The sequence below is a fragment of the Saimiri boliviensis genome, chromosome 11 (assembly GCF_048565385.1).
Source record: "Saimiri boliviensis isolate mSaiBol1 chromosome 11, mSaiBol1.pri, whole genome shotgun sequence".
NCBI lineage: Eukaryota > Metazoa > Chordata > Mammalia > Primates > Cebidae > Saimiri > Saimiri boliviensis.
In genome coordinates, this window is record NC_133459.1 from 15204293 (window position 1) to 15265240 (window position 60948).

The following is a 60948-nucleotide window of genomic DNA, read 5'->3' on the forward strand; positions in this document are numbered from 1 at the left end:
ATTTGTAATATTTAGAATCAAAGTACTGAGTGGTTTACATATTATACGTATCTTTATGTAAGGAAAAATAAAGACGCTTCATATAAATGGGTATTTTCCAAAGATTACTAAATATTAAGGTTTATTATAATAGCTAAAGTTGTTCACAACTTGTCAGATTTTTTTAAGCTTCACTACTTTAAAGTCGACCCAACAGGCCGGGCACCATGGCTCACACATGTAATCCCAGCACTTTGTTAGGACAAGGCAGGCAGATCACCTGAGGTCGGGAGTTCGAGACCAGTCTGACCAACAGGGAGAAACCCCGTCTCTACTAAAAACACAAAATTATCCGGGAGTGGTGGCGCATGCCTGTAATCCCAGCTACTCAGAAAGCTGAGGCAGGAGACTCACTTGAACCTGGGAGGCAGAAGTTGCAGTGAGCTGAGATCGTGCCATGGCACTCCAGCCTAGGCAACAAGAATGAAACTCCATCTCAAAAATTAAAAAAAAAAAAAAAGTCTACATAACAAATTGATACATCTCTAATATTGAGCAAAAAAAGTCAACAAAAGATAATATATTAAGTCTGGCCCCATTTACGTAAAGTTAATGTTAATAAACAAGCAAAAAAAGAAAGAAAACCCCAAACTTTTTAGTAACAAATACACAGATGGCAAAACGAAGAAAAGAAAAGAAATTATTTAAAAAGCCAGGCGTGGGCCAGGCACGGTGGCTCAAGCCTGTAATCCCAGCACTCTGGGAGGCCGAGGCGGGTGAATCACGAGGTCAAGAGATCGAGACCATCCTGGTCAACATGGTGAAACCCCGTCTCTACTAAAAACACAAAAAAATTAGCTGGGCATGGTGGCACGTGCCTGTAATCCCAGCTACTCAGGAGGCTGAGGCAGGAGAATTGCCTGAACCCAGGAGGTGGAGGTTTTGGTGAGCCGAGATCGCGCCATTGCACTCCAGCCTGGGTAACAACAGCGAAACTCCATCTCAAAAAAAAAAAAAAAGAAATAGGCCAGGCGCGGTGGCTCAAGCCTGTAATCCTAGCACTTTGGGAGGCCGAGGCGGGTGGATCACGAGGTCGAGAGATCGAGACCATCCTGGTCAACATGGTGAAACCCCGTCTCTACTAAAAATACAAAAAACTAGCTGGGCGTGGTGGCACGTGCCTGTAATCCCAGCTACTTAGGAGGCTGAGGCAGAGAATTGCCTGAGCCCAGGAGGCGGAGGTTGCAGTGAGCCGAGACCGCGCCATTGCACTCCAGCCTGGGTAACAAGAGCGAAACTCCGTCTCAAAAAAAAAAAAAAGAAATTATTTAAAAAGTAAGAACAGTGGTTACTTCTAAGAGACATACAAATGGTTGTGATCAGAGAGCAGCACATTGGAAGTGCCTCTGGGGCACTGGCAACATTCTATTTCTTTTTTCTTTTATTTATTTATTTATTTATTTTTGCGACACAGTCTTGCTCTATTGCCCAAGCTGGAGTACAGTGGCACAATCTCACCTCACTGCAACCATTGCCTCCTGGGTTCAGGAGATTCTTGTGCCTCAGCTCCCAAGTAGCTGGGATTACAGGCTTATGCCACTACACCTGGCTAATTTTTTTTTGTAGAGATGGGGTTTCACCATGTTGGCCAGGCTGGTCCCAAACTCCTGACCTTGGGTGATGCTCCTGTCTCGGCCTCTCAAAGTGCTGGGATTACAGCCGTGAACCACCACATCCAGCCTATGTCTTGACTGGATAGTGGTTACACAAGTATTTGCTCCATATTTATTTATTTATTTATTTATTTTTTGAGACAGGTTCTCAGTCTGTTACCCAAGCTGGAGTGCCATTAGTACAATCATGGTTCACTGCAGCCTCAACCTCCTGGGCTCAAGTATCCTCCCATCTCAGTCCTCCAAGTAGCTGGAACTACCGGTGTGCACCACCACAACTGGCTACTTTTTTGTATGATGTGGTTTCACCATGTTCGCCAGGCTGGTCTTAAACTCCTGGGGCTCAAGTGATCTCCCTACCTTAGCCTCCTAAAGTGCTGGGATTACAGGTTTGAGCCACTGCACCTGACCATAATTATTCTTTAAATGCATATGTTTTATGCACTTTTCTGTATTTCTCAAAATATAAAGAAAACTAGCTAAACCTAACTTTTAATACTATTTAATAATACATAGGCTGGACAAAGTGGTTGACACCTGTAATCCCAACACTTTGGGAGGTGAAGGTAGGCAGATTACCTGAGGTCATGAGTTCGAGACCAGCCTGACCAACATGGAGAAACACCATCTCTACTAAAAATACAAAATTAGCCAGGCATGGTGGCGCATGCCTTTAATCACAGCAACTTGGGAGGCTGAGGCTGGAGAATCGCTTGAACCCGTAAGGTGGAGGTTGCAGCAAGCCGAGATCATGCCACCGCACTCCCACCTAGGCAACAAGAGTAAAACTCTGTCTCGAAAATAATTAATACATATAGACATTTCTGCAATTGGACTGTCTTTCCAAACACATGGACATATCTTTTATCTAAAATAGTTTCAGCTAAGAGTGCACAGCAAAAACAACAGTCCAAAGATAAAAGAACAACCAAATCATTAGGTCCTCAGAAGAAAAGGAGAAAATCTCACTGAAAATCTCCTAAGGTTCCAATGCTTCTGAAACTATCGATTCAAATTCAGTAAGCCTTGGGTGGAACTTGACACTATGCATCTCACCTTGATGAAGCCAGTACTGCCAGTTTGTGGACATGAGTATCAAGGTCTTAAGTAACTATTAAAATGCAGGTGATAAAACGATAAAAGAAGAAAAAAAAAATAAAATGCAGGTGGTGTCAAGACTAGATGAGAAAATGGAATCAAGTATTAAGAGTATGTACCAGGTACCTTATCTCATTTAATCTTTACCTCAACTCAAATGAGGAACACATTATCAGTCCTGTTTTATGTGAGGATAATTGAGGCTCAGATAAATTAACTTGCCCATGATTACACAGAACAAGATTTTGAACCCAATCATATGATTCCATTTATTTTTTTTAAGAGATAGTATAGGCCAGGCACAGTGGTTTACACCTGTAATCCCAGCACTTTGGGAGGCCCAGGATGGCAGAACACGAGGTCAAGAGATTAAGATCATCCTGGCAGACATGGTTAAACCCCATCTCTACTAAAAATACAAAATTTAGCTGAACATGGTGGCACACGCCTGTAGTCCCAGCTACTTGGGAGGCTGAGGCAGGAGAATCGCTTGAACCCTGGGAGGCAGAGGTTGCAGTGAGCCGAGATCGAGCCATTGCACTCCAGCCTGGAGACAGAGCAAGACTCCGTCTCAAAAAAAAAAAAAAAAGAAAAAGAAAAAAGAAAAAGAGAGATAGTATAAATGAGTCATTGAAATTAATTTCAAACCATCCTGAAAAGAATAATAGGCCAGGCCAGGTACTGTGGCTCACACCTATAATCCTAGCACTTTGGGAGGCCAAGGTGGGCGGATCATCTGAGATAAGGAGTTCAAGACCATCCTGGCCAACATGGCGAAATACCATATATACTAAAAATACAAAAATTAGCCAGGTATAATGGCAGGTACCTGTAATTTCAGCTACTCGGGAGGCTGAGGCAGGAGAATCGCTTGAACCTAGGAGGCAGAGGTTTCAGTGAGTGAAGATCATACCACTGTACTCCAACCTGGGTGAAAGAGTGAGACTCTGTCCCAAAAAAAAGAATAATAAGCCAGACGCAGTGGCTCACATCTGTAGTCTCAGCACTTTGGGAGGCCAAGGAGGAAGGATTGCTTGAGCACTCAGGTTGAGGCTGCAGTAAGCCCCTGCACTCCAGCCAGAGCATGGCCCTATCTCAAAAAAATAATAACAATATGTTAACCAAAAAAAAAAAAAAATAAGCCGGGCACGGTGGCTCAAGCCTGTAATCCCAGCACTTTGGGAGGCTGAGGCGGGTGGATCACGAGGTTGAGAGATTGAGACCATCCTGGTCAACATGGTGAAACCCCGTCTCTACTAAAAATACAAAAAAATTAGCTGGGCATGGTGGCACATGCCTGTAATCCCAGCTACTCAGGAGGCTGAGGCAGGAGAATTGCCTGAACCCAGGAGGCGGAGGTTGCGGTGAGCCGAGATCGCGCCATTGCACTCCAGCCTGGGTAACAAGAGCGAAACTCCGTCTCACAAAAAAAAAAAAAAAAAAAAAAAAAAAAAATAGCCAGGCATGGTAGCACATGCCTGTAATCCCAGCTACTCGGGAGGCTGAGGCAGGAAAATCACTTGAACCTGGGAAGTAGAGGTTGCAGTGAGATGAGACCAGCCTGGGCAACAAGAGCAAAACTCCATCTCACAAAAACAAACAAAAACAATATGTTGCATGATATTGTGTCTTTGCATACAGGCTTTCACTTTCATCTATTAGCTCTTTCTTCAAAATGTCCCTCCTTTGATTGTTATTCCCCTGCTATGATGCTGGTCGTTTTCACCTACACTTGAACTACAACAGTAGACACTTACCTAACTTCTCTGACTCTAGCCTCTTGCCCCATTAATCTAGAGATTATTCTGCAGTCTCCAGGAATTCACTAAATGTGAGCAGAAAAGAAGCATGGTAAAAATAGTATTTCAAGAGGAATTCAAAGTACTTTACAATCCCATAATGCTCCTATCAAACCTCTCAGGTGGCATATAAAGCCAGCTTCCCCACTGATAAAAATATTCTGCAAAGAACATAATACATTTTAAAAAGATGCTGTGATGGAATGGAGCATTTTATTTTTATTTGTCTTTTTTTTGTCGGTTTTTTACTGAGACGGAGTTTCACTCTGCAGTCTTGGCTCACTGCAACCTCAACCTCCCAGGTTCAAGCAATTCTGCTGCCTTGACCACCACTAGAAAAAAGACTGGATGGGGTGGTTCACACCCGCAATCCCAGCACTTTGGGAGGCTGAGGTGGGCGGATCACCTGGGGTCAGGAATTCGAGACCAGACTGGCCAACATGGTGAAACCCTATCTCTACTAAAAATACACAAATTAGCCAGGCATGGTGGTGGCAGGCACCTGTAATTCCAGCTACTCAGGAGACTGAGGCATTTCTCAAATTTAAAAAATGCTTGAACCCGGGAGGCCGTGGTTGCAGTGAGCCGAGACTACGCCACTGTACTCCAGCCAGGGCAGCAAAGTAAGACTCCGTCTCAAGAAAAAAAAGGAAAGTGGCAGGTGGCAGTTGTGTTTGAGGGGTTGTCCCTACTATCCTACTATTCAATATTCTTAATAGTTCTGGGCCAGGTGTAGTGCTCATGTCTATAATCCCAGCACTTTGGGAGTCTGAGGCGGGTGGATTGCTTGAGCCCAGGAGTTCAAGACTACCCTGGGCAACATGGCAAAACCCTATCTCTACAAAAAAAAAAAAAAAAAAAAAAAAAGATATGGCACCTGCCTGTAGTCCTAGCTACTAGGGAGGCTAAGGTAGGAGGGTAACCTGAGCCTGGGGAGGACAAAGCTGCAGTGAGCCATGATCGCCCACTGCACTCCAGTCTGGGAGGCAAATTGAGATTCTATCTCAAAAAAAAAAAAAAATTCTAGTAATACCATGTCCTTCCTTTTGTTCCCCTGACCCTTAATAGTTTCACCCTACAGTAATTAATTTCTAAGTTACCTACTGCTATGGTTTAGATAAGGTTTGTCTGTCCCCACCAAAACACATGTTGAAATTTGATCCCCAATGTGGTGCTGTTAGGAGGCGGGGCTCACTGGGAGGAGTTTAGGTAATGGGGGCAGATCCCTCAAGAATGGCGTGGTGCTGTTCTCCAGGTAGTGAGTGAGTTCTGGCTCTCCGAAACTAGATTAGTTCCTGGGAGAGTAGGTTGTTATAAATCAGGCCATCCACAATGGTTTCCCCTATTCACGTGTCCAATTCCCCTTTGACCTTTCCTGCCACACTGTGATACAGCAGGAAAGCCCAGCCAGAAGCCAGGGCTATGGCCTTGAACTTCCTAGCTGTAGAAACATGAGCTAAACCTCCTTTCTTTATATAGGTTACTTAGTCTCAGGTATTCCTTATAGCAACACAAATGGACTAAGACACCTACTCTACCATCTTTTGCCATATTCTGCCTTTTGCCTTTGCCTCAGAGGCTCAGAGATTGCAAGCTGCTTGCCCAAGTCACACAGCTAGTGAAGACCAGAGCAGTTTCACCTGGTTGTGACTCCAAGCTCAATGCTCTCTCCACTACCCCACACCAGCGCTGGTGCCACCAAAAGCACTCCCCAAAATGAAGGAGAATGGGATTTTTCTTTTGAGGCACGCACAGCTGGAATTAGGGTCAAACCAATTCTCAAATCCCTCTAAGATTAAACTTCTGTTAGGAACAGCAGTGCTCTCACAGCGCGGGGTAGCCGTCCTTCTAATGGAGACAGTAGTGTTGACACTGTCCCCCTCTGGCAGTTGCATTAGTAACTTTGAAGGTACATGACTGAGCGTAGCACATAAGTCAACTTGCAGAAACAGGACTTAGGTAACTGTAGGGTGAGGATTATAAATGAAATCTGCAGAATCGCTTTACAACTGAAGACCATTATGAACTACATGGAGAAAATCAAACCAAGCACGGCTGTGTGAAATATGGTTGTGATATGCAGACTGCAAACACTGAACTCTACGCCACTCCACAAATGATGTTTTCAGGTGTCATGGACTGTTGCCACCATGTATTCATCCAGAGTTATTAAAGTTTAAAGTTGCAAAGGGGAAAAAAAAAATGGTTACATGTATGTAACCAGTTCCCTGTACTCAATTTCCTGTTTGAAATAGAAATATATATTTTCCAGTTTTTGGCTCGATCCTGATGGAAAGAAAATTCTAAGAATTTAGAATTTAGAATTTCAGGCTAGGCACAGTGGCTCACGCCTGTAATGCCAACACTTTAGGTCAAGTCAGGAGTAGGATTGCTTGAAGACAGGAATTCCAGACCAGTGTGGACAACATGGTGAAACCCCATCTCTACAAAAAATGCAAAAAAAAAAAAAAAAAAAAATGGCTGGGCACAGTGGCTCACACCTGTAATCACAGCACTTTGGGAGGCCACGGTGGGCAGATCACGAGGTCAGGAGTTAGGGACCAGCCTGGCTAACATGGTGAAACCCCCCTCTACTAAAAATACAAAAATTAGCTGGGCCTGGTGGTATGTGCCTGTAATTCCATCTTCTCAGGAGGCTGAGGCAGCAGAGCTGCTTGAACCCAGGAGGAGGATGTTGCAGTGAGCCAAGATCTTGCCACTGCACCCCAGCCTGGGCAACAGAGCAAGACTCCGTGTCAAAAAAAAAAAAAAAAATTAGCTGAGCATGGTAGCATGCAACTGTAGTCCCAGCTACTCAGGAGGCTGAGATGGGAGAGTAACTTGAGCCTGGGTGGGAGAGGTTATAGTAAGCAGAGATCACACGGTTGCACTTCAGCCCAGGTTACAGGGCCAGACCCTCTGTCTAAAAAAATTTTTTTTTTTTTTTTTTTTTTTTTTTTGAGACGGAGTTTCCCTCTTGTTACCCAGGCTGGAGTGCAATGGCGCGATCTCGGCTCACCGCAACCTCCGCCTCCTGGGTTCAGGCAATTCTCCTGCCTCAGCCTCCTGAGTAGCTGGGATTACAGGCACGTGCCACCATGCCCAGCTAATTTTTGTATTTTTAGTAGAGACGGGGTTTCACCATGTTGACCAGGATGGTCTCGATCTCTTGACCTTGTGATCCACCCGCCTCGGCCTCCCAAAGTGCTGGGATTACAGGCTTGAGCCACCGCGCCCGGCTAAAAAAATTTTTTTAAATTAGCTAGGTGTGGTGGTGCCTGTAGTTATAGCTACTTGGGAGGTTGAGGCAGGAGGATTGTTTGAGCCAGGAGACTGGGGCTGCACTGAGCCATAATCATACCACTACAATTCTACACTTTAACATGGCAAAAAAAAAAACTTTTTTTTTTTTTGAGACGGAGTTTCGATCTTATTGCCCAGGCTGGAGTTCAACAGCACGATCTCGGCTAACCACAACTTCTGCCTCCTGGGTTCAAGTGATTCTTCAGCCTCCCGAGTAGCTGGGATTACAGGCATGCGCCACCATGTCTGGCTAAATTTGTATTTTTAGTAGAGAGGGGGATTCTCCATGTTGGTCAGGCTGGTCTCGAACTCCCGACCTCAGGTGATCCGCCCACCTCAGCCTCCCAAAGTTCTATTACTTAAATTAGCTTCAGTTATTTTGTTAGCAGTAATATGGAGAGAGAGAGAGAGAGAGAGAGAGAGAGAGTGTGTGTGTGTGTGTGTGTGTGTGTGTGTGTGTGTGTGTGTGTGTAGTTTGTTTTTGAGATGGAGACTGCCACTCAGGCTGGAGAGCAGTGGCTCGATGTCGTCTCACTGCAACCTTGGCCTCCCTGGTTCAAGTGATTCTCCTGCCTCAGCTTCCAAAGTAGCTGGGATTACAGGCACATGCCACCAAACCCAGCTTTTTTTTTTTTTTTTGTATTTTTAGTAGAGACAGGTTTTACCATATTGGCCAGGCTAGCGTTGAACTCCCAACCTCAGGTGATCCACCTGCCTCAGCCTCCCAAAGTGCTGGGATTACAGTCGTGAGCCACAGCACTCATCCAGATTTTTTTTTTTTTTTTTTTGACAAAGTCTTACTCTGTTGCCCAAACTGGAGTGCAGTGGTGCAGTTTCAGCTCATTGCAACCTCCGCCTCCGGGGTTCAAGCAATTCTCCTGCCTCAGCCTCCTGAGTAGCTGGGACTACAGGCACCCACCACCATGCCCAACTAATTTTTGTATTGTAAGTAGAGACAGGGTTTTACTACGTTGGCCAGGCTGGTCTTGAACTCCTGACCTCATGATCCGCCCACCTCGGCCTCCCAAAGTGCTGGGATTACAGGCGTGAGCCACCAAGCCCTGCCTGGATGTTATATTTTTAAACCTTCTTATATAAACAATAAAGCAAATAAATGTTAATACTATTAAAACCAAAATTTCAGTATGAGACAAATTGTAAAATCAAAAGAAAAAAAATCCCATAAACGTGTTAAATTCAATTGTAAATATCAATATAAAGGTCTGATTTCTAGTAAAAACATTTTCTACTTCCGCCTACTAAAAGGACTTAGAAACCATGAAGACCCTGAGGTCGGGCGCAGTGGCTCAAGCCTGTAACCCCAGCACTTTGGGAGGCCAAGGCGGGTGGATCACGAGGTCAAGAGATCGAGACCATCCTGGTCAACAGAGTAAAACCCTGTCTCTACTAAAAATACAAAAAAGAAATTAGCTGGGCATGGTGGCGCGTGCCTGTAATCCCAGCTACTCAGGAGGCTGAGGCAGAAGAATTGCCTGAACCCAGAAGGCGGAGGTTGCAGTAGGCCGAGATCGCGCCATTGCACTCCAACCTGGGTAACAAGAGCGAAACACCATCTCAAAAAAAAAAGAAAGAAAGAAAGAATGAATGAATGAAGACCCTGTAGCAATGAGCATCCCTAGCACAAGATCCTGGTTTCTAATGGAATTCCCTGTAAAAGATACTGGGTCTTCTTAGAAAAATGACTAATATTCACTTCAATGACAGGAAGAGTACAAGGAGAATCTGGGATAGCTTATTGTGACAAAAATTAAGGAAGCACTCCAAGACCAAAGGGGACATGTCAGAAGGACACACCACCAACTTAAGGAGGCTTATACTGGTCAAATTTCACTGTCAAAACCACTAACGGCCAGAACAAAGTGTAAAATAATGAATAAATTAAAATCCATGTGTCCTAAGTAGAATTTTCAACGCCGCAGAAGAAGCAGCACTCGAATATAAATTTCCTCAGCAAGGGAATTTACTTCTATAGAAGGGTGTGGCTCGCAGATGGAACAATGGCAAGCGCACACCTGGACAAGGAGGGGAAGAGGTACTTATGACCCGACAGAGGTCACTCCTACTGCTATGTTGTTCCCCTACCGGCTAGGGTTAGACCGCACAGTCTAGTCTAGTTCCAATGGGCTATTTTAAGGGAGCAGGGGTATGCGCCGGAGTGACGGGGTGGGTAGTTTATCAAGAAGGAAGATTCCAGGCAGGTCAAAGCAGGTAAGCAGAGGTCAAAGCAGGTGACCAGAGCAGCTGACCAGGATGAGTCAGGACAGGGCAGGGGACTGGGGGAACAGATGTGAACTACTGGTTAGAACTGGTGGAAAGGCCAGGCGTGGTTGCGCACACCTGTAATCCCAGCACTTTGGGAGGCAGAGGCGGGTGGATCACTTGAGGTAGGGAGTTCGAGACCAGCCTAACCAATCTGGAGAAACCCCATCTCTTTAAAAGAAAAAAAAAAGAACTGGTGGAAAAAGTTGTTTACTGAAACTACAAGGAAGTTAAACTTTAAAATAGAGAATTAAAGAATAGAGAGCTGAACATAATGACATACTGATTATTTGATGAGAAACTTGGGGTTCACTGTATTTACCACTTGTGTCTACAGTGATACAGAAATTAGCAAGGGAACTTGCTACCACTGAGGTGGCCACTGCACCAATTCTTTACTAAGAAATTTATAATGAAAAGCAGCCGTGATTGCGCCACTGTACTCCAGCCTGGTGACAGAGCAAGACTCCGTCTCAAAAAAAAAAGCAAAGAAATAAACACCCTACCCTATTAGAGATTAACAAAGGAAACATCTGAAAGAGCATACCCCATACTAGTGAATTCCTTAAAACAGTTGAAAGTATCCTAAATAAAAAATAGTCTAAGGGGATATTACTGGCTAAAACCAAAACGTGCTTGCTTTTATAAAAATTAAATGAACTACCTCAAATCTATTTATTAATAGAAGAGAAAATAAATTACTATCTAAGCTAAGTTACTGTCCAAGTTACAGTACAATTTTTTTTTTTGAGACAGAGGAGTCTCACGCTATTGCTAAGGCTGACAGATCACAAGATCAGGAGTTCGAGACCAGCCTGACCAACATGGTGAAATCCTGTCTCTACTAAAAAATGCAAAAATTAGCCAGGCATGGTGGTGCACACCCATAATCCCAGCTACTCGGGAGGCTGAGACAGGAGAATTGCTTGAACCCAGGAGGTGGAGATTGCAGTGAGCCAAGATTGTGCCACTGCACTCCAGCCTGGGCGAAAGGAGGAGACTCTGTCTTTTAAAAAAAAGAAAAAGGTAGAAATTTCATGCAGAATCAGAATTCACAGCAAATTTTCTTTCTAATACATGAATGAGTAAAGAAGTTAAAGATTAAAGCTACAGGAATACCATTAAATCCTAATTTTACAAGACTTTTAGAAAAATGTCACAGGAGGCCGGGCGCGGTGGCTCAAGCCTGTAATCCCAGCACTTTGGGAGGCCGAGGCGGGTGGATCACAAGGTCAAGAGATCGAGACCAACCTTGGTCAACAAGGTGAAACCCCGTCTCTACTAAAAATACAAAAAATTAGCTGGGCATGGTGGTGCATGCCTGTAATCCCAGCTACTCAGGAGGCTGAGACAGGAGAATTGCCTGAACCCAGGAGGCGGAGGTTGCGGTGAGCCGAGATCGTGCCATTGCACTCCAGCCTGGGTAACAAGAGCGAAACTCTGTCTCAAAAAAAAAAAAAAAAAAAAAACAAGAAAAATGTCACAGGAAACAATTTTAAAAATAAGCTTAGGTCAGTCGCAGCAGCTCATACCTATAATTCCAGCACTCTGAGAGGCCAAAGTGGGAGGATCAATTGAGGTCAGGAGTTCCAGACAACATGGTGAAACACCATCTCTATTAAAAATACAAAAATCAGGCCGGGCGCAGTGGCTCAAGCCTGTAATCCCAGCACTTTGGGAGGCCGAGGCGGGTGGATCACGAGGTCGAGAGATCAAGACCATCCTGGTCAACATGGTGAAACCCCGTCTCTACTAAAAATACAAAAAACTAGCTGGGCATGGTGGTGCGTGCCTGTAATCCCAGCTACTCAGGAGGCTGAGGCAGGAGATTTGCCTGAACCCAGGAGGCGGAGGTTGCGGTGAGCCGAGATCGCGCCATTGCACTCCAGCCTGGGTAACAAGAGCGAAACTCCGTCTCAAAAAAAAAAAAAAAAAAAAATACAAAAATCAGCCAGGCATGGTGGTTCATACCTGTAATTCCAGCTACTGGAGAGGCTGAAGCATGAGAATTGCTTGAACCCATAAGTCAGCAGTTGCAGTCAGCCAAGATTGTGCCACTGCACTCCAGCCTGGGCAACAGAGTAAGAATCTGCCTCAAAAAAAATTTTCTTTAACATAAGCTGGGCGTGGTGGCTCATACTTGTACCAGTACTTTGAGGGGCTGAGACAAGTGGATCACCTGAGGTCAGGAGTTGAAACCAGCCTGGCCAACATGGTGAAGCCCGTCTCTACTAAAAATATACAAATTAGCTGGGTATGGTGACAGGTGCCTGTAATTCCAGCTATTCTGGAGGCTGAGGCAGGATAATTGCTTGAACCCGGAAGACAGAGGTTGCAATGAGCCAAGATCACACCATTGCACTCCAGCCTAGACAAATGGAGCAAAACTCCATCTCAAAAATTAAATAAGCTTAAAGCTGGACAATTTTTAAATGACTTGTTGGCCAGGTGCAGTGGCTCACACCTATAATCCCAGCACTTCAGGAGGCCGAGGCAGGTGGATCACCTTAGGTCATAAGTTCGAGACCAGCCTGGCCAACATGGTGAAACCTCGTCTCTACTAGAAATACAAAAATTCGCCAAGCATGGTAGCAGGCAGCTGTAATCCCAGCTACTCGGAAGGCTGAGGCAAGAGAATGGCTTGAATCTGGGAGGTAGAGGTTGCAGTGAGCCGAGATGGTGCCACTGCACTCCAGCCTGGGTGACAGAGCAAGACTCCATCTCAACAACAACAACAACAACAAAAACTTGTCTGTAAATCATAAGCTGAATTATAAGCTTAACAGTGAACAATTTTTAAATGACTTGCCTACAAGTCATATCCGTATACATGTAGCAAACTGTCACATTATAGTAAAATGAACACATCACCTTTACTTTTCCATCAACTGCAACCTTAGAGCACTCATTTTCAGTTAAGATACGGATAATATATGTCCAATAATACAGTGCCACATAAAAATTCCACTCAATCCAAAAATTCAAAGTTTTTACAATATAGGTGACAATATGCTAAATTAATGGTAAAACAACTACAGCACTAAGGTGAATAACTTGTACTGGGACACAGAAATTAATATCAAAGATACTAGCAACATCAATCCACACAGATTCTATAGTTTAGCGTGATTCTGACTTAAGCTGTCAGCTTCAATGCAAAAGGAATTAAGACCTTCTCATTTTATTTATTATTGAGAAAAAGGAGACAGTACTAATAACTACCTATAATCAACACTGATTATAGGAATGACCATTAAATATTTACTGTATTAACTAAATGTGATCAAATTAAAAACAGTGCCTCTTGTGCTAGTTTACAAAACAAAAACAAAAAAGCATCATCACTCTAAAGTTGTCACCACTTAGTAATCTGAGATATTTTAATTGTAGCTGCAATGTTTGTGTTTGTTGCCTGTGTGTATGACTCATATAGAAAGGTTTTCCCAAGACTGCTGGATTTTTGAGAATGCAGAAGCCATAAATGGGGCATACTGTGTGGGAAGTGTCATGACAGTGAATGAATAAAAGGGGAAAATAACTCATGACAGAATTTTTTTTTTAAGTTTTATAAAAAGCAAGTCACTCACTAAAGGCAGACTCTGCAGAATAATAGGAAACATTGGGGTAAAGCCATCCCTGCTCCAAGAAGCCTTTCTTGACTCTCTTGGTTGGATTCAGTGCACTTCTTACACTACACCGACCTTAACAGGTTTCCTTGGTCTGGCTCCCCAGCCATGCTGTATGCAACTTCAGACCAAAAGCTGTCTTACTTTACAGTTATTAGTACCTACTTCCCCAAACACCTGCCAAACAGAGGGCCCTCACTAGGTAGCTCATAAATAGGAATAATCAATTTTATATTTACCTTTTAGTTTACATTTTACAAAGCACTGTCACAAACACTGTTTATTTTTTGACCCACATTAACAATCATGGAAAGGGGTTTATTTAATCAAATGGCTTCTGGTTTTTATAAACAGTTACTTCGATGACTAAAACAATCCTGAAATCAGGCTGGGCGCGGTGGCTCAAGCCTGTAATCCCAGCACTTTGGGAGGCCGAGGCGGGTGGATCACGAGGTCAAGAGATCGAGACCATCCTGGTCAACATGGTGAAACCCCGTCTCTACTAAAAATACAAAAAATTAGCTGGGCATGGTGGCGCGTGCCTGTAATCCCAGCTACTCAGGAGGCTGAGGCAGGAGAATTGCCTGAACCCAGGGGGCGGAGGTTGCGGTGAGCCGAGATCGCGCCATTGCACTCCAGCCTGGGTAACAAGAGCGAAACTCCGTCTCAAAAAAAAAAAAAAAAAAAAAAATCCTGAAATCACAAAGATAATTACATGTTTATTCGACTTTGAGATAGCTTCTCCTTGGGACCTCAGTGTTCTCGTAAAACTCATGTTTTGCTAGCACTTTCTTTGCTTGCTCTCGATAATAGGTAGGACTCACCCAGTTCTGAATCTGAAGGGTTTAAACTACATAAAGCTATTATTAAAGACCCTTCTGGAAATCAGACAAGAACAAGCATCCTAAGTTACCTTTTTCTGATCCTGTTCTTTTTGTAACTGAGTAAGGTAAGGAATTGCAAAACTCAAAATCTGGAGAGCAAATGATGTCATGGATGTCACACAGTTGCATCAATACCTGATGATTTAGCATAACAGTGCAACATATTATGCCAAGAAGCGTAATGATGAGCCACCAGGATGTTTTACTGCATTAATTTCATGACTCTTTATTAGCAAATTGATATGCAAAGTAGCTCTCCAATTTTCTACCACAGAGAAGCTGATAGTTCAGATTTACGTCTTTAGCAAAGACACTAACAAAATCGACAAATTTCTACGGAAAAGTCTGATTTAAAAATAGAAAAGGAGGCTGGGCACGGTGGCTCCAGCCTGGCAGAGGTGGGGTATTGCTTGAGACCAGGAGTTTGAGATCAGCCTGGGCAACATGGTAAAACCCCGTCTTTGCTAAAATTACAAAAACTAATTAGCTGGGCGTGGTGGTGCACGCTTGTAATCCCAGCTACTTAAGAGGCTGAGGCACGAGAATTGCTTAAACCCAAGGGACGGAGGTTGCAGTGAGCCGAAATCATGCCACTGCACTCCAGTCTGGGTGACAGAGTGAGACTGCCTCAAAAAAAATAAAAATAAAAAAAAGAGAGAGAGAAATGGTCAAATAATAACGAAACAGTTGTCATTTTAACAAGGAAAAGCTTTTTAAGATAGACAACATGCCCATGGATCACTATGGATTGAATAATGCATTTATATTGGCTTGTCAAAGCAAATAGTTAAAATAACATACAATAGAAAAGACACCCATTCAGATTATACACATGAATACACTCAAAGTTAGCAATTTAACACAGCATCACCAATGACCCTAAGAGCTATAGACTTAATTATAAATGTTCAGTTGTAAATGATGGTACTTTCCAAATTTTCCTTGTCTCTTTAAATCCATGACGTCATCATTCTTAAGCACAAGTAAAGCCAATTTGTTACAAAAGGTATTTTGGTGTGTCCAAGCAAAAGCAATTGCCTCAACAATTCCCCACAGCACAGTCCAATGAAGCCATCATTCCTCAAGGAAGAGGCCACAAGGCTTCAAAACCGACTTCCCTACAGGAGAAACACAATCAGTCTCCCAATTAGCATTTAAACAACAACAAAAGTTGTTCTCAAAAAGAACAACAAGCATAGTTACAATGCCGCTGCCAGCAAGTGAGAACTGGTAAAGCGTCAGAATCTTCATCTAGACCGATCAGAATCCCACCACAGAAAAATCCAAAGACTCTGGCAATTAAGAAATGAAGCTTTTATTTTCTTAATGAAAGTCGGAAGATTTAACAAAGCAATTGGCTATTCTGAATCTTAACAATCCGAAGGTTTCAAACGAACTCAATTGGCGCTGAAGTTACCCTGCAGAGACCATCAAGATCTCACAATTGCTTTCTCTACGCTTACAAATTCGTTCCCACCCTCCACCGTTCCCTTAGCACACACAATTCTCGCCAAGAGAAGCCTTCCACAGTCACAGCATGGATTGCTGTCTCAAGCAAGGAGATCCGCAGTTTCCATCTCTCTAGGGGAACACTCAACAAGCTAGGGGCTAGGAAAGGCCGCTTGCGTTTTAGTTAACGTAAACCAATTCCCAAATCATCCCTTTGCAACTGCAGCTTCAGAGATGCTGGCCCCCAGCCGCAGCCCCAATTCTGATGGGCACCCGACTGCCGGCTCCTCTCTCAAAAAAAAGTGAAAGGTTCGGAGGCGCGATGAAAGATTATCTGACACCCTAAAGCCATCCTTGCCCGGGCCACACACCCCTTCACTGCCCGGGTGAGGGGACGAGAGTCACCCTGCTGGGGAGAGAGGGTGGGTTCGCTCCCAACCCAAGGGCTGGCTGGAAAGGAGCTCTCCTACTCTCCTCACTCCAGGACGGCGATAGCAAGGCACCCTGCCCAACCAAGACCGACCCCCGCGCGGGATGCGGGACCTGCGCCAGACCCGGGGCGCCCGCTGCCCCTTGCCAGCCCCGGGCATAAAGGGCAGGAGGCGCCGGCTCCCCATCGCGGCCCGGGGAGGAGGAGAGGCCTCACCTGGCCCAGCCCGCTCCACGCTCTAGGGTTCGCTCCGGTGGCGACGGCAATGAGGGAGCCAGGGACAGGGCCAGAGCAGAGGCGCTGTGCCTCAGGCCGTGATAGCCGTGCTCGGGGCTCTTCACAGCTGGCGGGACCCCGAACCACCCGGAGCCGCCATCTTCCTCCACTCAAACCCCGCCGCCGCAGCTGCTGCTCTAGCGGAGAGAAGACAGAGCGGAGCGCGCATGCGCAGGGGCGGGCACGGAGGACACGCGCGCGCGCTCACGTCAGCGCGGCGGGCCGGCGCTGGGCGGCTAGGGGGCGGCGCCATATTGAGAAGGGCTGTGGTCACTGGCCAAGGTTCTGTGGAGGATGGAATGCCGTCTGGGGAGCGAGGCTTCCGCACCTGCCTTCGCCGCGTCTCCAGCGTCGACCTCCTAGCCGCACCCACCCTCCGCTGCAGTGTCTGGGGCACCTAAGTGGTTTTCCCAGTGATTTGAGACTAACGTTTAGCCAGGAATTAACTCAGTTCTACCCCGAGGGTCCGATGAGCACAGAGGTGGCGGATGTAAGTGCCCTCGGATATCGCCACGGGGAGGGAAGCTCCGCCTGAGGTGTGCAAGAGAAGCCTCCCTTCACCGTAGTAGCCTTGTAGCAACCACTGTGTGAGGTGTTTCACTAGCTCCACTTTTTAGATGAGGAAACCGAGGCACGGAAAACGATCAGTTATTTGTCCAGAGCCACACACCTAGCGGTGGAGGTGGGGCGGCGCGGGAAACACAGGACTTAAACTCGGGCACGTGGGATTCTCAAGCTCCTTTACCTCCTGCTGGCTATCACCAGGGGATAGGATCCAGCAAAGACCCCTCTCAAGGGAGCAACCTGGTGTGTAGGTGAGAATATACAGCCCTACATACAGCATGTGGTCTAAGGAAATGCCAAATTGAGTCAAGGGCTTCAGTCTAAACTCTGTAAGCAAAAAAAAACAAAAACAAAAACAAAAAACTAAGCCCCCCTCCCCCACCCCCACCCCCGCCCCCAACCTCACCACCACCACCACACCAAACCTTCTGAATGGACTTTCTCCTAGGCCAGGGCAGTCTAAAATTTAACCTGAAAGGTAAATTGACCAGGGCACTCTAAAATTTAACATGGTTCAGGCCATGACAGGAAGTGGGGGTCAGACATGCCTCATTACACCCTCCAGCACTAACCTCAACACAACAGACCTTAAGACTAACATTTGCAGGCCGGTCGCGAGGTGGCTCATACCTGTAATCACAGCACTTTGGGAGGCCGAGGCTAAGCAGATCATGAGGTCAGGAGATGGAGACCATCCTGGCTAACACAGTGAAACCACATCTCTCCTAAAAATACCAAAAAGTAGCCAGTTGTGGTGGAGGGGCGTCCATAGTCCCAGCTACTTGGGAGGCTGAGGCAGGAGAATCACTTGAACCCAGGAGGCAGAGGTTACAGTGAGCAGAGAATGTGCCACTCTACTCCAGCCTGGGAGACAGAGCAAGACTCTGTCTCAAAAAAACACCACCAACAAAAAGCATTTTTGTCCACAACCCCTTATAATAACCCTGACATTCCTTTCTATTGATAATAACTTCTTTTTTTTTTTTTTTTTTTTTTTTTTGAGACAGGGTCTGGCTTTGTTGCCCAGGCTGGAGTACACTGATGAGTTAGTTATTGGTTCACTGAAGCCTCTGCCTTTCAGGCTCAAGCCATCCTCCTACCCTAGCCTCCTGAGTAGCTGAGACTACAGGCAGCACTCCCATGCCTGGCTAATTCTTTTCTTTTTTTTTTTTTTTTTTTTTTTTTGAGGCGGAGTTTTGCTCTTGTTACCCAGGCTGGAGTGCAATGGCGCGATCTCGGCTCACCGCAACCTCCGCCTCCTGGGTTCAGGCAATTCTCCTGCCTCAGCCTCCTGAGTAGCTGGGATTACAGGCACGTGCCACCATGCCCAGCTAATTTTTTGTATTTTTAGTAGAGACGGGGTTTCACCATGTTGACCAGGATGGTCTCGATCTCTTGACCTTGTGATCCACCCGCCTCGGCCTCCCAAAGTGCTGGGATTACAGGCTTGAGCCACCGCGGCCGGCCCTTTTCATTTTTTGTAGAGACAGAGTTTCACCATGTTGCCCGCACTGGTCTCAAACTCCTGAGCTCAAGCAATCCACTTGCGTCAGCCTCCCAAAGTGCTGGGATTAAAGGCATGTGCCACCACACCAGGCCTATTGATAATAACTCTTTCAACTCATCACCAATCAGAAAATTTTTAAACCTGCTCCCACTTCGAGTCGTCCGGTTTTTCCACACTGAACCAGTGTAGTTTTTATTTATTGAGACAGGGTCTCGCTCTTCTTCCAGCCTGGAGTGCAGTGGCGTGATCTCTGCTCATTGCAACCAACCTTCGCCTCCCAGTTTCAAGCAATTCTCTTGCCTCAACCTCCCGAGTAGGTGGGATTACAAACATGTACCACCATACACGGCTAGATTTTGTATTTTTTTTTTTTTTTTGAGACGGAGTTTCGCTCTTGTTACCCAGGCTGGAGTGCAATGGCGCGATCTCGGCTCACCGCAACCTCCGCCTCCTGGGTTCAGGCAATTCTCCTGCCTCAGCCTCCTGAGTAGCTGGGATTATAGGCACGCACCACCATGCCCAGCTAATTTTTTGTATTTTTTAGTAGAGACGGGGTTTCACCATGTTGACCAGGTTGGTCTCGATCTCTCGACCTCGTGATCCACCCGCCTCGGCCTCCCAAAGTGCTGGGATTACAGGCTTGAGCCACCGCGCCCGGCCTAGATTTTGTATTTTTAGTAGAGACAGGGTTTCACCGTGTTGGCCAGGCTGGTCTCAAACTCCTGGCCTCTCAGAGTTCTGGGATTACAGGTGTGAGCCACCACCCCTGGCCATGAGCCAGTGTTTTTTGTTTTTTAGTATTTTTTGGGGGGGTTGGAGTTTCATTCTTGTCGCCCACACTGGAAGGCAATGGGGCCATCTTGGCTCACCACAACCTCCACCTCCCGGGTTCAAGCAATTCTCCTGTCTTACCCTCCAGAGTAGCTGGGATTACAGGCAGGTGCCACTACACCCGGCTAATTTGGTATTTTTAGTAAGGATGGGGTTTTTCCATATTAGGCTGAACTCTTGACCTCAGGTGATCCACCCGTGTCAGCCTCCCAAAGTGTTGGGATTACAGGCGTGAGCCACTGCTCCCAGCCAGAACTAATGTATTAATATATCTTTTTTTTTCTTTTTTTTGAGATGGAATCTCTCTCTCTCATCCAGGCTGGAGTGCAGTGGTGCAATCTTGGCTCACTGCAACCTCTGCCTCCTAGGCTCAAGTGATTCTCTTTCCTCAGCCTCCTGAGCAGCTGGGATTACACGTGGCTGTCACCATGCCCAGCTAATTTTTGTATTTTTAGTAGAGATGGGGTTCCACCATGTTGGGCAAGCTGGTCTCAAACTCCTGCCTCAGGGGATCCACCCGCCTTGGCCTACCAAAGTGCTGGGATTACAGACGTGAGCCCCTGCACTCAGCCCTGTATTAATATGTATCTTAAATGTGTTTGATTGATGTCTCATATCTTTCTAAAATGTATAAAAACAAGCAGCGCCCCAACCTCCTTGGGGACATGTTCTCAGGATCTCCTGATGGCTATGTCATAGGCCATGGTCACTCATATTTGGCTCAGAATAATTCTCTTCAAATATTTCACAGAGTTTGACTCTTTCTGTCAACAACTCCCTTGTGCCTAAAACTGAAGCAAGCTTGATCTGAGAGCCGACTGCCCTGGGATAGAAACGTCCTAGGAAATCTCATGGGGCATAGGGCTGGGCCAGAAGCCAAGTCCCCTCTCAAGTTGGAGGGCAAAGTCCCTTTGTGCTGACTTGGGTCACCCTTACTCACAGAGAGCTATATGGGCCAGGCACAGTGGTGCACACCTAGCTCTTTTTTATTTTTTATTTTTTTTATTTTTTATTTTTAAAAATGGGGTTTCACCATGTTGGTCAGACTGGTCTTGAACTCCTGACCTCATGTGATCCATCCCCCCTTGCCTCCAAAGTGCTTGGATTACAGGTGTGAGCCACTTCACCTGGCCCCACACCTAGCTCTTTAGCAAGCCAAGAGGGGAGGATCGCTTGAGCCCAGGAGTGCAAAACCATCATGGGCAACATAGCAAGACTCTGTCTCTACAAAAACTTGAAAAATTAGCTGGACATGGTGGTGCATGTACCTGTAGTCCTAGCTACTTGGGAAAAAGAGGCAGAGGGTTGCTTGAGCCCAGGGAGTTGGAGGTTGCAGTGAGCTATCATCACCCACACTGCATTCCAGCCTGGGCAATAGAGAGACCCCATTTCAAATAAATAAATAGAAAGCAAGAAATAAGGCTGGGCGCGGTGGCTCAAGCCTGTAATCCCAGCACTTTGAGAGGCCGAGGCGGGTGGAACACGAGGTCGAGAGATCGAGACCATCCTGGTCAACATGGTGAAACCCCGTCTCTACTAAAAATACAAAAAACTAGCTGGGCATGGTGGTGCGTGCCTGTAATCCCAGCTACTTAGGAGGCCGAGGCAGGAGAATTGCCTGAGCGCAGGAGGTGGAGGTTGCGGTGAGCCAAGATCACGCCATTGCACTCCAGCCTGGGTAACGAGCGAAACTCCATCTCAAAAAAAAAAAAAAAAAGCAAGAAATTTAAAAAAAAAACCAAAGAAAAAATAATAAATAGAAAGCAATATGTTCTTCAAACCTAAATCATCCAAAGTGGGAGAAACATTGATTTAAGAAAATCTAAAAAAAAGAAAAGAAAATCTAGTCTTTCAACTAGGAAATTTTACTGCAAAAGAAAAATTGGGCAATTATAACTGGTAAAATAGATATTTTTAACTTTGGTTTTTAAATCATGTCATTAAAAACCTCAAGCTGACTGGGCGTAGTGGCTCACGCCTGTAATCCAAGCACTTTGGAGGCCAAGGCGGTTGGATCACGTGAGGTCGGGAGTTCAAGACCAGCCCGACCAACATGGTGAAACCCCATCTATTAAAAAAAAAAAAAAAAAAAAAAAAACCTCAAGCTTAGCTAGGCATGGTGGCTCACACCTGTAATCCCAGCACTTAGGGAGGCAGAGGCGGATGGATCACCTGAGGTCAGGAGTTCGAGACCAGCCTGACCAACATAGTAAAACCCCATCTCTACTAAAAATATAAAAAATTTGGCCGGGTGCAGTGGCTCAAGCCTGTAATCCCAGCACTTTGGGAGGCTGAGGCGGGTGGATCACGAGGTCGAGAGATCGAGACCAACCTGGTCAACATGGTGAAACCCAGTCTCTACTAAAAATACAAAAAATTAGCCGGGCATGGTGGTGCGTGCCTATAATCCCAGCTACTCAGGAGGCTGAGGCAGGAAAATTGCCTGAACCCGGGAGGCGGAGGTTGCGGTGAGCCGAGATCGCGCCATTGCACTCCAGCCTGGGTAACAAGAGCGAAACTCCGTCTCAAAAAAAAAAAAAAAAAAAAAAGAGATCGACACCATCCTGATCAACATGGTGAAACCCCGTCTCTACTAAAAATACAAAAATTAGCTGGGCATGGTGGTGCATGCCTGTAATCCCAGCTACTCAGGAGGATGAGGCAGGAGAATTGCCTGAACCCAGGAGGCAGAGGTTGCGGTGAGCCAAGATCGCGCCATTGCACTCCAGCCTGGGTAACCAGAGCAAAACTCCGTCTCAAAAAATAAAAATAAAATTAAAAATTAGCTGGGCATGCCGGGCGCGGTGGCTCAAGCCTGTAATCCCAGCACTTTGGGAGGCCGAGGCGGGTGGATCACAAGGTCGAGAAATCGAGACCAACCTGGTCAACATGGTGAAACCCCGTCTCTACTAAAAATACAAAAAATTAGCTGGGCATGGTGGCGCGTGCCTATAATCCCAGCTACTCAGGAGGCTGAGGCAGGAGAATTGCCTGAACCCAGGAGGCGGAGGTTGCGGTGAGCCGAGATTGTGCCATTGCACTCCAGCCTGGGTAACAAGAGCGAAACTCCGTCTCAAAAAAAAAAAAAAAAAAAAAAAAATTAGCTGGGCATGGTGGCAGGCACCTGTAATCCCAGCTACTCAGGAGGCTGAGGCAGGAGAATTGCTTGAACCTGGCAGGCAGAGGTTACGGTGAGCTGAGATCACACCATTGCACTCCAGCCTGGGCAACATGAGCGAGACTCTGTCTCAAAAAAAAAAATCAAGCTTAAAAATTACTAGAACTGAGCCAAGCGCAGTGGCTCACGTCTGTAATCTTAGCACTTTGGGAGGTTGAGGCAGATGGATTTTCTGAGCTCAAGAGTTCGAGACCACCCTGGGAGCAACAAGGTGAAACCCCATCTCTACTAAAGTACAAAAAATTTGCCAGGCACCATGGCTCACGCCTGTAATCCCAACACTTTGGGAGGATGAGGCAGGCGGATCATGAGATCAGGAGATCAAGACCATTTCGGTCAACATGGTGAAACCCTGTCTCTACTAAAATACAAAAAATTAGCCAGGCATGGTGGCGCACGACTCAGGAGGCTGAGGCAGGGGAATCACTTGAACCCAGGAGGTGGAAGTTGCAGTGAGCCAAGATCATGCCACTGCACTCCAGCCTAGGTGATAGAGCAAGACTCTCTATCAAAAAAAAAAAAAAAGAAAAATTAGCCGGGCTTGGTGGTACATGACTATAATCCTAGCTACTCGGGAGGTTGAGGCAGGAGAATTTCTGGAACCCAGTAGATGGAGATTGCAGTGAGCTAAGAGTGCGCCATTGCATTCAAGCCTGGGCTGCAGAGCAAGACTGTCTCAAAAAAAAAAAAAAAAAACAAACTTGTGACCAACTCCACTCTTCCCCCTCCAAATATCCTGTAGAACTCAATATTGGAAACTCCTGCTTCGTAATCTGCACGACTCAGCCTCCAAAAGTGCTGGGATTACATGCGTGAGCCACCATGCCCGGCCTCTATGTACATGTTTAGATAAACAAATATCATTCTTTTACCAGTGCCTACAGTATTCAGTGTAGTAACATGTTCTCCTGGTTTTGTAGCCTTGGAGTAATAGGCTATACTCTAGAGCCTAAAAGTGTAGTAGCTTCTATCGTCCAAGTTGATGTAAGCACTCTGTATAATGTTCCCACAACAATGAAATCAACTAACAACACATTTCTCAGAATATGTCCTCATCATTAAACAATGCATGACTGTACTGAAATTTGTTTCATATGTGTTTACTTATTTAAAATATGGAATATATGCACATAGTGCAATGCTCAAGAGAAACAAAACGACATGTAATAAAAATTAAATCCAGCCGGGCACGGTGGCTCACGCCTGTAATTCTAGCACTTTGGGAGGCCGAGGTGGGTGGATCACCTGAGGTCAGGAGTTCAAGACTAGCCTGGCCATTATGGTGAAACCTCATCTTAAAAAAAAAAAAGCCAGGCGCGGTGGCTCAGGCCTGTAATCCCAGCACTTTGGGAGGCCGAGACGGGTGGATCACGAGGTCAAGAGATCAAGACCATCCTGGTCAACATGGTGAAACCCCATCTCTACTAAAAATACAAAAAATTAGCTGGGCGTGGTGGTGCATGCCTGTAATCCCAGCTACTCAGGAGGCTGAGGCAGGAGAATTGCCTGAACCCAGGAGGCGGAGGTTGCGGTGAGCCGAGATCGCGGCGAGCCGAGATCGCGGCATTGCACTCCAGCCTGGGTAACGAGAGCGAAACTCCGTCTCAAAAAAAAAAAAAAAAAATCCTATTAAAAAAAAATTAAATCCAGGCCAGGCTCGGTGGCTCATGCCTGTAATCCTAGCACTTTGGGAGGCCCAGGTGGGTGGATCATGAGGTCAGGAGATTGAGACCATCTTGGCAAACATGGTGAAACCCCGTCTTTACTAAAAATACAAAAACTAGCTGGGCGTAGTGGCATGCACCTGTAGTCCCAGCTACTCCAGAGGCTGAGGCAGGAGAATCACTTCAACCTGGAAGACGGAGGTTGCGGTGAGCTAAGCTCATGACACTGCAGTGTGAGACTTCATGTCAAAAAAAAAAAAATTAAGTCCATCCTGACATTGCCCCAGCTAAGGTGAACCCCTTCCTTTCACCAAGACTACTACTGTTCCTACTTCCTTATATCTTTCCAGAAATGCATGTGCGCGCACACACATGCACACACACAAATAACATAAACCTACATGCAGCAGCATACTATACACACTGCTTTGTGCCTTGCTTAAAAAAAAAAAAAAAAAAAAAAAAAGCCTGGGCATGGTAGCTCATGCCTGTAATCCCAGCACTTTGGGAGGCTGAGGTGGGCAGATCACCTGAGGTCAGGAGTCCAAGACCAGCCTGACCAACATGGAAAAACCCGGTCTCTACTGAAAATACAAAAATTAGCTGGGCATGGTGGCACATGCCTGTAATGCATATTTAGCCAACCCATTGAGCATAAAGCTTCAGCTTTGTCAGATACAATGTATTTCATTATGGATTTTGAACTTGTATTCTGATTAGTATCAAAGTGTTTTATGTGGTGTACCAAAGGTACCTGAAGTTTTGAGTACAGGTTTAATATACAAGCCTCAGGAGACAGACACAGTGCCTCATGCCTGTAATCTCAACACTCTGGGAGGCCAAGGTAGGCAGATCACTTGATCACTTGGGTCTAGAACTCAAGAGTTCTAGACCAGCCTGGGCAACATAGGGAGACCCCCATCTCTTTAAAAAAAAAACAATGCGGCCGGGCCCAAGGTCTCAAAAAAAAAAAAAAAAAGAAGTCAGGAGTTTGAGACTGGCCTGGCCAACATGGTGAAACCCTGTCTCTACTAATAATACAAAAATTATTAGCCAGGCATGGTGGTGCACACCTGTAATCCCACCTACTCAGGAGGCTGAGGCAGGAGAATCAGTTGAACCCTGGTGGTGGAGTTTGCATTGAGCCAGGATCGTGCCATTGCTCTGTAGCCTAGGTGGCAAGACCAAAACTGTGTCTCAGAAAGAAAAAAAAGGCAAAAAATTAGCTGGGTGTGGTGGCACACACCTATAGTCCCAGCTACTCAGGAGGCTGAAGCAGGAGAATTGCTTGTGTCTGGAAGGCAGAAGTTGCAGTGATTGTGCCACTGTACTCTATGCCACTGTAGTCTAGCCTGGTGACAAGAGTGAGACCAGAAAGATCAAAAGAGAGAGGAGAGAGAAAGTGAGAGAGGAGAGAAAGAGAGACAGAGAGAGATAGAGAGACTCATGCTTTAAGGGCCTCTGACAATACCTGTGTATGCTACTGCTTCAACTTTTTGGGCTTATCCCTGGAGGAAGAAACTGCCACTACTTTTTCAATTTTAGAGCTCGTTTGGTTTCATCCCTCATTTTACAGATGAGGAACCAGACTGAGACAGAAGTTCGTGTAATTAATTAAAACTGACCTCCTGATTACCCATTTTGTGTAATAAAAATTATTTCATTTGCAGCATTCTCAAATAATTTCCAAGATCTCTATCTTTTTTGTCTCCTTGAAAATTCAGTCCCAGGAATGCCCAACTGCCTTTGTTAAAGTTTGTTGCCCAATACGGCAAAATTATAAGAAACCATCTCCCTCTGCTGGTAGTATGGCATAACTACAAAGCTTAAATCTAGGAATCACTTGTATTTAGGAAAAACTATAGCTGCATAACAAGGTTATGTTTGACAGTTTCAACCAGTTTGCTGTTGGCAAGACTCAGTCAGGATCATTCACTTCAAAGAATGGGTTCACAGGAGAATGTATTCCAAATAAATATAGTCTCAGAGAGTGGACAAGACAAAATCCATGAAATTGGTGAACTCAACAGAATTACTTCAGTTTTAGACTAGAGACTTCAAGCTGCTAGTGGAATATCCACGTGGAGACAGCAATAAGAAGACTAGCTCTTAAGAATCAGAATCAGAAACATCAGGTCAGTTCACAGCTAGAAATCAACTTTGGCAGTCTTCAGCATACCATGTCCATCTAGGTGAGAACAGTGGACTGAGAACAGACCCTGGAAATTACAATATTTCAGAGAATTACTAAGCATATTACTTAAACTTCTAAATAAAAACCAGTTACATTTAACACATGGTTGCAGTTTACGATAATAATCATTAAGAATACAAATTGCAGGCGGAGAAAAGTGGTTCCTGCCTCTATTCCCAACACTTTGGGAGACTGAGGTGGGTAGATAACCTGAGGTTAGGGGTTCAAGACCAGCCTGGCCATCATGGTGAAACCACATCTCTACTAAAAATACAAAAATTAGCCTGGCGCGGTGGCTCAAGCCTGTAATCCCAGCACTTTGGGAGACCGAGGCAGGTGGATCACGAGGTCAAGAGATCAAGACCATCCTGGTCAACATGGTGAAACCCCGTCTCTACTAAAAAAACAAAAAATTAGCTGGGCATGATGGCTCATGCCTGTAATCCTAGCTACTCAGGAGGCTGAGGCAGGAGAATTGCCTGAACCCAGGAGGCGGAGGTTGCGGTGAGCCGAAATCGTGCCATTGCACTCCAGCCTGGGCAACAAGAGTGAAACTCCGTCTCAAAAAAAAAAAACAAAACAAAAATTAGCTGGGCATGGTGGCGAGCCCCTATAGTCCCAGTTATTCAGGAGGCTGAGGCAGGAGAATTGCTTGAAACCAGCAGGCAGAGGCTGCAGTGAGCCAAGATCGTGCCACTGCACTCCAGCCTGAGCGACACAGTGAGACTCTGTCTAAACAACAACAACAAAAAGAATACTAATTGCTAAATTTTACTTCAGAAAGATTAATGGCATACTAAAAATACAAGAAAAAACACATTCCAAGTCAGATAACTTGGTTATAGCAGCCAAATGCAACACTACTGAATGACATGTGTTTAAAACTGAGAGAAAAACAGGAACATGTCAGTAAGAATATAAACACCTGGTGTTTGCTTATCTCCCTGCTTTTTTTTTTTTTTTTTTTTTTTTTTTTTTTTTTTTGAGACTGAGTCTTGTTCTGTTGCCCAGGCTGGAGTACAATGGTACAATCTTGGCTCACTGCAGCCTCCTCCTCCTGGGTTCAAGCAATTCTGCCTTAGCCTCCCAAGTAGCTGGGATTACAGTTGCCCACCACCATGCCTGGCTAATTTTTGTAGTTTTAGCAGAGATGGGGTTTCACCATGTTGCCCAGGCTGGTCTCGAACTCTTGACCTCAAGTGATCTGCCCACCTTGGTCTCCTGAAGTGCTAGGATTACAGGCGTGAGCCACTGCACCTGGCATCTCCTTGTGTTTATATTTTAAGAAAGGATGATTACAGAGGTGACAATTATAAATCTTCCTCGGGCAGGCAAGATACTCCCATAATGATAGTAGTTAACCCTTAGGACTTTTACTATGGGTCAGGCAGTTCTAGGCTTTTCGGCATAGTAACTGGTAAATTCTTAAAATGTACTTTCAAAGTCGCTACAATTATTATTTCTAATGTGTACACTTGGGGAAACTGAGACATAGAATCTGTAAGTAACTTGCATAAGCTCACACAGCTTGTTCGAGTTGAAAGTGCCTGAAGTTGAACTTTAAAGACCATTTCTATACTGCAGAAAAAAAGAAATTTGTTTAGAAAGAAACATAAATAATTAAAAAAAAATTTTTTGAGACAGGGTCTCTGTTACCTAGGCTGGAGGGCAGTAGCATGATCTTGGATGGCTCTCTGAAGTCTAGACTTCAAGTGAGCCTCCCTCTTTGGCACCACGACACCTTGCTAATTTATACATATATATATATATATATATATATATATATATATGTATATGTGACATATAATTTATGTATGTATATGTGATATACATATATATGTGTGACATATATATCACATATACATATATATCACATATACATATATATCACATATACATATACCAAATATGTATATATATCACATATACATATACTGAAATATGTTATAGTTTTTTTAATATTTCTGATTTATTAAATTCAATCGAACTTGTTTTTTTAATCTTTCCAAATGAAATTCATATTAATGGAAAAAGTAAACCACTTAAAAATATTTCTTTTGGGTAACAGGAGGTCACCATTATTTTTATTTTTTTATTTTTTTTTTTTTTTGAGACGGAGTTTCGCTCTTGTTACCCAGGCTGGAGTGCAATGGCGCGATCTCGGCTCACCGCAACCTCCGCCTCCTGGGTTCAGGCAATTCTCCTGCCTCAGCCTCCTGAGTAGCTGAGATTACAGGCACGCACCACCATGCCCAGCTAATTTTTTGTATTTTTAGTAGAGACGGGGTTTCACCATGTTGACCAGGATGGTCTCGATCTCTTGACCTCGTGATCCACCCGCCTCGGCCTCCCAAAGTGCTGGGATTACAGGCTTGAGCCACCGCGCCCGGCCGGAGGTCACCATTATTAATTATTTCCTTTACTTTCTCCTACTTCACTGGCTACTTAAAACTTCAACTATAGTTGCTTTATTAAAAGAACTAGATCAAACAATGGACTTTGAATGAGAAATTATTTTTCACATCAATTTTACTGTATCACAAACATTTTACAGCACAAGTTTAAATAAAGCAACTTTCTACCTTATTAAAAGATTCTAGGCCGGGCGCGGTGGCTCAAGCCTGTAATCCCAGCACTTTGGGAGGCCGAGGCGGGTGGATCACGAGGTCAAGAGATCAAGACCATCCTGGTCGACATGGTGAAACCCTGTCTCTACTAAAAGTACAAAACATTAGCTGGGCATGGTGGCGCATGCCTGTAATCCCAGCTACTCAGGAGGCTGAGGCAGGAGAATTGCCTGAGCCCAGGAGGCGGAGGTTGCGGTGAGCCGAGATCGCGCCATTGCACTCCAGCCTGGGTAACAAGAGCGAAACTCCGTCCCCCCACCAAAAAAAAAAAGATTCTTCACGTCCTTAACAGAAATTGAAGGGGAAGCAATGCTATTAAGGATCATATGTAACTAGTAGTGGCAGCAGAGTTATCGATTAACATTCTCATAACATTGGTCTAGTGGCACTAACATTTTAACACAGAGCTGCAGCTGTTTGCATGTGTTCTGAAGCTAGCATAATCTTTAAGACAGCCAGGAAAAAAACCCTCAAAACAAATTGCATAATATTCTATCCAGAAAAATCTCTGGGAAAGCACATTCTTGGGTGAAAGAAAACCACCTCTTTGTCATTGTGATGCACTGAGAACAGCTTTGGAGCCTGACAGTTTGGCTCCTGGCTCTCCGACTTGTTTGGTGGGGTTCGAGTCACTGTAAAATGTGATCACGTCCCTTCTTCAAAGGATTATTTTGAGAATTTAATAGGAATGGATGGAAGGGGCCTAGTAGATAGTAAAACCTGATCAAAATATCAGTAATTTAATTATTTCCTAGAAGCCAATCAAAACATTATAACATTTATTTTCCTGGTAGACCTTATGAGTTTATTCTCAAAGGCAATTTAGAAATCTCCCTCAGGAAAGCCATGCACCTTTTTATAAATCATATTTATACTACTAACAATGTTTGGCTAATGATGTAAAAATACTTCAATCATACTAGACACACAAAAAGAGATGTTTCTCAACTTATGGTAGAATTACATCCCAATAAACGCACTGTAAATTGAAAATATCGTAAATTCAAAATGCTAGCCTATCTTAAATATGCTCGGAACACTTACATTACCCCACATTTGAGCAAAATCAACTAACACAAAGCCTATTTTATAATAAAGTGTTCTGATATAACCTATTGATGTTCTACTGAATATGTATGGCTTTGGCACTATGGAAAAGTCCTAAATTGGAGACCATACATAAATGAAAGACTAAAATTGAAAAAGAAAAATAAAATGTAATAGGTTTCTCTAAATGAGAATGTCAAATCCAGAATTGTTTAACATATATAAAAGTACACATTCTAATGTATGAAAAGATATTTTAACATTATTACTTTACTACATATTAGTGATACACCAGACGGCATTTTTGGAAATTGCAAATGAGGCACATTTCTCTTTGATTCTCCAAGGAACCTCAGCATCATCTGTCTTTTGGAGGATTCCGATTCTTACGACATATGTGTTACCGTCCATAAGGATACCAGTGGTGCTTAGTATTAAAGGATATTTTGCTAAGTTGTTCTACCATAGGTCCTTGCTTAAGGGGTTCAGCTTTTTCTTCCAATCTGTTTTTGAGGATTTGATCATGTGTTTCTTCATTATTATGCACAGGATCTGGCCGAGGGATAGGTTTTGTGTGTTCATATGGAATGTCCACAGAAGGGTGGTAGCATACTATTGTCCTGCCATCAGAAGTCAGAGCAAGCTATACTTTGCAATTATAGTCATCTGGTAGAGAAGAATATGTAGATTTATGACAAACACAATATAAAGCTCCGTTTTGGATTGGAAATAAACGTTTCAAGATAGTTTTCTTTGACATCACCCATTTTACTGCAGCTACAGCCATGGTGTTTCAAGATGCTTATCAAGTGGTATGAAAAAAGATGTTCTGAAGAGAAACTGCTTTTAAAATCTGCTTCTAGGCATGCTAATTTCTACTCCTTCACAGCTTCTCACCACGAGCCCACCATCTTGTTTCAACATAGCTTTTTTTTTTTTTAAGACGGAGTTTCACTCTTGTTACCCAGGCTGGAGTGCAATGGCGCGATCTCGGCTCACCACAACCTCCGCCTCCTGGGTTCAGGCAATTCTCCTGCCTCAGCTTCCTGAGTAGCTGGGATTACAGGCACGCGCCACCATGCCCAGCTAATTTTTTGTATTTTTAGTAGAGACGGGGTTTCACCATGTTGACCAGGATGGTCTCGATCTCTAGACCTCGTGATCCACTCGCCTCGGCCTCCCAAAGTGCTGGGATTACAGGCTTGAGCCACCACGCCCGGCCTCAGGATATAGTATTAATAAATGGTTAGAATACTGCTTTATGAGCAGGAAATACTGTAATCATTTTCAACCTACCAGAAATAATAAAATGTTTTTTGCATCCGCAGATATCTTTCAATAATTTGTTGGTGTTTAAAAATGTTTTCAAAGGCCGGGCGCGGTGGCTCACGCCTGTAATCCCAGCACTTTGGGAGGCCGAGGCGGGTGGATCACGAGGTCAAGAGATCGAGACCATCCTGGTCAACATAGTGAAATCCCGTCTCTACTAAAAATACAAAAATTAGCTGGGCATGGTGGCGCGTGCCTGTAATCCCAGCTACTCAGGAGGCTGAGGCAGGAGAATTGCCTGAACCCAGGAGGCGGAGGTTGCGGGGAGCCGAGGTCGCGCCATTGCACTCCAGCCTGGGTAACAAGAGCGAAACTCCGTCTCAAAAAAAAAAAAAAAATGTTTTCAGAATTCTGAAGATACCGTTATCTGTAGTTTAGGAAAACTACCACTCACTTTAAAAGAAACAAAAGTTTTCTTTAATTGCCTGCCCTTAGAAAAGATGGTTCCAAAGAACACACTTCCGGTACTCAAGATGATGACTTCCCTTGGACTCCCCTGCTATAAGAGAGATAACGCGTTCGCCCTTAAGAAAGATGGCATCTTGCCGCCTTCTCTGCCCCCTTCCAAGATGGCTGCCTCAATGCTCTGGGACCTTGCCCGGCGCCTCTTCCGGGCTTGGCAGCGGGCGGCGTCCATTGAGTAAAGCCTTGCGTGCCTGCGCCCGCGACGGAGGTGCGCTTCAAAGCGCAGGCGCGGGGAGGGGGTGGGGGAGGAGGGAAAGCGGCGAGTAAGATGGAAGATGAGGAGGTCGCTGAGAGCTGGGAAGAGGCGGCAGACAGCGGGGTAAGGAGGAGCCGCCGCCCCGGGGCAGGGCCGGCCGAGACCTGGCGTGAGGGAAGCCTCCGGGGAGCAGGTCTGGAGATAGTTCTCCCCAAGGAAGGGCCCCACACGCCGGGCTGGGGGTGGAGGAGAGGCCCCCGGTTCCTGAGCGCTGTGAAGGCCTCTTAAAGGGGCCGCGATCCATTTCTCTCCTTTCCTTTGCCTGGTGAGCCTCCCTCCGCCCCCCCAACGCGCGCGTCACCCGGGGCGCCCCACCAGCCACTTGGGGCCGCCTTTCCTGGCCCCCGTGCCAGCTCGCTTGCCCCGGGCCTCCCTGGCCCTTTCTTTCCGATGGGCCCAGTGGCCCGAGGCACCATTTTAAAGTTGCTGTGCTCTGACGGGGAGGGACACACCATGTGGGTGGGTGGGGGACCGGGGAGGCACGTCCGGCTTCGCAGGAAAGCCGGAGGAGGCAACCCAGGGCAGGGGGGGAAGTCGAGGCCTCTTTGGGCTACTCAACTCTGCTAAGATCCCTCACCGTCCGTCACGGTGGGCGAGTCTGGGTTTTTTTTCTCTTTCACTTTCACTCCAAGAAGAGTTTGTGGGCAGGCAGGCAGGTCTCACGGGGACCCCGCCAAAGCAACCGAAAGCTCTGCGGGCAGCCCCTCTGCCACTCAGTGATCGGAGGCCCCGAGAGGGTCTAGGAGTGCGCCCGTCGGAGCCCAGCGGGGAGGGTGCAATACGTAAAACAGCGGCATTCCTGGGAGACGAGTGGGGAGACGGACCGTTCGACTTGTTTCTGGAGTTTTTGTTGGCCTCTAGAAACTGTAGAAAAATAGTTTATCTCAGACAGGATTTGTCAATTCTCTTAGATTCATGAGTAATTTGGTCTTTTCAGAGTTTGTTTATGGTGACCCTTGTGAAGATCAGGAGATGCCTTTTTCGTCTCCTGGTGTTCGTGTCTGTCGGCTTCACTGACATCCACCTTAAAGGTGTATGTGTGCGAGGAGTCGAGTGTACTAGGATAGAGTAGGCGCTGGGTTTTTCTTCCTAAGTGCTTTTCGAGGTTGCTTGTGAGCCCTGGAAGAGGCGGGGAGATTGACCCTGGCAGCAGTAAGTGGGTGTATCTAGCTCTACGGGAATGTTGAAACTTGGCTTTGAAGTTTTTTCCGCTGGTTCAGCATTTCTCTCACGGTTGTTTATGTTATTCTATTTAGCATAATTGAGAATTTGAAGGATTCGTTCATTCAGAGGATATTTAGTAGAGTTCTTAATGCGACAACCACCTTTCTTGAGTTTTGGCTTAAGTAAAGAAAGTTAAAGATTTTATAGGGAGTAACAGGTGTCAGTGGGCTACTTGTTCATTCAACCAGCATTTTTGAGTGTCTGCTGTATGCTGGGCAGTGTTCTTTGTCACCAGTGACTTTGTGCCGCAGAATGCAACATTTTCGGTAGAGGCGTTTATTGCCTACCACTAATCTGAGTGAATCATCTGGACTCCCTTTGGGTCATCCCCTGTGAAAAAGCTTGGCTTACAGTTTTAATGTCATGCAAATGATACGTTTCTTGGGCATCTTGGCCTTTATTTGATTTTCCTGACCTGTTTCAAAGGGTGGTGAGTTCCTCAAGTTAGGGAAGTTGGAGGCAAATGAACAAGAATGAATGTAGGCAGAAGTAAGTAGGGCTTACTTTAGTGTTTCAGAATGGGTAAGTCAGTTAGAAATTAGCTAGTGTAATTCCCCATTTAACAGCTGAATAAGCCTAGTGATGTGACATGTAAAGACTTAGGTCTTTCTGATGCTTGTCCAGTGTTCTTTCTACTATCCCTTACTTTAGTAATGACCTTTAAAAATGTACAGAGGTGTGGCCGGGTGCAGTGACTCATGCCTGTAATCCCAGCACACTATGGGAGGCCACGGCAGGTGGATCACCTGAGGTCAGGAGTTCGAGAGCAGCCTGGCCAACATGGTGAAACCCTGGCATGGGCCATTGTGCCTGGCCTTTTTTTTTTTTGAGAGGAATCTTGCTCTGTCGCCTAGATCTCACTGCAACCTCCGCCTCCTGGGTTCAAGTGATTCTCCTGCCTCAGCCTCTTGAGTAGCTGGGACTACAGGTAGGTGCCTGCCACCACACCTGGCTAATTTTTTTGTATTTTTAGTAGAGATGGGGTTTCACTGTGTTAGCCAGGATGGTCTTAATCTCCTGACCTCATGATCCGCCCGCCTCAGGCTCCCAAAGTGCTGGTATTACAGGTGTGAGCCACTGCACCCAGCCCATGCCTGACTTTTTTTTTTTTTGAGATGAGGTTGCCCATGCTGGCCTAGAACTCCTGGGGCTCCTAGTAGATTACAGGCATGTGCCACTGTGCCTGGCAGCTTTCATTTTTATTTTTTTTTTATTTATTTTATTTATTTTATTTTTTTGAGACGGAGTTTCGCTCTTGTTACCCAGGCTGGAGTGCAATGGCGTAATCTCGGCTCACCGCAACCTCCGCCTCCTGGGTTCAGGCAATTCTCCTGCCTCAGCCTCCTGAGTAGCTGGGATTACAGGCACATGCCACCATGCCCAGCTGATTTTTTGTATTTTTAGTAGAGACGGGGTTTCACCATGTCGACCAGGATGGTCTCGAACTCTCGACCTCGTGATCCACCCGCCTCGGCCTCCCAAAGTGCTGGGATTACAGGCTTGAGCCACTGCGCCCGGCTCATTTTTATTTTTATTTTTTTTAAAGTCATTTATTTACTTATTTTATTTATTTATTTATTTATTTATTTTTTGAGACGGAGTTTCGCTCTTGTTACCCAGGCTGGAGTGCAATGGCGCGATCTCGGCTCACCGCAACCTCCGCCTTCTGGGTTCAGGCAATTCCCCTGCCTCAGCCTCCTGAGTAGCTGGGATTACAGGCACGTACCACCATGCCCAGCTAATTTTTGTATTTTAGTAGAGACGGGGTTTCACCATGTTGACCAGGATGGCCTCGATCTCTTGACCTCGTGATCCACCCGCCTCGGCCTCCCAAAGTGCTGGGATTACAGGCGTGAGCCACCGCGCCCGGCTACTTATTTATTTTAGATACAGGGTCTCATTCTGTTTCCCAGGCTGAAGTGCAGTGGCGTAATCATAGCTTACTACAACCTTGAATTCTTGGGCTCTAGCAGTCCTCCTGCCTCAAACTCTCAGAGTGCTGGGATTACAGGCATGAGCCACACCCTCAGCCAGTTTTCATTTTTAAAATGTTTGCCTGGGCTTATATTTGAACGCTGTCTTGAATTTGATTCCCTTTTTTGTTTTTCTTTTTTTTGGAGACGGAGTTTCACTCTTGTTACCCAGGCTGGAGTGCAATGGCGCGATCTCGGCTTACCGCAACCTCCGCCTCCTGGGTTCAGGCAATTCTCCCGCCTCAGCCTCCTGAGTAGCTGGGATTACAGTCATGTGCCACCATGCCCAGCTATTGTTTTGTAGTTTTTTAGTAGAGACGGGGTTTCACCATGTTGACCAGGATGGTCTCGTACTCTTGACCTTGTGATCCACCGGATTACAGGCTTGAACTACCGCGCCTGGCTTGATTCCCTTTTCACATTTCACAAAGGTTCTTGTAAAATACGCCCTTTTGAAGGAGGGGAGCCAGGGAGACGCTGTGTCCACATCACCAGGAAAGCAACTGACTGCAGGCTACATGCTTTTCACATATAGGCAGTTGCATGGTATCCCCTCTTCCTACTGGTAATGAGCTTTGAATACCCTACTCCCAAACAACAAAAACTGGGTGAAGACTAATTTTAAACGTGAACATGAAACTCCATAAAATCCAGAGGCAGAGTCAGTTCTAATCCTTGAAAGTAAGCGATTGTGGTGATCCCTGTCCTCTAACACCACAAAATTTTTTTCTTTCTTTCTCTTTTTTGAGACATGGTCTTGCTCTCGTCCAGGCTGGGTGCAGTGGAACACTCATTGCAGTCTCAGGCAATCTCCACCTCAGGCAATCTCCGCTTCAAGCAATCTCCACCTGCCTCAGCCTCCCAAGGTGCTGGGATTACAGGCGTGAGCCACCATGCCCAGCCAAAAATTTTTTGACATCATGTAGAATTTCTCCCCTACCCTTCCTTTCTTTTCTTTTCTTTTCTTTTTTTTTTTTTTTTTTTTTTTTTTTTTTTTTTTGAGAGGGAGTCTCACTCTCGCCCAGGCTGGAGTGCAGTGGTGAGATCTCGGCCCACTGCAACCTCCACCTCCCACACTATTCTCCTGCCTCAGTCTCCCAAGTAGCTGGGACTACAGGCGCACGCCACCACGCCCAGCTAATTTTTTTTTTTTTTTTTTGCATTATTAGAAGAGACGGGATTTCACCGTATTAGCCAGGCTGTTCTTGAACTCCTGACCCTGTGATCCACCTGTTTCTGCCTCCCAAAGTGTTGGAATTACAGGCATGAGCCGCTGCACCTGGCCTCCTTTCTTTCCTTAAGACAGGGTCTTGTTTTGTTGCCAAGGTTGGAGTGCAGTGGTGGGAACACAGCTCACTGCAGCCTTAGTCTCCTGAGTAGCTGGTACCACAGGCATGTACCACTATGTGGCTGGCTAATTAAAAAAAATTTTTTTGTAGAGACAGGGTCTTGCCATGTTGCCCAGACTGGAAGAATTTTTTGTGTGTGAGTCATCTGAGGTCATTGTTTCCTGTATAGCTTCTGAATTCTTATAATCAAGTCCTATTGTGTCATTTAGAGAAAGACTGACTTTGAGAAATACCTCACATATTCTGTAATAGACTGCTTTTTGCTTTTACTTAGTATGGCAAATACTTTTTTCTTTTCCTTTCTTTTTTTGAGACAGAGTTTTGTCCTGTATCCCCAATGTTTAAGACAATAAAATCTGCTGTATGTGGTGACTCAACGCCTGTAATCCCAGCACTTTGGGAGGCCGAGGTGGGCAGATCACCTGAGGTCGGGAGTTTGAGACCAGCCTGGTCAACATGGTGAAACCTTGTCTGTACTAAAAATACAAAAATTACCTGGGGATGGCAGGCACCTGTAATCCCAGCTGCTTGGGAGACTGAGGCAGAATCTTTTGACCCTAACCTGGGAGGCGGAGGTTGCAGTGAGCAGAGATCGCGCCACTGCATTCCAGCCTGGGCGACAGAGTGAGATATTGCCCAAAAAAAAAAAAAGAGCCTAGTTCATAGTGTTGATAATGAGGTAACCCAGTTCAGTGTTGATAATGAGGTAACCCAGCTGGAGGAAGGCAGCAGGTGATACATAACTGTAATTGGACCAGTGGTTATTATAAATCATTGGCAACTTCTGATCTCCCTGTATCTTGCAAGTTTCCTTTTATTCTTTTTCTCAAGGTCAAGGCATGTAGCTAGCTAGTGGGAAGAAAATGCGTCTTAAGTAAGTTAAAGGAAGACTGGTCTTCTGGATTCAGAATTGAAATTTATGTTTACTTTCTTCCCCCATGAGCTACTTATCCAAACATTGCCCCATCAGTGATGGTGGATGGCGTATGAGTCCATAGGAAGTTGTCACTAAACATTAAATAACTATTGTGTGCCAAGCGTGGAGGCCTGGTTTAGTGGAGGAGTCAGACAGGTCGGCAGCACTTTCAGGAAGAGGCATAAGTGGAGTACCATGGCTGGATCAGAGAAAGTCTTGTAGAGAAGATAATGCCTAAGTTAAGATTTGAAAAATTCGTTGAATTAAGCAGTGTTAAGTCTGGGAGTGGCAGTTAGGGTGTAGGGCCAACTTGGGCATGGATGAGGAGGCTGAGAGACAAATATGCAGCATTGGGAGGGCTGCAAGTATTTCCTTCTGGCTGGAGGGGGAGGATTGGCAGGGTTGAGTGGAAAGAGATGAGGCCACAGAGGTATGTAGGGGCCAGACTGGGAAAGGCTTCCTTGTACTTGGTTATGGAAGCTCGAACTTTGTCCTGAAAGTGCAGGGAGCTTTGAACTTTTTTTTTTTTTAAGTAGAGGAGTGATATAGCTATATTTATTTGTTTATTTAAAAAAATTTTGGCTGGGTGTGGGGGTTTACACCTGTAATCCCATAACTTTGGGAAGCTGAGGCGGGTGGATCACCTGAGGTCAGGAGTTTGAGACCAGCCTGACCAACATGCAGAAACCCTGTCTGTGCTAAAAATACAAAATTAGCCAGGTGTGGTGGCACATGCCTGTAATTGCAGCTATTCAGGAGGCTTAGGCAGGAGAATCGCTTGAACCCAGGAGGCAGAGGAGGCAGAGGTTTCGGTGAGCTGAGATTGTGCCATTGCATTCTAGCCTGGGCAACAAGAGCAAAACTTCCTTTAAAAAAAAAATTTTTGTTTTTAAAGTCCAGGCACGGTAGCTCACACTTGTAGTTCTAGCACTTTGGAAGGCTGAGGTGGGCGGATCACCTGAGGCTGGGAGTTCGAGACCAGCCTGACCAACATGGAGAAACCCCCTCTCTACTAAAATTACAAAAATTAGCCGAGTGTGGTGGTGCATCCCTGTAATCCCAGCTACTCTGGGAGCTGAGGTAGGAGAATCGCATGAACCTGGGAGGCAAAGATTGTGGTGAGCTGAGATCACACCATTGTACTCCAGCCTGGGCAGCAAGAGCGAAACTGTCTAAAAAAAATTTTTTTTTCCTCTTTCTTTCTTTTTTTTTTTTTAAACGTACCTGATAGCAGTAACTTAAGCAAAAAAAAAAAATTTTTTTTCCTTTTTGAGACAGAGTCTCACTCTGTTACCCAGGCTGTGTGCAGTGGTGCGATCATGGCTTACTGCAGATTCGACTTCCCAGGCTTAAGTGATCCTCCCACTTCACCCTCAACCTCCCCAGTAGCTGAGACTACAGATAAGCACTACCACACTTGACTGATTTTTTATTTTTTATAGAGACAGGGTCTCACCATGTTGCCCATGTTGGTCTTGAACGCCTGGACATAAGCGATCCTCCCATTTCAGCCTCCCAGAGTGCTAGGATTGCAGGCGTGAGCCACCACCTCTGGCCCATAGTTAGATTAAATTTAGGAGACCAGAACTTTGATTTTCTTCTCTTTCTTTGGAGAAGAGGCCATTCTCCCCAGTGTGACTGCCACTTCACTCTGGGGTCCCCAGTGCTTCCTGTAGCTGCTTGTCATTTCGGAACATGCACAGTAGGCTATGTGTGGTAGGAAAAAAAACAATCAGTTAGTTTGGGGTTACTCGGTGCTGATTTCTTTATGTTTGTCCCTTCAGTAAAAAGAAGGCATTTAAGATTTGTGGTATCACAGAAACCACAGTTCCAGGTATACCATGCCTAAAGGTGCCACCTCTCAGCTGGTGCTGGTCTTTTTGGAAAGGTTGAGTCTTATGGACTGTGATTTCCTCAGAAGGAACTTTCTGTGAAGCAGTCAGGCAGTTTAGGCATGATTCTGCTGAGCAGTCTGTCCCAGAGACTCTGGAAAAAGATTGGTTTCACTGTGGCTTCAAAGAAAGGAGGATAATGAGCTTTTCACTAGTAACTTTTCAGTCCTTTTCATTGGCTGCATGGGGGGGCCTGTTCCCAGCGTGTTCTGGGTATCAAGAGAGCTGCCATGGTTGCCATAGCTGGAAATTCCAGCAATCACTGGCCTTCTTGTTTTTACTTCTATGGCAGGAGAGGATTTAGCTCATCTTTCTAAAACTGTTGGTACAATCCTGCAGAGAAAAGTCACTGTTGTCTAGGTCTGATGACTCAAAACATTCCAGGGGCCAGCCCTTTTCAGTTTTCACCTCTCCACTGCTGTGGGCCCCCAACAGCTAGCATCAGTTTCTGGCTGGATCAGGTAGCTTGCCTCCACAAGGTGTGTTCTGTCAGGACGGTTTCCTAGCAGGAGATTGAGTTTAGCTACTTAAATCTGTGGCCAAAGTATAAAATAAAATAAAAATTTTAAGTAGTAACCATAGAAATTTCTTTTCTTGAAGAGTGTTTTTCTTAAAACTGCTCCTACCAAGCATCTTTCTCTTTAACATCTAGCTCTGTGCAGGGTGTTAAGGTTAAAAACATGCCCCAGCCAGGAGCAGTGGCTCACGATTATAATGCCAGCACTTTGGGAGGCTGAGGCAGATGGATCATGAGGTCAGGAGTTCAAGACCATCCTGGCCAATATTGTGAAACCCTGTCTCTACTAATAATACACAAAATTAGCCAGGCATGGTGGTGCGCCCCTGTAGTCCCACCTACTCAGGAGGCTGAGGCAGGAGAATAGCTTGAACCTGGGAGACGGAGGTTGCAGTGAGCTGAGATCGTGCCACTGCACTCCAGTGTGGGTGACAGAGCAAGACTTCCATCTCAAAAAAAAAAAAAAAAAAAAAAAAAAAAACCAACCCAAAATACCATGCCACACAGAAATTAGCAACAAACCCCAATAGTCTGTATGGAGACAGATTTTTTTTTTATATAAGGAGGGTTTCTCTGTCTCCCAGGCTGGAGTGCAGTGGCACAATTTCTGCTCACTAAACCTCTGCCTCCCAGGTTCAAGCAATTCTCATGCCTCAGCTTTCCAAGCAGCTGGGACTATAGGCACATGCCACCATGCCCGGCTAATGTTTTGTATTTTAGTAGAGACCATGTTGCCCAGGCTGGTCTCGAACTCCTGAGCCAGGCAGTCTGCCCACCTAGGCCATCCAAAGTGTTAGGATTACAGGTGTGAGCCACCGTACCGGGTCAGAGACAGACAATCTTGTCCCTGATGGTGAGACACTTCAAAATGTCCCTCACGGGCCGGGCGCGCGGTGGCTCAAGCCTGTAATCCCAGCACTTTGGGAGGCCGAGGCGGGTGGATCACGAGGTCAAGAGATCAAGACCATCCTGGTCAACATGGTGAAACCCCGTTTCTACTAAAAAATACAAAAAACTAGCTGGGTGTGGTGGCGCGTGCCTGTAATCCCAGCTACTCAGGAGGCTGAGGCAGGAGAATTGCCTGAGCCCAGGAGGCGGAGGTTGCGGTGAACTGAGATCGCGCCATTGCACTCCAGCCTGGGTAAGAAGAGCGAAACTCCGTCTCAAAAAAAAAAAAAAAAAAAAAAAATGTCCCTCACAGTAAGCCAGCCCCTTCCCCCAACAATCTCTTTCCCTTATAAAAGGAACACAGGAAATAACAGTCATTCCTTTCTAAAAGGAATAATAAATATGTACAGTTAAAATTGCATTCTTCAGGGGCCAGGGTGATTAGGTAAGATTGAATAGAAGGAAAGTAAGTATGACTTAAGTCTGGAAAGGTCAGGACTGTCACCACTCTTCACTGACCTTGAGAACAATTCCCAGCCCACATGCTCTGCCCTCCCTAGCTTATAAAAACATTTATGAACTTCTATATGTCAGTAGTGTTTCTGCCATCTAGTTGCTCATCTCACTGGTGAACAAGCACTGAGCCTGTGGGAAGCTCCCAAGTCCCTTGGGCCCTTTTTGGAAGAGCTTCTAAGATCTGTGTTATATAACTGTCTACAGTCAAGGCAGAGTGCCTTTTTATATTCATTCTCAGTGACCTTGTGAGGTGTGGGTGCTATTATTCCTGGTCCCTGGAGGAGATGATGTGGTCAGTCCAGCTGTGGCTGTTAGGCCTTCCTGGCCTGAGCCCATACTCTTAGGGACCTTTTTTGGAGAAGTTTGTTTACATTTGCTTCTCACCTGATAATTAACTAGTTAAGTGATTTAGGATGCTTACTTACCAGTTCTTTTGAAGCATCTCTTTTGTTTTCACCTGGATTGACCTCCTGCCTCTGTAGCCTGGATGAGCTCATAAACTTCGAATCTCTGAGAAATTTGAACTTAGTGAGCCAAGCGATAATCCTGCTGTCAGTCGTAATACTGACAACGGTGACTGCAAGTGAGATGCTGGTTAAAATCTTGATCACAAATGAGAAATAACTTTTCAACATTTGGCCAAGTAGAAAAAGATAATATAAATAATTGTTGGGCCTGGTATGTTGACTCATGCCTGTAATCCCAGCATTTTGGGAGGCTGAGATGGGCAGATCACTTGAGGTCAGGAGTTCCATGCCAGCCTGGTGAAACTCCGTCTCTACTGAAAATACAAAAATTAGCAGGACATCGTGGCAGGCGCCTGTAATCTCACCTACTTGGGAAGCTGAGGCAGGAGAATTACTAGACCCTGGGAGGCGGATGTTGCTGTAAGCTGAGATTGTATCACTGCACTCCAGCCTGGGCGACAGAGTGAGACTTCGTCTCAAAAAAAAAAAAAATTGTTGCTTTGGATTTTTAGGTTGAGGGGCTAGTGGTCTAGTGGTCTCACCTTGTCACCCAGACCGATCTGGAACTCGTGGCTTCAGTCGATCCTCCTGCCTCAGCTTCATCCTGAGTAGCTGGGAGTACAGGTCCCTGAGTCACTGCACCCAGCCGGCAGGACTTTTTTTTTTGAGATGAGGTTTCACCGTTTTGGTCAGGCTGGTGTCGAACTCCTGACCTCAGGCAATCCACCCACCTCGGCCTCCCATAGTGCTGGGATTACAGGTGTCAGCCACTGCGCCCAGCCAGGATTTTAAAATATTGAACTTGAATGCCTTTAGCGGGTCTTCACTGCTCTCTGCTGTCCTCTCCTCTGATCTCTCCTGCAATCTCCGTTTTCCTGTTGTTACCTCTTGTGCTCCATTCTGCCTACTTTAGCCATTTGGCCTTGGAGTCATTGTGTTTGCCTCCCATGCTGAGTGCTGGTGATTCTAACTGGGCTTTGATGAGAGCACACTTGGGTATCGAACTGAAATCTGGTGGATGAGGGTAATAGCGTCTTTGTTCCATCCTCTAAAGTCAATAATGCCTGATATTTCCTTTGGGAGAGGAGCCTTGCTGTCATTGTAAAAGGTAGCAAGAAAGGATAGTGTCCTTCTGCCGGTTAACAGTCTACTTTTCTTCATCAATGACAATAGGTCAAAAGACTGGTATTTAAATGCCTGATCTGATTTTTGGGCAAATCACTACCTACCCTTCTGTCCATATTGTTCTCCTAATTTGTAAAACTGAATTAATAGAATTTGCCTTGTCGATTAGTGAGAGTTAAAATACTTAGTAAAGCGTCATTCACAGGTGGATATTGGAGCCGAGCGTGCCATTGCTCTGAATGTGAAGACATTGTTCTTTCCAGCCACTCACAGTGTAGCCTCTATCCAGTTTAGGTTCAGGGTTCCTAAGACTGGCTGAAGGGTCACTTTCTTGCTGTCCCAAGGACAAATACGTTCTCTTCTGAGAATTGTTTTGCTTAGTGTTGTAAGAAAACCAAAAGGGAGAAGGATTTACAAAAACATAGAGAAAGTGGGAGTCCCATTAGATTTGACTCCATTTTATTTCCAGAGCAAGACTCTTCCTCATTATGGCTGCCTATCCTATTACTTTCAGGTATACGGCCGGATGTATCCCTGCCACATGGAGACCCTTTGAAGAGGCACTCAATACTGTTGTCTCAAGATGGCATCTACCAAGTTTCTGAGGCTTTCTAGCCTGGGATACATCTAAACTGCTAGGCCTGGTTGCTGCTGAAGAATTAAGGCAACTACTTTTTTTTTTTTTTTTTTTTTAAAGAGACAGAGTCTTGCTCTGTCCCCCAGGCTGGAGTGCTGTTGGTGTGATCGGCTCACTGCAACCTCTGCCTTCCAGGTTAAAGCAAATTCTCCTGCCTCAGCCTCCCGAGTAGCTGGGATTACAGGTGCCTGCCACTGTGACACCTTGCCGTTTTTTGTATTTGTAGTAGAGATGGGGTTTTGCCATGTTGGTCTTGAACTCCTGACCTCAGGTGATCTGCCCACCTCGGACTCCCAGAGTGTTGGGATTACAGGTGTGAGCCACTGTGCTTTTGGCAACTTCTTTATAGCTTTGAGATCTTGGCCTTGGGAGTCAGCTGTTTTTGTCTGTTACTGCTATTGGCCTGAGAAACCAGGGCTTTCACTGACCTGACCTGAGGTGTAGCAGCCAGCGGGATGGTGTTATCTGTCTGCCCTTATCCTAATTTTTTTTTTTTTTTGAGACTGAGTCTTGCTTTTTTGCCCAGGGTGGAGTACAGTGGTGCAGTCTTGGCTCACTACAACCTCCGCCTTCCAGGTTCAAGCAATTCTCCTGCCTCAGCCTCCCGAGTAGCTGGAATTACAGGCACGTGCCACCACACCCAACTAAGTTTTGTATTTTTGGTAGAGAGGAGGTTTTGCCATTTTGGCCAGGCTGGTGTCGAACTCCCTCAGGTGATCCACCCGCCTCGGCCTCCCGAAGTGCTGAGATTACAGGTGTGAGCCACTGCACCAGACCTCCTTATCTTACTTTATTAGTTCCTGATGCCACCTGCCTGCCACTCTTTGGAACTTTTTTGCTTCCTCCTCTTGAGATTTAGGTTGAGTTTTATCACTTATTAGTTGTGTGACCATAGGCAAATCTGGGTTTGCAGCAAGGCTGATGGATGCTCCACAGATTGTAGCAAAGGTTAGAGGTGGTAAAGGGAGGGCATAGTACCTATTTTTTTTTTTTTTTGGCCAAGAAATGCCTAAGGAGCCTTAGCTTTTATTTTGAATGTGGATAGTGTCACTTCCCTGGATCCAGATAGATCCAGTTCAGATTCTGGCTCTACTTCATACTAGCTGTGGAACCATGGTCAAATTATATAACTAATCTGAATTGATTCCTCTTTATTTTTAAAACTGAGATATATCTATAAAATCCTATTTCATCAGTGTTTTTTTTTTTTTTTTTTTTGGTGGGGGGGAGACAAAGTCTTGCTCTGTCACCCAGGCTGGAGTTCAGAGGCACAGTCTTGGCTCACTGCGACCTCTGCCTCTTGGATTTAAGTGATTCTCCATCCTCAGCCTCCCAAGTAGCTGGTGTTACAGGCGTCTGCCACTACATCCTGCTAATTTTTTGTATTTTTAGTAGAGACAGGGTTTTACCCTGTTGGCCAGGCTGGTGATTGTTCTTTAATTCATGTGTTGGATACTATTTTAGACACTGGACAAATGCATTGAATGAAGTTTCTGCTCTCATAAGGCTTTCTCCTGGGGAAAGATGGACAATATACAACGAGTGTTTTATATACACACTCAGTGAAGAAAAGTAAAACAGGGCCGGGCGCGGTGGCTCAAGCCTGTAATCCCAGCACTTTGGGAGGCCGAGGCGGGTGGATCACGAGGTCGAAAGATCGAGACCATCCTGGTCAACATGGTGAAACCCCGTCTCTACTAAAAATACATAAAAACTAGCTGGGCATGGTGGCGCATGCCTGTAATCCCAGCTACTTAGGAGGCTGAGGCAGGAGAATTGCCTGAGCCCAGGAGGCGGAGGTTGCGGTGAGCCGAGATCGCGCCATTGCACTCCAGCCTGGGTAACAAGAGCGAAACTCCGTCTCAAAAAAAAAAAAAAAAGAAAGAAAGAAAGAAAAGTAAAACAGATGAAGTGTCATAGAAAGTGGTGGAGTTGCTGTCTTACAAAAAATGGTCAGAGCCAGGCAAAGTGGTATGCACCTATAGTCTCATCTACTCAGGAGGTTGAGACAGGAGGATTACTTGAGGGCATGAGTTTGAGACCAATCTGAGCAACATAGAGAGATAGTGATCTCTTTTAACTATTTATTTTTGAGACGGCGTTTCACTCTGTCAACCATGCTGGAGTGTAGTGGTACAATCTTAGCCCAGTGCCTCCTCCGCCTCCCAGGTTCTAGTGATTCTCCTGCCTCAGCCTCCTGAGTAGCTGGGACTATAGGTGCCTGCCACCAGGCCTGGCTAATTTTTGTATTTTTAGTAGAGACGGGGTTTTACCACATTGGCCAGGCTGGTCTCAAACTCCTGACCTCAGGTGATCTGCCCGCCTCGGCCTCCCAAAGTGCTGGGATTACAGGTGTAAGCCACCTCTCCCAGCCCTCTTCTTTCCTTTTTTTTTTCTTGTCTTTCGAGATGGGGGCCCACTCTGTCACCTAGGCTGGAATGCAGTGGCACATTCATAGCTCACTGCTGCCTCAAAGTCTTGAGCTTAAACAATCCCCTGCCTTAGCCTCCTAAGCTGGGACTACAGGTGTATGCCACCATGCCTAACTCATTTTTTACTTTTTGTAGAGTTGAGGTCTTACTTTCTTGTCCTGGCTGGTCTCACGCCTGGTTTCAAGCAATTCTTCTCTCTTGGCCTCCTAAACTGTTAGGATTATAGGTGTGAGCCACTGCCTCCAGCCTTAATTTTGTATTTTCTGGAAGCCACATTTTAAAAGTACAAAGAAACAGATGAAATTAATTTTAATATTTTTATCAGCATATCAAAAATAGTATTGTTATAACATGGTCATCCTTTTAAAATATGTGACTTGTTTAAAAATACGTGAAGCGGCCAGGCGAAGTGTCTCACGACTGTAATCCCAGCACTTTGGGAGGCTGAGGTGGGCGGATCACGAGATTAGGAGATCGAGACCATCCTGGCCAACATGGTGAAACCCCATCTCTAGTAAAAATGCAAAAATTAGCTGGGCATGGTGGTAGACGCCTGTAAACCCAGCTGTTCGGGAGGCTGAGACAGGAGAATCACTTGAACCCTGGAGGCAGAGGTTGCAGTGAGCCGAGATTGTGCCACTGCACTCTAGCCTGGCAACAGAGTGAGGCTCCATCTAAACAGACAAACAAAAAATATGTGAAGCATTCCTGTGGAATCAAACCTGGGGTGATAGGACTTTGGGTGTGTCACTCTCTGGAGTTAATCAGGGGAAGTGGAATAATATCAGCAGCATTGGAGGTGGCCAGTCCTAGTCCTAATAGGGCAGAACACTGTTACTGCTTTGTTGACAGGGAAACATGGCAGATATGAAACAGAATTAAACAAATCAACATGGAGGTTGTTTGGAGAAGTCCATGGATTGCACATCTGAACTTGAAATGGCTAGTGGCTGGGCACAGTGGCTCATACATAGTCGTACTTTGGGATAGTGAAGTGGAAGGATCATTTGAGCCCAGAGTTCAAGACCAGCCTGGAGAACACAGCAAAACCCTGTTTCCACCAAAAAAAAAAAAAAAAAAAAAAAAAAAATTAGCCCCACCTGGTGGTGTGCACCTACATTCCCAGCAACTCTGGAGGCTGATGCCGGAGGATTGCTTGAGCTCAGGAGTTTGAGGCTGCAGTGAGCCATAATCATGCCACTGCACTCCAGTCTGTGTGACAGAGCAAGACCCAGTTTCAAAAAGAAAAAATGAAAAAGAAAGAAATGGTTAGTGAGGTGGGAGACCTTTTTATCTGATAGTTGTAGACCAGATTTTGCTGTTGTAGATTGCTTCTGCCTGTGAACTCTTTGGTTGTATTCCCCAGTGAAATTGGGGCCTACACAGAAGGAGTCAGAATCCCATCCATATGAGAAACTTACCCCTCACTGGGGAGACTGGTCTGTCAGGAGACCCTGTAGCCAGAGGATGTGGACGCCAGTATTCTTTCCAAGGCTTGAAGATGTGAGGCCCAGCATGGGCCTTGGCCTGCTGTGGGGGGTGTTCAGGGCTGGAACATGTTGGAAGGTAGTCCTGCCTGCTACCCCTTCTTTCTTTCTTCTCTTTGCTTTTTTCCAAAATGGTGGCTTCGTGTTACTCAGGGCCTGTGAGGCTCTGATTCTGGGAGAAATCCTGTTGTCCTCTCCAGGATCCTGTCTCTTCTTCACATCCCTCCATGTCCAACTTGTAGACTTGTGTGCCCAGATTCAGGATGAGACCAGAGGTCCCTGTGGGGCAATGATTCATAGGGAGCTGGAGGCTAGTTGTTATTCCTTGAATTTGAGGGGAAAATTGGAAATGTCATCTTCTGAAATGGAAACTAGTGGAGAAAGACAAATCATTTGGGAAAAGTTACTTAAATGGTAACTTTGTCACCAGTAAAAGAGGATTTTCTAATTCAGAGTCCAAAGCAAGGGTCCTTTTAGGTTTGTGTTCAATACAAGATTACTCTATTTCTTGGCAGTCATGTTGGTGACACTGGAGACCAGAGGATTCCAGTTATCAGAGAGAGGGGGTGCTGTGATGGAGCAGGACAGTATACTCTTCGGGCTTGGATATTGAGGCACAGAATGGGGAGGCCTGCTGGCCTTGGGGAGTGGGTAGCAGCAGATCAGGCACTGAAAAGGTGGAGACACCCCCTCTGACTCTTGTAGTGTAACAGGCGTAGGTTTGTTCACTTTGTCTTCTGCTTGGCTAGTTTGACTCAGTCCCTCAGAGCATCATCACCCCAGGTTGTTTGTAAACATTCATATCTGAGGAAGTACAACTGTAATCCTGCTTATACTTGCTGTGCTTTACACTAAGATCCAGAATGGCCTATTTCTTTTTCTCCTATCCCCTTCTCACCTTTCTTTTTTCCTTTTTCATTGAACTCCTAATGTTACAGGAGTAAACCTGCCATTGTAATCTGCCTCACCTTGCAGGCACATCCCTGTCATCTTTCGCCTAGTTCCTTTTGTAGCTTGTGATAGTAACAAATTAGGTTGTTTCAGGTGACCCCTTCCCTGCTCTCCTTCTTGGGAATGATCTTATCCCCATTGTACTCCTAGGTCCCATACCCCAACTTTTCAGCCAGAGGCTCACACAAGCACATTCATAGCAAGGTTAAGGGCATCAGCAGCCAGTGAAGCTGAGCTTCCTCGAATGGTGAGTTAAATTTGCAAATGCTGACATCTGATCCCATTCACCTTGTAGTTGTAGCTTGTCCTTTACCTCCCATAAAGGACCGGCCCTCTCGAGAACCACCTTCCTCCTCACGGTGCTTCTTCATGATTTCCTGCCTCCACTCTCCTGGCTTTGCTTGTTCTCTGAGACCGGGAAGCTTGTGTCTCATTTCTGGAGATGTGTAGCCCCACAGGACAAGTGATATCTAGGTTTGGCAATAACAGATCTTTTGCTTAGGATTTGGACCCAGAACACAGAATGACACCTCTTCTGTAGGCTGCTCAGTGCTTCTTGGTAAAAAATGAAGAGCCTTGGCCGGGTGCGGTGGCTCACACCTGTAATCCCAGCACTTTGGGAGGCTGAGGCGGGTGGATCACGAGGTCAAGAGATCGAGACCATCCTGGTCAACATGGTGAAACCTCGTCTCTACTAAAAATACAAAAAATTAGCTGGGCATGGTGGCACGTGCCTGTAGTCCCAGCTACTCGAGAGGCTGAGGCAGGAGAATTGCCTGAACCCAGGAGGCGGAGGTTGTGGTGAGCCGAGATGGTGCCATTGCACTCCAACCTGGGTAACAAGAGCAAAACTCCGTCTCAATTAAAAAAAAAAAAAAAAAAGAGGAGCCTTTCCAGGAGGAGGAGCCATAGGAAATCAGACTTTCCTAACCACCATCCTGTGGTGTGCTTGTGCCCTCACACTTGGCCTTTTACAGCAGTCACAGAGCTTACAGTTTTCTTCCACTAGCGATTGAGGTCAGGCCTCTAATACAGGAGCGTAGACCTTGGGCAAGAATCTGCATCCTTGTCAAAAGAGAGGGTGCCCTTAGGTAATAGGATTCCTTTTTAGGCCTGCATGTAGATGCTTCCCCACGCAAGTTCTAAGGCCTGTTTGTTTAATTCCATTGTGCTATTGCATCTCTGGGGGAGTCATGCATTTTCCTTGTAATGCACCCTGTAGGAAAGTTTTGACTCAGTCCAGCTTTTCAGAGCATGAGTCTGAGAGCAGATTGATTGCAAGGCCTTGTCTGAGAAGAGAATGGACTGACTCATGATACCTGGACAGACTCCAGAGGGAGATATGATGCCCTCTCTGCTGCTGGCAGAGCCTCCCTCTCCTGCTTGGGCAGCTCTGAGCATGCTGGCATCCAGCTGGCCATCTGAAGATGACCAGGATCCGCTTTCCACCAAAGCTGCTTGTGTTTCCATCCCATTCCGTAATCTTACGGAAGAATCCCTCTCCAGCTCTGATAGAGCCCTTCTGCCTTCCACAGTGGAGTTGGATGAGCGCTGTAGTTATTGGCATGCCAGGGAGCAGTGTGGAATTGGGGAAGATGACAAAGAGATGGCCAGTGTCTAATGGTTTATACCAGCATTGCCAGGGATTTGAGCAATTGTCAGGGGGGAGGGTGGTATTCAGCATGGGGGCCTCAAAAGGTGAATTCTAGGGCTGCATCTGTGGTTTACTACCTTGTGACCTTGGGTAAGTTCCCTAACCCTCATCTGACAGAAGGATAAAAGCTACTTTACCAAATAGGGCTGGTGTGAACAGAAAATGAATGTTTGGGAAAGAACGTTGACAGCCATAATAAATACATAATATTGATAAAAGGCATTATTTTAAAAACCATTAGTATGATATTACATGTCAAGTGTGCTAGCTGTGTTCTAGTTTGGGGACAGAGGCATGTTTACTCAGACATGGCCTAGGATGTCCTCTTAAAAGGCTTTTTCCACCCAGGCTCCTTGTGCTGGAACTGGGCAGATTGTCCGTCTTCCTTAAGCCCTAGAGGAAGAAGGAAGCAGTTTGCTTTCCTCAGAGTAAACCGGGATGGGACTTCTCAAATTCACCTCTAATATGTGAGGCCCATTTCTCTCTCTGCCTTATTTCTCTTTCACAGTGATATGAAAGTTCATATAGTGAAGTTAAAAAATTCAGTGCATTGCCATGAAAGTATTAATTTGGTTTCTTCTGAGCTAGGGCTGGCCCTGTCCGCCAAGGCTTGTTAGCCATCGTTAGGCAGGGCAGCTACTCTTTGGTGCCCTGCAGCCCCTTCACGTCCCAGGTATGCTCCCTGCGAGTGGAGTTTGGCTTCTTGCCTGGCTTGTGAAGGCATTTGGTCTCAACCCTCCAAGGCATCTGAGTTCTACAGCTATCAAGGCTCTGTTTATGATAGAGAACTTGGATAGGCAGTTTTGTAGTAGTATGAAACTTTAAAAACATGAAGTTATTTGTGAAAAGCCCTTAAAAGGTAATAGTCATGGCTGGGCGTGGTGGGCCATGCCTGTAATCCCAGCGCTTTGGGAGGCCAAGGCGGGCGGATCATGAGGTCAGGAAGTCGAGACCATCCTGGCTAACACGGTGAAAGCCAGTCTCTACTAGAAATAGCAAAAATTAGCTGGGTATGGTGGTGCATGCCTGTAGTCCCAGCTCCTCAGGAGACTGAGGCAGGAGAATCGTTTGAACCTAGGAGGCAGAGGTTGCAGTGAGCTGAGATCATGCCACTGTACTCCAGCCTAGGCAACAGAATGAGACTCCGTCTCAAAAAAAAAAAAAAGGTAATGGAAATTAGACTAATATGAGCTGCAGTATTTACTCAGGTAATAACACTGGTATTAATACAATTAATAAAATTCTATCAATACAGTCATTTTCAGGACAGATTACGCAGTAGGCATAGGTTCTGTGTGCCTGTGTTTGTCAGTTCACAGAAAACATCCAGGTTGTTCTCTTATTATATCGGCGTACCTTTTCCATTCAGTCATTCAGCATTCTTTGGCACCAACTATGTTCCAAGCTGGAGAGAGAGGTTTCCATTTCAGTGCCTTCCTGGCCCCTCCAGAGACTTGATGGTGCCTCAGAATACATTAAGTTGTTAATATATTTTATTAATTTTTTATTTTTTGAGACAGTCTTGCTGTGTTGCCAGGCTGGAGTGCAATACTGTGATCTCGGCTCACTGCAACCTCCGCCTCCCAGGTCAAGAGATTCTCCTGCCTCAGCCTCCTGAGTAGCTGGGATTATACACACCTGCCACCACGCCAGGCTAATTTTTGTACTTTTAGTAGAGATGGGATTTTGCCTTGTTGACCAGGCTGGTCTCCAACTCCTGACCTCAGGTGATCTACCCACCTCAGCCTCCCAAAGTCAAAGTGCTGGGATTACAGGCTTGAGCTACCACACCCAGCCAAATATATTTTAAACACAAATCAGTACCAATCATAATAGGTGTCAGTGTTAAACTAGATTTAAATCTAGCTTCATGTGGTTAACCTAGTTCCTATTGTTTACAAATAAGGACATGGAAAGGTAAGAAGATACGTGTTCTAGGAAATATTGACCAAAAGAAAGCTGGCTAACTTTGTTAATATTAAACAATACATTATAAGGCAAAGAAGATCATGCCATTAATGATAAACTGTTTAAATTACTAGAAAGACTAAGAAGAATAAGTCTTTTTTTTTTTTTTTTTTTTTTTTTTTTTTGAGATGGAATCTTACTCTGTCACCCAGGCTGGAGTGCAGTGGTGTGATCTTGGCTCACTGCAGTCTCCCTAGTAGCTGGGATTACATGTGTGCACCACTATATTTTTTAGTAGGAATGGGTTTTCACCATGTTGGCCAAGCTGGTCTCAAACTCCTGACCTCAAGTGATCCACCTGCCTCAGCCTCTCAAAGTGTTGGGATTACAGGCGTAGGCCACTGTCACTGTGCCTGGCCAATAATTCTTTTTTTTTTTTTTTTTTTGAGACGGAGTTTCACTCTTGTTACCCAGGCTGGAATGCAATGGCGCGATCTCGGCTCACCACAACCTCCGCCTCCTGGGTTCAGGCAATTCTCCTGCCTCAGCCTCCTGAGTAGCTGGGATTACAGGCACGCGCCACCATGCCCAGCTAATTTTTTTGTATTTTTAGTAGAGACGGGGTTTCACCATGTTGACCAGGATGGTCTCGATCTCTCGACCTTGTGATCCACCTGCCTCGGCCTCCCAAAGTGCTGGGATTACAAGCTTGAGCCACCGCGCCCGACCTTTTTTTTTTTTTTTTGAGACGGAGTTTCGCTCTTGTTACCCAGGCTGGGGTGCAATGGCGCCATCTCGGCTCACCGCAACCTCCGCCTCCTGGGTTCAGGCAATTCTCCTGCCCCAGCCTCCTGAGTAGCTGGGATTACAGGCACGCACCACCATGCCCAGCTAATTTTTTGTATTTTTAGTAGAGACGGGGTTTCACCTTGTTGACCAGGATGGTCTCGATCTCTTGACCTTGTGATCCACCCGCCTCGGCCTCCCAAAGTGCTGGGATTACAGGCTTGAGCCACCGCGCCCGGCCAATTCTTAATTCTTTACATGGTCAGTGGATAAAATGAGTCGATAAGAATTTACAAGATTGGAACAATATAGCTAGACAGCTTGAACTGCACCCATCAACTGAAGAATAGTTATTTTCAGAACATACAGAGTGCTCATGAAAATGGCCTACACAGGCTGGGTGTGGTGGCTCACGCCTGTAATCCAAACACTTTGGAGGCCAAGGCGGGCAGATCACCTGAGGTCGGGAGTTCAAGACCAGCCTGACCAACATGGTGAAACCCTGTCTTTAAAAAAAAAAAAGAAAAAAGGAAATGGCCTACACACTGGGCCATGGGGCAGATCTCACCAAATTTCGCAGCCTCTTCACTATGGCTGTGGTCCTTTACATTTTGCAAGTGATGGACTCCTTTGAAAATCTCATGTCTAATAAATTAAGGATGCCCAAACTCAGCACTGTCGACTTTTGGGGTTAAATCGTTCTTTGTGTGGGGCCGTCCTGTGCACCGTAGGACATTTAGCATCTTCTCTGACAGTGACAACCAAAAATGGCTTAACATTGTCCAGTGTCTCCTGAGGGACAGAATCTTATCTGGTTGAGAACCACTGTTAGAGATCTTCTCTCCAGAAAAAGCACATAATTTTTCATAGAGTTTCTTCCATCCCCCCCATTAGAGCTAGTTGATCTTGCCCTCACTGAGGATAGCTGAAGAAGTGGAACTTCTGAGAAAAGCAGTAGGCAGCCAAGCAGCCTGGGGGTTTGGTCTTTGTTCTGCGCACGGCTTCTCCCTGCACCCCTGTCCAGGATATAGATGGTCACACAAGTGTGTGGAGGTGCCACAGGCATGCTGATGCTGATGGCCTGAGGACTGAGACTGCCCTGAGTCTGAAGTCCTGCTCAGGGCTTGAAGAGATGAGGCCAGGGCACGTTGGAAGGCAGTCCCACCTGCTACTCCTTCTCAGCCTCTTTCTTCTCTCTGCTTTTCTCTAAAATGCTGGCGTTGTTTTAATCAAGACCTGCTTTCTGAGCAAAATCCTTGCTGTACTCTCAGGGTTCCTGTCTCTTCCTCAGGACCGCGACGTTCACTTGTAGACCATGGACCTCCAAAACCACAAACATAAGGCACAAGTTTTACTCTAGGCCTTTTGGTACATGCCAATCACAGAGAGTTCAAGTCCATAACAGTAAAAAATAGATAACTAAAATATTAGATAGATGTTACCATAAAGGAATATAAAAGGGAGAGTTTATCCTTGAGGACCAGGTGATGAACTGTGCTGCTGGGATCAGAGAAGATGTTACAAAGGAGAGGTAGACATCCAAGCTAGGTTGTGCAGGATAAATGGGAGTTTGCGAGGGGAGAGGACGTTGTAGGCAGGGGGAGTAGCATGCTGGGTTCTGGGTGCTAGTATTAGCAAAACAGCGACAGAAGGGAAAAGAAGGTTTGGCTAAGGCTCGCTCAGAAGCTTAGACTAGGTCTGCAAGCACTTGAAGGGTTTGAAGTAGGGAAGTGACATGATCAGATTTATGTTTTCTTTTTGTGTTTTTTGTTTGTTTGTTTTTGACCAACTCTTTATTTCATCAAATAGAGTAAGCATTCCCAAATTTATGTTTAGAAGTTGGTTTGAGTGTCTCTTTGAAGGACAGATTGGAGGTCAGAAAACTAGTTGGAGGCTATGCAAAGAACCCAGCTGAACGGTGAGGTTTAGAACGATCGTGACGGCCAAAGCGCTAGAAGGGAGATGGACCTGCAGAGGGTATCAGGTCCCCAAACCCGAGAACCTAGTCCACATTTATTATGTTGAAGGACACAGTCATGTCCCTGGCTACAGAAAGGACACTGCCCTTAGCTCCAAAAATAAAGACCTACGTTTTTATTTGAGAGAGATATTTTTCCTCTTTTTATATACATTTTTTTCCTCTAGGAAATAGACAGACGGTTGGAAAAAAAACTGAAGATCACACAAAAAGAGAGGTAAGGCTGCTGTCTGGTCTGAGGGCTCATGCTCTCGGTGGTTTGAGATCTGGACAGTCAGTGGTGTTCTCCAGCTGGCCGTTAGGTTGAGCAGGTCCTAGCAGGTCAGGCTCTGGGACAGCAAACCCTTCCCTCCAAGTTGGAGACTTGGACATGGTGGCTTGAGGCTTTAGGAGTGAGGCTGGGGTGTTGCCCTGCCTCCAACCTTCGTGGGCTCCCTGTGTGAGGAAGTGACAAGCTGGAAGACTTGAGTTTTAGGCCTGGCTGTGCCCCAGGGGTCAGTTGTTTCCCTACTCTGGACATCAGTTTCTTTCTCTGTGGCATGAAGAGTTTGGGCAGATGATTTCTCTGGGTCCCCAGTGACTTGGTGGTTTAGGGTATTATGAGGGTATCCTGGAAGAAAACATTCTAGGAAGTTCTTGAAAAAACTTTAAAAATAGCTTTGTTCTTGGGCCGGGCGCGGTGGCTCAAGCCTGTAATCCCAGCACTTTGGGAGGCCGAGGCGGGTGGATCACGAGGTCGAGAGATCGAGACCATCCTGGTCAACATGGTGAAACCCCGTCTCTACTAAAAATACAAAAAAATTAGCTGGGCATGGTGGCGCGTGCCTGTAATCCCAGCTACTCAGGAGGCTGAGGCAGGAGAATTGCCTGAACCCAGGAGGCGGAGGTTGCGGTGAGCCGAGATCGCGCCATTGCACTCCAGCCTGGGTAACAAGAGCGAAACTCCGTCTCAAAAAAAAAAAAAAAAAAAAAAATAGCTTTGTTCTCCAACTAGACAACAGAGGAGGGTGTTTCCAGAGTAGGTGAAAGGTGACTTCAGCTTTCTGGTTTTGGGCTTAGGGAACCTGTTTGTTTTCCATAGGTGCAAGGGACAGGAAGGAGGATAGGATCTCTTTGGATTTGCTTCCTGGGCTGCAGTTATTCCCCCTGGAAACTCTGGGGTGCTCTGCTCACCAGCTGGTTTTCCTGACTCCCTGCCTCTTTGATCAGATTGCTGACTCCTTTGTCTGTCTGCTCATCTCAGCAACCACAGTAACCCTGGGTAACAGTCCCCTTCCCATCCCATTCCTGTCCTACCCAGGACTTGTTTCCGTTCACCCTGGCAGCGGCTCAGTTCCTCCAATCCCGACTCCTCCTGGCAGCCAGGGCTCTGGAAGCAGGCCTGTATGGTTCTGAAGAGAAGCTAGTTGATGGCTCTGGGGAGGGTCCCGGTGGCTCACTCCTGCCTGGGTTCCAGTACCCTCCTGTGGCTTTTGTTTCCTTCCCTTCCTGTGTTGTTTTCCCTCTGTTTTTCGTTACTCCACCTCTCCTTGTGGACACATCACCTTGATGTACACGTCCACCAGCCTTGGACAATGCTTTTCTTTTGAGCATTGATTGCCAAGCACTGTTTCTAGGAGCGTCCTTCACTCCAGCCCCGCCGCTGTCCAAAAGACCAGAGAGCCCTGGCAAGGCAGGTTTCTCTCCTCAGAAGCTCTTTTCAAGAGGATTCAGTTGTCTGGTGTAGCTTGTGTCTGGGATGCACAGGTCACTCTCACTAGAAGGTGGCTTGGTATATCTTGATGCCAGGCAGGGATGGTGTAGTGGGCTCCTTTGTAGTGTTTGACTGGTTTGAGCATGTGATAGAAGATTTGGCTGAGAGTGAACACTGCTGACCCCCAAGTTCAAAGGCTCCCACCCCACCAACCTGTCCTACTCTGATCTGTGTAGGGAAGCTGGGATCTTAACTGATACCATTGGATTCTGGACATCTGAACTGTTTTGCTGCAGGGCCAAATGGTGGTTGATGTGGCTGTGGTGAATGTGGGGATAGAAGTATCAGAATGAGGTGGCATTCCAGCCCCTGCGGCCCGGGGTTAGGGCTGAGGAACAGTTCCTGTGGCCTGCCAGAGCTGGTGGCAAGCTTGCTTTTTTGGGACACCCTTCTTGAGGAGTGGAAATTTTGCTATCTGGTCAGAGGCCAGAGAGTCATGGGTAGAATTAGTAGGGAGGGAGAGGAAAGTGACGAGGGGCGGGTGTGGGACATGGACAGGGCCTCCTTAGTCAGGAGCAGGATTTGTAAAGCCGTGTTTGCTCTTCGTCAGCAGGAAATCCAAATCTCCTCCCAAAGTGCCCATTGTGATTCAGGACGATAGCCTTCCCGCGGGACCCCCTCCACAGATCCGAATCCTCAAGAGGCCCACCAGCAACGGTGTGGTCAACAGCCCCAACTCCACCAGCAGGCCCGCCCTTCCGGTCAAGTCCCTAGCACAGCGGGAGGCTGAGTACGCTGAGGCCCGGAAGCGGATCCTGGGCAGCGCCAGCCCGGAGGAGGAGCAGGAGAAACCCATCCTTGACAGGTGAGTGGCTGGCAGGGTGGGCAATGATGGCTCCCGCAGTCCACCCAGGAGGAGGACAGCAGCCAGGCTGCATGTAGAGAAGTGAGAAGCAAGCAGAGTCAGGGTAGGAACCACACAGCTCCGGCTGACCCCAGCCTGCTGGGACTAGTTCACTGTGCCGAATTGGTGGGGGAGGGCTCTGAAGGCCCTAAAGGGAGGAGGTGGCGGTTTGCTGGCATGCTGCCTCTTTAGTCACCAGGGGGCAGTGTTGCCTAGAGAGTAAAGGCATGGATGGGCTCACGTCAAAATCTGCCTCTTAACCTCTTAATTTAGAATGACTTGACCTCTCTGGGCCTTAGTTTCCTCATCTGACAAATGGGAGGATGATGGGACCTACCTTATCAAGGTGCTGTGTGATTCAGTGAGTAAATGAGCAGAGGGTGTCAAGAACCTGGGCTGGCAGAGTGGAAAGTACCCAGTTAGGTGCTTTGATTTGATTTTCTGGGTCTCCGGTATGCCCACTGTGATGTTTTTGTGAATTTTCTAAATTCCTTTTTACTCTTGGCATTTTTTCCTCTGCAGTATTAGAGGTTGCATTATGTAAATTTGTCACTTCCTAGTAAAACAGTGTTTGTTAAGACGACCTCTTTTGAACTTTGAGGGGCTGCCATGGCTTGGTAAGTCAGGTTCTAGGACTTGAAGAACTAATTTGCATACCTTCTTTCTTTCTCTTCATAATTTTGAGGAGATACCTGTTCTCTTTGTTGTTTCTCCTCCAAATCTTCACCTTTCCGGAATGGAAAATGTGTGCTTCCTTTAGGTTTTCTTTTCTTTTCTTTTTTTCTTTTTTTTTTTTTAATAGCGACACAGCACACAACCTTTCGTTTTCTATAGTAATATGAGTCAACTGTTAACTGCATAGTTTGGAGAGGAGTGGGAGGGAAGAACTGGGGGGCAGGGAGATGTGTCCCTCTCCTGAGCTCTTGATTCCAGCTCTTTACCTTGGTCTAACACTCTGGAGATTCCAGATGGTTCTGCAGAGCATGTGCTGTCCATGGTCACTGCCTCTGGGCAGAATGGGCCCTTGAGCCCTCCCCCTGTGAATGATGGCAGCCAAGCAGGGGGAAAGAGTGCTGTAGCTGCTAGAGGTTAACGTGTACCCCCGGCCCTCCCTGCCCACAGGGGCCTTTCAGCTTGGAGGTGCCCTGAGTCTGCTTCCCAAAGAAGCAGGCTTGTGGACCCAGAGTGACTTGGGCCCCAGCTACAAGGACAGTTGATTTTTAAGATGGGGGCTATCCAGGCCAGGTCCAGTGGCTCACGCCTGTAATCCCAGCACTTTGGGAGGCGAAGGGAGGTGGATCACTTGAGGTCAGGAGTTCAAGACCAGACTGGCCAACATGGTGAAACCCCATCTCTGCTAAAATTTCAAAGTTAGGTATGTGTGGTGGCACATGCCTGTAGTCCCAGCTGCTTGGCAGGCTGAGGTAGGAGGATCACTTCAACGCAGGAGGTGGAGGTTACAGTGAGCAGAGATCGCGCCACTGCACTGCAGCCTAGGCGATGGCGTGAGACTCTGTCTCAAAAATAAATAAAAATAAAAAAATGATGGGGGACATCTATTATATTCTCCTTCAGGCCTTCCTCTGCTCTTCTTCCCTTCAGGCCAACCAGGATCTCCCAACCTGAAGACAGCAGGCAGCCCAATAATGTGATCAGACAGCCTTTGGGTCCTGATGGGTCACAAGGCTTCAAACAGCGCAGATAAATGCAGGCAAGAAAAGATGCCACCATTGCCGCCGTCACCGCCTCCTGGGTCGTCTGCCACGGGTTGCACTGCCGTGGCAGACAGCTGGACTTGAGCAGAGGGAACGACCTGACTTACTTGCACTGTGATCCCCCTTGCTCCGCCCACTGTGACCTTGAACCCCATGCACTGTGACCTCCCCCCTTCTCCCCCTTCCCACTGTGATTGGCACGTCGACAAGGGCTGTCCCAAGTCAATGGAAAGGGAAAGGGTGGGGGTTAGGGGAAGGTTGGGGGGACCCACCAAGGACTCAGAGTAGAGAGTCAGACAGTGCCACTTGGCCACTTGGGGTAAAGCCAGTGCCAGCAATAACAGTTTATCATGCTCATTAATTTGGGATTTCAAAACACAAATGAGAACTCACACCCACCTACCCCCAAGTGCATGTCTTCATCACTTAAAAAGTAAGTTCCATTTTAAAATATCTTTTCTTTTTTTTTTTCTTCCTATTTTTATTTGTTTATACAAATATCCGATTTGCAAGAAAAAGTGCATGGGAGGGGTTTTAGTGGTTTAATGAATTTTTAATTGAGAAAGGGTAGTTTGGTAGTCTACTTAAAAATGTTTCTGGGAAATTCACTAGAAACATTAACCAATAGGATTTTGGTGAGCTTAGCTTCTGTATTCCTACTGCCGCCCGGAAAAGGGGCAGGGCTCTGCAGCCTCCAGGACAGATGAGCACCCCATGCCTATACCTCCCTCCCCGAGCTAAGTCCCAGGGCATCTGGGCCTTGCCTGGAGACTGGGCTAGCTCTGTAGGCTCAGAGAGCCTGGGGAGGGTGCCAACCCCACCTCTAGTATTTTGGGAGATAGGGCAAGTGAACAGACTTCCCCTTCCCATACCCCTCAGGGTGGTTCCCTGCCAGCCAGGCTTACTGCTTCTAGAAGAGAGCAGAGTGCCAGGGAGTAAGACTGCATCCCTGGGGTTAGCAGTGAAGGAGAGGAGACTTGTTTAGTATTTTGCCATCAGCACAAGGAAAACCAGGAGAGAGTCTGGCTCCGGGACCCTAAGCCTTCTGCCTCATATGGTCAGAAGGTGGATAGGTCTTCCCACTCCAGCATGGCTTGAACTCTTAAGGGTCTGTGGTGCTCCATCTCCATTGCTGGCCCCAGCTCAGTCACTATACCTGGTACATTTCCTGTGTGCAATCAGTACCTTGAAGGCAGAACATTCTGAATAAAGTTGGAAAAAGAACAGCTTTGCTTTGCAAAGATTGATGACAGACTGTTTTCTCAGAGGCCTAGGCTATCCATCACCCCTTTTTCCAGAGTGAGGGCCTGGAATGAAGGCAGTTTCTCCTCTGTCCCTGGAGCCGGGGGTTTGCTTTGGCTCCTTGAGGTGGAAGAGGCTAAGAGGGCAGCTGCCCAGAGCGGCTCTGTGTGGACCTGGCTCCTCTCGGGCTTCCTGATCCCTTCCGTTGCACTGCGCCTTATCCCTCAGCCAGCCA

General features: G+C 46.1%; 2 protein-coding genes and 1 pseudogene across 7 annotated transcripts in view; 1 reads left to right on the forward strand and 2 right to left on the reverse strand.

Annotated features, from left to right (window-relative positions):
• Positions 1-16947, reverse strand: part of FBXO42 (F-box protein 42) — a 106848-nt gene extending 89901 nt beyond the window's left edge. The window contains exon 1 of the mRNA XM_003934964.4: positions 16738-16947. The gene's annotated coding sequence lies outside the window, so the exon portion shown is untranslated. The remainder of the gene's footprint in view (positions 1-16737) is intronic.
• Positions 16948-30713: 13766 nt separating this feature from the next.
• On the reverse strand, positions 30714-31324 carry LOC120366035 (large ribosomal subunit protein mL42 pseudogene; annotated as a pseudogene).
• Positions 31325-32323: 999 nt separating this feature from the next.
• On the forward strand, positions 32324-60697 carry SZRD1 (SUZ RNA binding domain containing 1). 6 transcript variants are annotated; one of them, XM_039473658.2, is made up of 4 exons: positions 32324-32522; positions 55327-55376; positions 57463-57717; positions 59332-59552. In XM_039473658.2, the coding sequence occupies exons 1-4, from the start codon at positions 32472-32474 to the stop codon at positions 59459-59461; spliced, it is 486 nt and encodes a 161-aa protein (XP_039329592.1). In that variant the 5' UTR covers positions 32324-32471; the 3' UTR covers positions 59462-59552. The 6 variants fall into 6 exon arrangements, with proteins under 6 accessions (XP_039329592.1, XP_039329593.1, XP_010343841.2 ...); XM_039473659.2 differs by having other exon boundaries at positions 32325-32522; positions 57466-57717; XM_010345539.3 differs by having other exon boundaries at positions 32328-32522; positions 59359-60697.
• Positions 60698-60948: the final 251 nt, after the last annotated feature.

Coding starts and splice junctions, on each gene's coding strand:
- SZRD1 (XM_039473658.2), top strand. CDS start 32,472: ATGGAAGATGAGGAGGTCGCTGAGAGCTGGGAAGAGGCGGCAGACAGC. Junction 32,523..55,326: donor AAGAGGCGGCAGACAGCGGG/GTAAGGAGGAGC, acceptor TTTTTCCTCTAG/GAAATAGACAGACGGTTGGA. Junction 57,718..59,331: donor GAGAAACCCATCCTTGACAG/GTGAGTGGCTGG, acceptor ATTCTCCTTCAG/GCCTTCCTCTGCTCTTCTTC.